Here is a 72,089-nt window from a genome sequence, read left to right as displayed (position 1 = left end):
TTGGGAGGTCGGACCGTACCACTTTTCTTGAGAGGGGTGTTGGACTGTACCACTTTTCTTGAGGGGGGTGTTGGACCATACCACATTTCTTGAGGTGGGGTGTTGGACCGTACCACTTTCTTGAGAGGGGTGTTGGACCGTACCACTTTTCTTGAGGGGGTGTTGGACTGTACCACTTTTCTTGAGAGGGGTGTTGGACCGTACCACTTTTTTGAGAGGGGTGTTGGACCGTACCACTTTTCTTGAGGGGGGGGGGGTTGGACTGTACCACTTTTCTTGAGAGGGGTGTTGGACCGTACCACTTTTCTTGAGGGGGGGGGTGTTGGACCATACCACTTTTCTTGGGGGGTCGGACCGTACCACTTTTCTTGAGATGGGTGTTGGACCGTACCACTTTTCTTGAGATGGGTGTTGGACCGTACCACTTTTCTTGAGGGGGGGGGTGTTGGACTGTACCACTTTTCTTGAGGGGGGGGGTGTTGGACTGTACCACTTTTCTTGAGGGGGGTGTTGGACTGTACCACTTTTCTTGAGAGGGGTGTTGGACCGTACCACTTTTCTTGAGGGGGGGGTGTTGGACTGTACCACTTTTCTTGAGGGGGGTGTTGGACTGTACCACTTTTCTTAAGAGGGGTGTTGGACCGTACCACTTCTCTTGGGGGGGTCGGACCGTACCACTTTTCTTGAGTGGGGGGGTGTTGGACTGTACCACTTTTCTTGAGGGGGGGGGTTGGACTGTACCACTTTTCTTGAGGGGGGTGTTGGAACATACCAATTTTCTTGGGGGGTCGGACCGTACCACTTTTCTTGAGAGGGGTGTTGGACCGTACCACTTTTCTTGAGGGGGGGTGTTGGACTGTACCACTTTTCTTGAGAGGGGTGTTGGACCGTACCACTTTTCTTGAGGGGGGGGGGGTGTTGGACTGCACCACTTTTCTTGAGGGGTGGGGGTGTTGGACCATACCACTTTTCTTGGGGGGTTGGACCGTACCACTTTTCTTGAGAGGGGTGTTGGACTGTACCACTTTTCTTGAGGGGGTGTTGGACCATACCACTTTTCTTGGGGGGTCGGACCGTACCACTTTTCTTGAGGGGGGTGTCTGACTGTACCACTTTTCTTGAGAGGGGTGTTGGACCGTACCACTTCTCTTGGGGGGGTCGGACCGTACCACTTTTCTTGAGTGGGGGGGTGTTGGACTGTACCACTTTTCTTGAGTGGGGGTGTTGGACTGTACCACTTTTCTTGAGAAGGGTGTTGGACCGTACCACTTTTCTTGAGGGGGGTGTTGGACTGTACCACTTTTCTTGAGAGGGGTGTTGGACCGTACCACTTTTCTTGAGGGGGGGGGTGTTGGACTGTACCACTTTTCTTGAGGGGGGGGTGTTGGAACATACCAATTTTCTTGGGAGGTCGGACCGTACCACTTTTCTTGAGAGGGGTGTTGGACCGTACCACTTTTCTTGAGGCGGGGGGGTGTTGGACTGCACCACTTTTCTTGAGGGGTGGGGGTGTTGGACCATACCACTTTTCTTGGGGGGTTGGACCGTACCACTTTTCTTGAGAGGGGTGTTGGACTGTACCACTTTTCTTGAGAGGGGTGTTGGACTGTACCACTTTTCTTGAGGGGGGTGTTGGACTGTACCACTTTTCTTGAGATGGGTGTTGGACCGTACCACTTTTCTTGAGGGGGGTGTTGGACTGTACCACTTTTCTTGAGAGGGGTGTTGGACCGTACCACTTTTCTTGAGGGGGGGGGCTGTTGGACTGTACCACTTTTCTTGAGGGGGGTGTTGGACTGTACCACTTTTCTTGAGAGGGGTGTTGGACTGTGCCACTTTTCTTGAGGGGGGGTGTTGGACTGTACCACTTTTCTTGAGAGGGGGTGTTGGACTGTGCCACTTTTCTTGAGAGGGGTGTTGGACCGTACCACTTTTCTTGAGGGGGGGTGGGTTGGACTGTACCACTTTTCTTGAGAGGGGTGTTAGACTGTACCACTTTTATTGAGTGGGGGGTGTTGGACCGTACCACTTTTCTTGAGAGGGGTGTTGGACCGTACCACTTTTCTTGAGGGGGGGTGTTGGACTGTACCACTGTTCTTGAGGGGGGGTGTTGGACTGTACCACTTTTCTTGAGAGGGGGTGTTGGACTGTGCCACTTTTCTTGAGAGGGGTGTTGGACCGTACCACTTTTCTTGAGGGGGGGTGTTGGACTGTACCACTTTTCTTGAGGGGGGGTGTTGGACAATACCACTTTACTTGGGGGGTCGGACCGTACCACTTTTCTTGAGGGGGGTGTTGGACTGTACCACTTTTCTTGAGGGGGGTGTTGGACTGTACCACTTTTCTTGAGAGGGGTGTTGGGCCGTACCACTTTTCTTGAGGGGGGGGGTTTGGACTGTACCACTTTTCTTGAGAGGGGTGTTGGACCGTACCACTTTTCTTGAGGGGGGTGTTGGTCTGTACCACTTTTCTTGAGAGGGGTGTTGGACCGTACCACTTTTCTTGAGGGGGGGTGTTGGACTGTACCACTTTTCTTGAGGGGGGTGTTGGACTGTACCACCTTTCTTGAGGGGGTGTTGGACCACACCACTTTTCTTGAGGGGGGGGTGTTGGACTGTACCACTTTTCTTGAGGGGGGGTGTTGGACCATACCACTTTTCTTGAGGTGGGGTGTTGGACCGTACCACTTTTCTTGAGAGGGGTGTTGGACCGTACCACTTTTCTTGAGGGGGGTGTTGGACCATACCACTTTTCTTGAGGTGGGGTGTTGGACCGTACCACTTTTCTTGAGAGGGGTGTTGGACCCTACCACTTTTCTTGAGGGGGGGTGTTGGACCGTACCACTTTTCTTGAGGGGGGTTTTGGACTGTACCACTTTTCTTGAAAGGGGTGTTGGACCGTACCACTTCTCTTGGGGGGGTCGGACCGTACCACTTTTCTTGAGGGGGGGTGTTGGACTGTACCACTTCTCTTGGGGGGGTCGGACTGTACCACTTTTCTTGAGGGGGTGTTGGACCGTACCACTTTTCTTGAGAGGGGTGTTGGACCGTACCACTTTTCTTGAGGGGGGGGGGGTGTTGGACTGTACCACTTTTCTTGAGGGGGGTGTTGGACTGTACCACTTTTCTTGAGAGGGGTGTTGGACCGTACTACTTTTCTTGAGGGGGGGGGTGTTGGACTGTACCGCTTTTCTTGAGGGGGGTGTTGGACTGTACCTCTTTTCTTGAGAGGGGTGTTGGACCGTACCACTTCTCTTGGGGGGGTCGGACCGTACCACTTTTCTTGAGTAGGGGGTGTTGGACTGTACCACTTTTCTTGAGGGGGGGTGTTGGACTGTACCACTTTTCTTGAGAAGGGTGTTGGACCGTACCACTTTTCTTGAGGGGGGTGTTGGACTGTACCACTTTTCTTGAGAGGGGTGTTGGACCGTACCACTTTTCTTGAGGGGGGGTGTTGGACTGTACCACTTTTCTTGAGGGGGGGTGTTGGAACATACCAATTTTCTTGGGAGGTCGGACCGTACCACTTTTCTTGAGAGGGGTGTTGGACCGTACCACTTTTCTTGAGGCGGGGGGGGGGTGTTGGACTGCACCACTTTTCTTGAGGGGTGGGGGTGTTGGACCATACCACTTTTCTTGGGGGGTTGGACCGTACCACTTTTCTTGAGAGGGGTGTTGGACTGTACCACTTTTCTTGAGGGGGTGTTGGACCATACCACTTTTCTTGGGGGGCCGGACCGTACCACTTTTCTTGAGGGGGGTGTTGGACTGTACCACTTTTCTTGAGGGGGGTGTTGGACTGTACCAATTTTCTTGAGAGGGGTGTTGGACCGTACCACTTTTCTTGAGGGGGGGGGTGTTGGACTGTACCACTTTTCTTGAGGGGGGTGTTGGACTGTACCACTTTTCTTGAGATGGGTGTTGGACCGTACCACTTTTCTTGAGGGGGGTGTTGGACTGTACCACTTTTCTTGAGAGGGGTGTTGGACCGTACCACTTTTCTTGAGGGGGGGGGGGGTGTTGGACTGTACCACTTTTCTTGAGGGGGGTGTTGGACTGTACCACTTTTCTTGAGAGGGGTGTTGGACCGTACCACTTCTCTTGGGGGGGTCGGACCGTACCACTTTTCTTGAGTGGGGGGGGTGTTGGACTGTACCACTTTTCTTGAGGGGGGGGTGTTGGACTGTACCACTTTTCTTGAGGGGGGTGTTGGACTGTACCACTTTTCTTGAGAGGGGTGTTGGACCGTACCACTTTTCTTGAGAGGGGTGTTGGACCGTACCACTTTTCTTGAGGGGGGGGGGTTGGACTGTACCACTTTTCTTGAGAGGGGTGTTAGACTGTACCACTTTTATTGAGTGGGGGGTGTTGGACCGTACCACTTTTCTTGAGAGGGGTGTTGGACCGTACCACTTTTCTTGAGGGGGGGTGTTGGACTGTACCACTGTTCTTGAGGGGGGGTGTTGGACTGTACCACTTTTCTTGAGAGGGGGTGTTGGACTGTGCCACTTTTCTTGAGAGGGGTGTTGGACCGTACCACTTTTCTTGAGGGGGGGTGTTGGACTGTACCACTTTTCTTGAGGGGGGGTGTTGGACAATACCACTTTTCTTGGGGGGTCGGACCGTACCACTTTTCTTGAGGGGGGTGTTGGACTGTACCACTTTTCTTGAGGGGGGTGTTGGACTGTACCACTTTTCTTGAGGGGGGTGTTGGACTGTACCACTTTTCTTGAGAGGGGTGTTGGGCCGTACCACTTTTCTTGAGGGGGGGGGGTTTGGACTGTACCACTTTTCTTGAGAGGGGTGTTGGACTGTACCACTTTTCTTGAGAGGGGTGTTGGACCGTACCACTTTTCTTGAGAGGGGTGTTGGACCGTACCACTTTTCTTGGACTGTACCACTTTTCTTGAGAGGGGTGTTGGACTGTACCACTTTTCTTGAGTGGGGGGTGTTGGACCGTACCACTTTTCTTGAGAGGGGTGTTGGACCGTACCACTTTTCTTGAGGGGGGGTGTTGGACTGTACCACTGTTCTTGAGAGGGGTGTTGGACTGTACCACTTTTCTTGAGGGGGGGGTGTTGGACTGTACCACTTTTCTTGAGGGGGGGGGTGTTGGACAATACCACTTTTCTTGGGGGGTCGGACCGTACCACTTTTCTTGAGATGGGTGTTGGACCGTACCACTTTTCTTGAGGGGGGGGGTGTTGGACTGTACCACTTTTCTTGAGGGGGGTGTTGGACTGTACCACTTTTCTTGAGGGGGGTGTTGGACTGTACCACTTTTCTTGAGGGGGGTGTTGGACCGTACCACTTTTCTTGAGGGGGGGGTTGGACTGTACCACTTTTCTTGAGAGGGGTGTTGGACCGTACCACTTTTCTTGAGGGGGGTGTTGGTCTGTACCACTTTTCTTGAGAGGGGTGTTGGACCGTACCACTTTTCTTGAGGGGGGGGTGTTGGACTGTACCACTTTTCTTGAGGGGGGTGTTGGACCACACCACTTTTCTTGAGGGGGGGTGTTGGACTGTACCACTTTTCTTGAGGGGGGTGTTGGACCATACCACTTTTCTTGAGGTGGGGTGTTGGACCGTACCACTTTTCTTGAGAGGGGTGTTGGACCGTACCACTTTTCTTGAGGGGGGTGTTGGACCATACCACTTTTCTTGAGGTGGGGTGTTGGACCGTACCACTTTTCTTGAGAGGGGTGTTGGACCCTACCACTTTTCTTGAGGGGGGGTGTTGGACCGTACCACTTTTCTTGAGGGGGGTTTTGGACTGTACCACTTTTCTTGAAAGGGGTGTTGGACCGTACCACTTCTCTTGGGGGGTCGGACCGTACCACTTTTCTTGAGGGGGGGTGTTGGACTGTACCACTTTTCTTGAGAGGGGTGTTGGACCGTACCACTTTTCTTGAGGGGGGGTGTTGGACTGTACCACTTTTCTTGAGTGGGGGGTGTTGGGCCGTACCACTTTTCTTGAGAGGGGTGTTGGACCTTACCACTTTTCTTGGGGGGGGGGGGGGTGTTGGACTGTACCACTTTTCTTGAGAGGGGGTGTTGGACTGTGCCACTTTTCTTGAGAGGGGTGTTGGACCGTACCACTTTTCTTGAGGGGGGGGGTGTTGGACTGTACCACTTTTCTTGAGGGGGGGGGTGTTGGACAATACCACTTTTCTTGGGGGGTCGGACCGTACCACTTTTCTTGAGAGGGGTGTTGGACCGTACCACTTTTCTTGAGAGGGGGGGTGTTGGACCGTACCACTTTTCTTGAGGGGGTGTTGGACTGTACCACTTTTCTTGAGAGGGGTGTTGGACCGTACCACTTTTCTTGAGGGGGTGTTGGACTGTACCACTTTTCTTGAGAGGGGTGTTGGACCGTACCACTTTTCTTGAGGGGGGGGGTTGGACTGTACCACTTTTCTTGAGAGGGGTGTTGGACCGTACCACTTTTCTTGAGGGGGGGTTGGACTGTACCACTTTTCTTGAGAGGGGTGTTGGACCGTACCACTTTTCTTGAGGGGGGGGGGTTGGACTGTACCACTTTTCTTGAGGGGGTGATGGACCATACCACTTTTCTTGGGGGGTCGGACCGTACCACTTTTCTTGAGAGGGGTGTTGGACTGTACCACTTTTCTTGAGGGGGGGGATGTTGGACTGTACCACTTTACTTGAGAGGGATGTTGGACCGTACCACTTTTCTTGAGAGGGGTGTTGGACCGTACCACTTCTCTTGGGGGGGTCGGACCGTACCACTTTTCTTGAGTGGGGGTGTTGGACTGTACCACTTTTATTGAGGGGGTGTTGGACTGTACCACTTTTCTTGAGGGGGGTGTTGGACCATACCACTTTTCTTGAGGGGGGTGTTGGACTGTACCACTTTTCTTGAGGGGGGTGTTGGACCATACCACTTTTCTTGAGGTGGGGTGTTGGACCGTACCACTTTTCTTGAGAGGGGTGTTGGACCGTACCACTTTTCTTGAGGGGGTGTTGGACTGTACCACTTTTCTTGAGAGGGGTGTTGGACCGTACCACTTTTTTGAGAGGGGTGTTGGACCGTACCACTTTTCTTGAGGGGGGGGGTTGGACTGTACCACTTATCTTGAGAGGGGTGTTGGACCGTACCACTTTTCTTGGGGGGGGGGGTGTTGGACTGTACGACTTCTCTTGGGGGGGGTCGGACCGTACCACTTTTCTTGAGTGGGGGGTGTTGGACTGTACCACTTTTCTTGAGAGGGGTGTTGGACCGTACCACTTTTCTTGAGGGGGGGGGTGTTGGACTGTACCACTTTTATTGAGGGGGGGTGTTGGACTGTACCACTTTTCTTGAGGGGGGTGTTGGACCATACCACTTTTCTTGAGGGGGGGGGGTGTTGGACTGTACCACTTTTCTTGAGGGGGGTGTTGGACCATACCACTTTTCTTGAGGTTGGGTGTTGGACCGTACCACTTTTCTTGAGGGGGGGGGGTGGACCGTACCACTTTTCTTGATAGGGGTGTTGGACCGTACCACTTCTCTGGGGGGGGGGGGGGTCGGACCGTACCACTTTTCTTGAGTGGGGGGTGTTGGACGGTACCACTTTTCTTGAGAGGGGTGTTGGACCGTACCACTTTTCTTGAGGGTGGGTGTTGGACTGTACCACTTTTCTTGAGGGGGGGGTGTTGGACCGTACCACTTCTCTTGGGGGGGTCGGACCATACCACTTTTCTTGAGGGGGGGGTGTTGGACTGTACCACTTTTCTTGAGGGGGGTGTTGGACTGTACCACTTTTCTTGAGAGGGGTGTTGGACCGTACCACTTTTCTTGAGGGGGTGGACCGTACCACTTTTCTTGAGAGGGGTGTTGGACCGTACCACTTCTCTGGGGGGGGGGTCGGACCGTACCACTTTTCTTGAGTGGGGGGTGTTGGACGGTACCACTTTTCTTGAGAGGGGTGTTGGACTGTACCACTTTTCTTGAGAGGGGTGTTGGACCGTACCACTTTTCTTGAGGGTGGGTGTTGGACTGTACCACTTTTCTTGAGGGGGGGTTTTGGACCGTACCACTTCTCTTGGGGGGGTCGGACCGTACCACTTTTCTTGAGGGGGGGGTGTTGGACTGTACCAGTTTTCTTGAGGGGGGTGTTGGACTGTACCACTTTTCTTGAGAGGGGTGTTGGACCGTACCACTTTTCTTGAGGGGGTGGACCGTACCACTTTTCTTGAGAGGGGTGTTGGACCGTACCACTTTTCTTGAGGGTGGGTGTTGGACTGTACCACTTTTCTTGAGGGGGGGTTTTGGACCGTACCACTGCTCTTGGGGGGGTCGGACCGTACCACTTTTCTTGAGGGGGGGGTGTTGGACTGTACCAGTTTTCTTGAGGGGGGTGTTGGACTGTACCACTTTTCTTGAGAGGGGTGTTGGACCGTACCACTTTTCTTGAGGGGGTGGACCGTACCACTTTTCTTGAGAGGGGTGTTGGACCGTACCACTTTTCTTGAGGGGGGGGGTGTTGGACTGTACCACTTTTCTTGAGGGGGGGTGTTGGACTGTACCACTTTTCTTGAGAGGGGTGTTGGACCGTACCACTTCTCTTGGGGGGGTCGGACCGTTCCACTTTTCTTGAGGGGGGGTGTTGGACCATACCACTTTTCTTGGCGGGGTCGGACCGTACCACTATTCTTTGAGAGGGGTGTTGGACCGTACCACTTTTCTTGAGGGGGGGGTGTTGGACTGTACCACTTTTCTTGAGAGGGGTGTTGGACTGTACCACTTTTCTTGAGGGGGGTGTTGGACTGTACCACTTTTCTTGAGATAGGTGTTGGACCGTACCACTTTTCTTGAGGGGGTATCAGACCATACTGCTTTTCTTGAAGAGTGTCAGAGCATACCACTTTTCTTTAGCGGGTTCTGGATCTTGGTGGGGTCGGACCGTACCACTATTCTTGAGAGGGGTGTTGGATCATACCACTTTTCTTGAGGGGGGTGTCGGACAATACCCCTTTTCTTGAGGGAGTGTCCGACCACACCATTTTCTTGAGGGGGGTGTTGGAACGTACCACTTGAGGGGGGGTGTTGGACCATACCACTTTTCTTGGGGGGGTCGGACCGTACCACTTTTCTTGAGAGGGGTGTTGGACCGTACCACTTTTCTTGGGGGGGTCAGACCGTACCACTTTTCTTGAGTGGGGGGGGTGTCGGACAATACCCCTTTTCTTGAGGGGGTGTCTGACATACCATTTTCTTGAGGGGGTGTTGGACCATACCACTTTTCTTGGGGGGGGGGTTCAGACTGTACCACTTTTCTTGAGAGGGGTGTTGGACCGTACCACTTTTTTTGAGGGGGGGTGTTGGACTGCACCACTTTTCTTGAGATAGGTGTTGGATCATACCGCTTTTCTTGAGGGGTGTCAGAGCATACCACTTTTCGTTAGGGGGTGCTGGATCATACCACTTTTCTTGATGGGGGGGTCAGGGCATACAATTTTTCTTGAGGGGTGTTAAAACAGCCCCCCGCGTGCTCCCCCTACATATTAATAAAAAACCTTGGTGGCTAAGGTTCCCCCATTCTTTACTTACTTCATTAACAGCCCCCAGTCCTGTCAGGGAAATGCAGACTTCAGAAGGGAGGGCAAGAGCTTAGACTTCAGTGACCAAGAAGGGAGGGCAGGTGCTCACACGCCGGTATAATTTTCAAGCTAGCAACTTTTCTTTACTGCCGATTGGTCACTGAACTGAAGTCCCAGGAAAGCTGCATGGGGATTGGTTAGACTGGAGGGGAAGTTCAAACTTGACCCATGTACCGGGACTTAGACTTCAGTGACCAATCGGCAGTACAGAAAGCGGCACCTAAGTCAGGATACAGGGATTGGATGGGTCAAGTTTGAACTTCCCCTCCAGCCTAATCAATTCCCATGCAGCTTTCCTGGGACTTCAGTTCAGTGACCAATCGGCAGTAAAGAAAATTTGCTAGCTTGAAAATTATGCCAGCGTGTGAGCACCTGCCCTCCCTTCTTCAGTCTGCAGCTCTCTGACAGCAGGGGGCCTGGCTGAACAAGAAGTGCAACATGGCTGGACCCCCTAAGCCTCAAAAACCCACAGGGCCCGGGACAAATGTCCCCCCCTGTAACTCCCTGATGGCAGCCCTGATCACAGCACATATTTTGTACCCCCCAGGAACATTACTTTATGCTTGTGTTGCTCTCCAATTATTTTTACATCTGAATGTGGCTTACAGGTAAAAAAAAAAGGTTGGGGACCTCCAATGTAAAGGGTCAGGTTATACATCTTTCTGTAACAGAAATATTTTGTTTTGCTATGAAGGTGCTACTTTGCCCAATTTTGACTCTTTGACTTTCCATAGCCCAACAGTATTAGGGGACATGGAGTAATGGGCCATTGGGTATGGACTATTGAGATGTGGCCAGCAATAAACAGCCATTTATGGCTTTTACAAAGCTACAGCAGAGACAATGCTTTATGCCTGCATGTAGCCTGTGCAGAGTAATACCATAAAAATGTTGCAGTATTTGTACTTCTCTGTATGAACTACAGAGCAGTTAGGATTGGCCACGTGTCATTGCTTGTCTGGGACAAATTTAAAAAGCATTAAAGGGGATCTAAAAGGTGACTACCAGTATTAATGTAGATATTGCACACACAAGCTAAAATCGTGGTTTCGTATTGTACACCTTGAAGTCAGTGGATTATTAATGACTCCCATTTATGTGTTGACCTGACAGGCTGTACCATAAAGGCGCTGGAACTTATGTGCACTGCTGACAAGAAGCCTCTTGCCTGTAGGAGTGCTTTGCTAAATTGCCAAAAATTAAAAAAACCTGGTGCAAAGCTAAAGCAAAAACGTGTTTATTTTTCCAGAAATTTATAGAAGCAATAAATCCCATTACAGCTCAGGATTTTCCCATTCACTATAGGGAGTGCCATACAGGTGGGCTGTAATGGAAATTTTACAGCTCTACCCCTTACCTCAAGGAAATGATTATGCCTTAGAAAGTATACTGAACATCTACAAAGATTCATGACAAAATAAACCAGTGATAATGAAGGGCAGAAAGCACTGAACTTTATATCTGGTTCAAAATGCACAATGATCTGAGGAAAAAAATAAAAATCACTTCTCAATCTTTCCACAGATTCTTACTACAGTATGAGAGACATATGACTTATGTTGACTTATGTTTTTTCCCACAATGCACCATTAATTCCATCATCATTGTGGATGCAATGCAGGAATTGAATCTGACTCAGGGTTTGCACAGCGCCATGCATCAATGGATACAATAGCTTTCAATTCCGACAGTATAATATAGATAGACCTGTTCTAAGCAAATATTCTGCTGGCGCTATCCTGCTTTTTTCCAGCCTGCAACTGAAGAAACTACAGACATAGAGAAAAAGAAGAGAGATTGATCAATGCACATTCCCTGGTCCCCTGACATATAAGTAATCTATGCAGATGCATGTATTTACAAAGACAGGGGTTTTTAGTTACAAAATTATGATCATAAGATTGATAAGCCCCCATACCACGTCAAGGTAAAACCCATATGGTGGTCCCTAACTATTTAACTCTGGTTATAATATCAAGTGCTAAAGCCTACTGGCATAAGAGCATTACCTGAAATAAAGGTCTCCTTTTTGTAGCTGAAGAAACTATCTGGTTGTTAGGGTCACAAATAAACTATTGACTGTATGGTTTTCATTTTACTGATATATTTCTTTTTTCTTCTTACTCTGTACTTCTTATATTCTGACCTTTCCTCTTCTCCTATTCATCTTAATGTAGACTTTCAAGCAGCAACCACTTGCTTTGATAATTACTTCCTACAGTTCATATGCTAAACCTAAGAGTGTTTGAACTCCCTTTGATTAGTTTGTGTGGTTCACCAAACACACTGAAAACTTTAAAAAAATATAAATGTCCATGAGACCAAAGACACAGGGTAAACTACATGGGACGTGATATTATGGCCTATCAAAGACCCATGATAACCCACTTGTAGTGATGGGCGCATTTGGGGCATTTTGCTTAGACGAAAAGTTCGTGAATTTCCAGCGAAATTTGCGAAACAGCAAAAAATTTGCGAAATGGCGCCGACATCTAGTTTTTGATGCCGCGCCCATTTTTTTGATGCGGGCGAATTTCCACGGCGGTTTCGCTAGTTTACACCAGGGCCGAATCGCGGGAATTTGATGCGAATTCTCGCCTGCCGAATAAATTCGCCCATCACTACCCACTTGCCATCCTTCCCTGCTGAACCACAGCAAGTTGCCTGAATTGATCACTTCTTCCCCTCAAAGGAATACCATTGACTTATTCTGATATACTGTAGATTTGTACAGTAAAGCCAATTTCAAAATAAGCAAAATGACCTTGATCCAGTACTACATTACACACAAACATGTCCACAATCCTCCCAAACTCTACCCATCAACCCTGCTATAATTATGGTTCATGCTTCAAGACATTGCCTCTGTTTGGCCCCCCCAATGTGACAAAGACCTCAGCAGAACTTCCTTCTGACCCCCCAATGGTAGCCTTGCTTGTGGCATCTCTGGGTTAAACATGTGCAGTACAAAGGAGAGACTTTATGCATGACAGATATTTATATATGGAACACTCCCACTATAGAAAAATTTATTTCTGCAACTGCTTCCTTGGTTCACATTATATACATCTAAATCTCTAATCGTGAACTGTACTTACTTTGGCTAGATTAATAGATTCATACCTGTCCACTTGTATGAAGCAAGGCTTCCCAATATCTTTTATACAAATTAGAAAAATACTAAACAAAGCAATGAATAGCCGTGATTTAGTAATTTTTTAGATATTAGTTGCATCCTAAAAGTTGAATAGCCGGATGGCAGTGCATAAAATTAACATTTGAGATAAAAGGAAAATCAGAGGATATTTTATGCATTCCCTTAAAAGGTAAATTGTGCGAAATCTTTCAGAGGATATATCAGAAGCGGAAATGCACCGCACAATGCAAAAACAATGCATAAAATGACTAAGCAGGAAATATTTACACATAACATGTCCTCAAACTATATATATGTCTTAGATCAGACACATCTAACCAAGCATCTATAAATGATTGCTCCATCATAAAAATATCCTAATATCCTATTTGTGGAGGTTAAAGCTGTTGGAAGGAAGTGTGTAATATTCTTTTATTGAACTAACTGTCTGGAATATTAAATTTAGAATTTAGGACACCAGTTTATTTCCTGATTCATGCAAAGTACAATAAATAAATGTTTATTCTGTTAAATCAAAAAAAATCGAATGACTGAAAGACTTGTACATGTGTCTATTCAATGATATTTGTCCATTTACCAAGATGTTTCCTGTTAGAACTAAACCCAACCTGTGATACTTTTTTTTAACCATTAAATATAATGGAATGAACACCCCATGTAGAAATGCACTAAATCTTTCATCACTAGGCATGTCTACCTCTGGGTAGCATGTACAACCTTAGATATCAGTCATAGCACACAGGAACCAAAAAACATTGCTCAACGACAGAGTGCAAGTTCAATATTACAGGTAATATCCTGTGCAACCTAACAGGAAAATTAGGTTATGAGATGAGTAAACCCTAGGGAGGTGGTCCCCAACCAGTAGCTAGTGAGCAACGTGTTGCTCACCACCCTTATGGATGTTGCTCCCAGTGACCTCAAAGCAGGTGCTTATTTTTCAATTCCTGGCTTGGAGGAAAGTTTTCATTGCATAAAAACCAAGTTTATTGCCAAACAGAGCCTCTTGTAGGCTGCCAGTCCACATAGGGGCTAACAAATTGCCAATTATATTCTTTATTTGGCACCCCCCACAGAAACGTTTTTCACGTTTACATTTGAATAAGGCTCATGGGTAAAAAAAGGTTGGGGACCCCTGCCCTAGGGTGTAGTCCATTGATAGGATTGAATGTCCTCCCACTTTGTTTCATTTTATTTATTAAGAATATTCTACGGGTATGACTATGGCCAACCCATATCTTCTGTAGCCACGCTGTCTATTAGCTATGATAAAAATGTATTTGGTATGAGAATTTCAAACTGAAAAGGGTGCATTTAAGCATCTTCAGGTCAAAATCCACTTGGTGTCAAGCAGATATTAATTATAGTCACGGACAACATGGCCAAATTTGACTTTTTTTTGAAGCCCATGGAAGGAAAACACCATGGGGCATATCTATTAACATTAGAGACAAACAACACTGGCGATGTTGCCCATTGCAATCAATCAGCAATTAAATTTGAGTAGTCATCTACACGTCATCTATAAAAAGCACAGATCTGATGTTTGTCTGCATTGATAATAAATATGTGCCATAAGCCTAGTGTCTCCACTTACAGGAGAGACCCACTTGAAAGCATGTACCATGCAAGGCCATAGTCCATGTTCTGTGTTAGCTCATGTTTGGTCCATGCCTTGGGATAAAAGACTTGATGGCACAAATTTCATTTTTTTTGGGCCCTAAGAAATAAGGGGCTTGAAATAAATTTGATATGTCATAGTAAGTTGGAATTTTTTTTTTAATTTTTTTTTTTTTTAATTTAAAATTCAATAGTGATTATCATGTAATGCTTTTACAATAATCATTTTTTTTACATAATAATATTTATATAGCTTTTATAAAAAAATCTTATATAGACTAGTATTTACTTTATAATGTCTATGATGTATATGTTTTTAGAGATTATGATTTTATACACTGTGTTCTATGTTGCTGGTATTTCCTGCCTCGTTAACAAAAACACCCTTGATTACTGGATGCCCCAACTTTATCTCTTCTTTAAACTCCAGTGAGTGATCCAGCAGAAAAACACAGCAATTTCCTGGAAGGTCAAATGGCACAAATGGATTTCTAAAACATAGTAGCAAAAATAAGTTAATAAAAAGGACGAGAATTTCATAACATGCAACCTAATACTGAATTAATCAGGATACTTGATTTTTTAAGCAACGTCCACCACTACTCTAATTAAGGGGCCTGTTAATCATGAAGTATAAAATTATTCATCCCAGGAAAAATTACTTTAAAAGCAGTTTATAATAAAGCTTTGTATTTACTTTTATGGTGACGCTTTATGCTCATGCATAAATACAGTCGTTTGGGTTAAATTAGTTTCCATCAGTCTGGGAATTCATAATTATAGCAAGCAGGCAGGAGCCATTTTGTGGACACTGTTATTAAGACAAGCCTTGTGTCATCTCAGAATCTTGTTTGTGCACCAGAATGGGGGACCTGATGTCCATCCTCATGCACTGGTTACATAATTAAATGGTTAAGAGAACGGGGGAATGTGGGGAAAGCAGTGACATCCAGGAAGTGCTGAATGGAAAGTGAAAGTAATTGTCTGCCCCCGCCTCTATGCCCACGAATGCATAGATCCTTTGCATTCATCATGTACAGGTTTTTTTCAGTGGGTTTCGCTCGAAATTTAAATTAATTCCAACAATTCGATTTTTTTTTATGAAAACTGCATAAATTTGAGTATTCCGGTTTTTCACTGTTTCAGGTTTTTTTACATTCCAGTTTTTTCATAAATTAGGAAACAATCGATTTGTGAGTTTATACGAAGTATAAAAACCTAACAAACTCAACCTTTGTTAAATAACCCCCATAAACTCAAATTTCCATAAATGCTACCTTCCTTGGCTGTTATATTCTGAAAAAAGAAAGGTAATGCTATATGGAGCAAAATGTTTTTCTTGGTGAGCCAAAAAGTATGTGCACTCCATTGCTTCTACTTGTAGGAGATCTCTTACCCCCAGCAGGGTAAGGGTTAGGAAAGTCAAAATTGTGATTGTAGGTTGAGATGAGTTCCTACAGATCCCATTTGCAATGATACTTGTTGCATGGCATGTTCTACATTACTATTTTTAGTAGGATGCAAAAGTAGTTGTCACATGGTAAGCCATTGCTTTACAATTTTGTCCATTTATAAACTGCACCAAACTTGCAACAAAAATGGTGATTTATTAACCTAGTCAATGTTGGCCCCCCATATAATGTACTGTTGCTTCAGGGTACATTCACACACAACCCTAATCACAGACTTGTTCATCAGGGATAGGCACAAACATTGGCAAAAATAGTCTGACCAATCACTGTAAAGCTTGCATAAATCATGGATGAGTGTTTGAAAAGATGAGATCAGTTTAAGTTTTAGTAAAAAAAAGGGCACAGCATTTTAAGCAATAGCACCAGAACATTCAGTGCTAATTTGAGCAGATCATGCTATGATCTTATTAAAGACAAGGTCACATTGAAGAATAATAAAAGTAATACATACCGTATTTTTATATGCCAACAAAATGTGGCAAACATTACATAAAACAACGGAAATACTTTTTTTGTGTGTTTTTGAGGAAAACAAGTAAACTAATCGCTTCAATGTTTACAAATTAAGCACATGTTGTGGTCAAAGTTGTCAGGTGTTAAAAACAGCATTAACAAGTGATTCTTTTGCACAATTTGCACTGAGCTTTAATGTAGGTTTACTATCAATTTAAAATGATGTTTTGTGTGCATGGGGGCGAGAATAAGAAACACAGGGGCCATAAGCATATCTGAGGAAACACTGTCAAGAAGTACAAATGTTTAACTTTTTGCCATAGGGTATGCAGACTGTGTTGACAATGTTTTTATGAGTGCCAGATGATAAATATCAGAGAAATATGCATATGCATTTCCAGTTCATATTTGGAGGGTATGTGGGCTCTTAAGGAATAGCTTTCTGTATTAAGGTTAAATTTTAAACTGGACTATTGAAATAAGTAAATTCCAAGGGGTTGTGGGTTCACTTAAAAAGAAGGCTGAAGCATAACATACTGCTTCTAATGGTTACTAGCAGCTGTTATACATAAATAATTATGGTTTTGTATGAAGTCTGCTCTCCCATAACTGGTCAATAAAGGGGAAATGTGCCTGACAATTAGCTATAGACAATGACAGGCTGAGAGATGGTTTTGAACTAGTCTTATATATATTGCTTTATGATGAATGATCATAAATAATCATTTAGCAAAGTTTTGTATCAAATCAGACGACCTTTAGGCTATAATATTACTCCTAACACATAAACAGTCCCAGATAACTTTCAGTTGTGATTTTTATAGGTATAGTTTCAGCCTTGATAGTTATTTAAGAAGCATAATCTCATGTGATAAATAAATTTAGTATCTTTTCTGGCACCCAGTTGTTAAAAGTGGTTGTAGAAAAGCAAAAGACTCCATAGATCCCCTTGGTTACTGTGCAACCACTCTAAGGGTGGTGGCGCACGGTCCGATTCGTTGCCCAGCGACAAATCTCCTCTTCTTCGGGCAACTAATCTCCCCGAAATGCCTGAAATAGCCGGTGGGATGGCACTCGGAGAAGAGGAAATTTGTCACTGGGCGACTAATCTCCCCGGAATCGCTGAGTCTGCCACCACCTAAGTAAAAATAGATATAACACTTTTGATAATGTTATTTGTAGGTCAGGTTGTGAAAGACGTTTGGAACTTGTCACACAAACTCAGATTTCAAGAAATGCTACTTCCTTTTGCTGTTACATTCTGAGAAATTTTGCAGAAAGTTACTGCTGGATGGAGCAAAATATTTTTCTTGGTTAACCAAAAAAACAAAGTCCATTGCACTGCATTATGTAAAAAACAATGTCTATTACAAAATGTACAATTGGATTAAAACATGGCTTCAACAAAAGCCCAGTCTAATTTCTTTCAGCATAAATTGCCCCAGCAGTCTTGGACTGAGGGAAATAAAAACCAAACACATGACCCTCCTTCATTTAGTAAGAGACCTTTATGGCCTTTTTAGAGTAAGATGAGTTCCCATAAATCCTATTTTAATGGTTGGAATATTATAAAACATTTCATGGTATGCACAGTTTTAAAAGTGCATTTTCTGCCTCAAATTTACAAATCATTTACTGCATTGCTATTTTTAGTAACTTGCAAAATTATTGGGGGTTTTTTGCTCCCCCATAGTAGGTCTTGCATTGCAGTTAATCAAATGCTCATTGTTTTCAATGTCTTACTAAAAACATTAATGTTATAGCTCATAGTTAAGCTACTGCTGATGGATCAAATAAAGTTGTTTTTGTGGGCTGTACAAGCACATAGGATCAGACAGTTCAGTCTAAAAAGCACTTGAACACATTCTTTTAATTCCTTTAGACAGGTAAGAGCTGACAGCTGAGTCGCTGATATGTGTTACATGGCCAGGGAAATCTTTGCTTGTCTTATTGCATAACCTTAACAAGAGGACTAAAAGGCACTGAAAAGATATTTTTGCACATATTTTCATCAGATAAGTCAACATTTGTCAATGTCAGCAGAGTGAAACTGAGAGGGAAAAGTCATTCATCATTTTGAAAAATGGAGGGAACCCCAGTGTACATTGGCACATGGAAGAACAGGTTCCATTATCATAAAGATTTATCAGAAATGCAGAAAGGAAGGAAGCAATTCCGTTGTGCATGGACCCTGAACAAACCCAATCTGTGCAAGATTTAGAAACCTTCTTCACAGTGATTTAGTCACTTGAGGTTCAATAGCAGAATGAAATATTTTGCACGTGAAAAAAAATACATATATAACTATATGCGCACACTAAATAGGACAGCTTGGAGTCTTGATATTGAGATTCTATATAGATTCAGGATATAGATACAAAATTATCAGAATAAGGGCTTTGCATGCCGATGGTTGGGAGGGTCCAAAAAGTGTAATACTGGACTGCCATCAGAAATCCTGGGGCCCCTTACTGCTTAGTTGGCAGGGACCTCTTGGCAGGGTCCCAAGTTATCAGTTTAGTGCCCGTATGGGCCACCTTGGGTCTGTGCTCTGCCAGCTAAGTAAAATAGGACCCCAATTAAAAAAAAGCATTCATAAATACACCTTGCCCAGAGCATTGCAATCATGCCCAATTAACCCAAAAATGCACTAGAGCGTTTGCAGCAATGGCATTTTCTAAGGAATTGTTGATGAAATACCCCCACTGTTTCTTTAACTTTTTCAGGGAGCCCAAATTAAGTCAGAGAATCGTGTGACTCCAGAAATTTGCTTAAAACCAATTTTTTTTGCTATATTCTATTGTATAAATACATTTCCCATAAGTATAGCCAAACATGAAGACCACCCTAAGCAGCAGGGTGGTCAGTTTTAGGCTCCTGACTCAGAGGATGGGAACCCCTCTGCTAAAATGATAATAACACCTTAGCTGTGGCCATAGAAATATGTTTTTAAAGGAGAACTAAAGCTTAACTAAAGACGTAGGCTAGAAATATTGTACATCATTTTTTTGGCACCAGCCCAAGGGAACCACAGCCATTTAGCAGTAAAGATCTGTGTCTGCAAAGTAGCTCCTGGAGTCCTGGTCTTCTTTTCTGCTGATTCACTGTCACCGCTTAGGGACTGACTCAAAATATAAAGTACACATACAATGTAAATGTCAAAGTATAAGGCTGATTAGTAATTAATACAGATAATTACTACATGGCAGCACAGAAACCAGTGCAACTAGCATCAGAATTTAATAAACAGCCCTGTAGCATCAGCTTATATTACAGGCCAACCATTTTCTGCTTGATAATTTCCGATGAACTCTAATCTTAGTTTCAGAGCCCACTGAGCATGATGGTGACCCCCTGTGACAAGTTTGAAGTCCTTGCTGCTATTGAAAATATGAGAGTTTAGGCTGGTGCAATAAGTTCAGTAAATTTTTAGGGTTTAGTTCTCCCTTAACTTCATTCTGGGTTAAATGGTTGCAGTATTTCTCAGAGTGACAGTAAGCACAGTAGGTACATTTGAGCAGTCACTCTGCAATGTTCTTTATCCTAATAAAAATAGAAAGACAAAAAAGAAATTTAACCAGATTCCTTCCCTTCAGATTACAGAACATAAACTGATGTTTTCTATTAGTAAACAGGATTATATATTTTGGCAACAGACACTAACGTACATTCAGCTGAAAGCATTTCCTAGGAGACAGCAAGGAAGTTGCAATTAAGGAGAGACAAATGTCACTTCCTGTTTTGAGTGGTATGGCAGTGGGTAACAAAGGAATTAACAAGAGATGTGATCAGACTTTTCTCAAGGAGAGAACAGGCCAGGAAACAGAGTTTCTGGAATACTTTTTAGCACCTCTTTGCTTCTCTCTTGTATAATAGCCATACGTTTTTCCTTTTGATCTTTGTTCCTTTTGGCTTTCCATTTTAATAGCATGACTATGCTTGTTTTATTGAACCTTATTTTCTTTCAACCTTATTTTGCCCATAACCGTATAATCTCTTGAGACAATGTAAGTTTTAAATTGGAGGGATATCCTGAAATAGCTTTGTTTTTGATTGTATAATGCAAACAATACATATACAATACTTACTGAAAGCATTAGCAAAGTACAAAATCTGGGATTGTGCATGTATAAATATATTTATAATCATTGCATAAGTATTTCTCCCCCTTGGATATTTCCATTGAAACGGTTGATGCAAAAGTCCTGATGAGGAACTTTCTGCAGGTCTTAAGGTTGAGTATTTTCAAGCACAAGTGGAGAACCTTCCTGGAACATTCCCACCTATATCTTCCATCTGGCTTGGTCTTAATTAAGAGCTTATATATGAAAACTCCACTTTGTCCTCTGCTCATTTATCCTTTCACATTTACAGCCCAACCATGGATTTTAGCCATCTTCCATTGATGTGCATATTCTTTAACCTTTATTGTATACCTCAGCATTTATAGATATGCCTTCTCAATTTTATACCCAAGCACCAAAGTTTTCTAAATAGTGGACCGGTTCAGTTTTCAGTAACCAAAAGCCAACTGTCTGGTGACATATTGCACATAGTCACTTGTTCTGCTTTGCTCACAGCTCAGCCCAAATATTGAATACTGCTCCAGTGGAGCATCTTAATCACCCTGCTTTGGGAGTGCCCCCCCTAGAGTCTTTAAGTTTCATTTAGAACAAAAGTCAAAAATATAATGTCATCAGATACCAATAGGCATGGGGGTAAATAATAAGCTACTATGAGGGTCATGTAAAAAGCTGTAACGTTTGCTACAGGTCTGATTACCAACCAATCAGCATGTAATAGCTAACATTTGTTTGCGGTGAGTTACTTGACACCTTTTGTTATATATGGTGAATTATCTCTAATTTTAATTTCCATACAACTAAGCATATTTTGGAAAATTATTTTAAACACATAGGGACAGACAAATGCGGGAGCTCACCACAGAAAAACTCTATTCATTCCTATGAGATTTTTAGTAGTGATGGGTGAATTTATTCGGCAGGCACAAATTTATGGAGGATACCCGCGTTTTGCCGCTGGCGAATAAATTTGCGAAACTGCCGCCGGCATCTGTTTTTTGGACATTGGCGCATTTTTTCCGGTGAATGTGCGGCGGCATCCAGAATGCCGGCGTCTAAAACGAGACGACAGCAGCGTTTTTTGGAAATTTTTCCCGTTTCACGAATTTCACGGGACAAATTCGCCCATCACTTATTTTTAGAAGCAGTGCCTTTCTACTTTCAGCAGGATGTATGTTGCATTGTGTCATGATTCATGCAGCATTGTGCCATGACGCACATGACACTGCATCAATATGCACACAATGCATGTGACATTGCACAGCGATTATCCACTGCTCCATCCTTGGAGCCTGACATGGGAGTAGTGCAAGTTCTTTTGCTCCTTTCTGGAGGCGTGTCAATTGCTTCTGCAGGTGCTGACAATGCTGGAAATGTGCAAATTACTAAAAACATGGTGGCTTTGCACTTTAAACTTCAACCATCTGAGCCATTCAGTATCTGAAATAAGTTGCCAATATCTTTTCTACATTAGCTTTTGATATGTCAACTGAATCCATCCCACTGTAATAAGAAAATTTGCAACAGGTTTAGTCCTTTCTCTCAAACGCAAGTTTTAACAATTATTAGTTAGTCCGTATAAAACCATGTTACTGTGTATCTTATTTGTTGTCCATTACCTGGCTAAATCCGTTCCTTTCAATTACTTACATACAGTATTTGCACTATATGACAATAGATAGATACATTGTTGCCTGTTACCTTTGTTTCATTCAAATGAAGATCAATGAAATCATAAAAAAAAAACCTTAATAGGGAACTGTGGTCCACTGAGCTGGCATCACATCATCATTCTTTGTCATAAAACAGGAATCCAGAATGCTCATTTGCTAATGTGTGGTTTATTTGACAAGAAAGGATGCTGCAATATGAACGTTCTTGTTCCTCTTTCCTTGTGATTCTTTCTGATGAAATTGTATGGCTGTGATAAAAATATTTAAACACTTTGATTCCTATGAAAATTACATATATCACATCATCAAAGTATCAAGCACCATTGGATAGATTAGTTTATTACAGGAGATTTCTTTCCTGCATAATTTTGTGTGCTGCTGTATTTTATAAGTACCAGTGAAAACACTATGCCACATTTTTTTATGACGTAGCTTTTTAAATTTGGTATAGTTATGTAATTACACTAGGCCATGGCATCACCTCTGCATTACTAGTTTCCTTACATTCTACCTTGGTAAAGCAGGCAGTAATAACAGTAGATAATAAAGCAAGATAGGAATACAATATTGATTAAACGATTATAGTTAGTTCTCACCTTGTATAGGTATGGGACCTGTTATCCAGAATGCTCAGGACCTAGGGATCTTTCCATAGTTTGCATCACCATACCTTAAGTATGCTATAAATTATTTGTATTTTACTTAAACCAAATAGGATTGTTTTGCATCCAATAAGGATGAATTATATCTTACTTGGGACCATGTACTGTACAATATACTGTTTTATTATTACAGAGAAAAGTGGAATTATTTTTAAAAATGGATTATTTGCACAAAATGGAGTCTATGGGAGATAACCTTCCCATGAATTCAGAGCTTTCTGGATAACGGATCCTACACCTGTATATGGTATATGCAAAAGAACTTTAATAATTAAAATAATAGAGGGTTGGAAGTTATAAGTTTTAAAGAAAGTTTGGCAAGAATAAAGAGACAATTTTGTTAATGTCTTTAAACACATCCAAGGTCAGTACAGCATTGTGATCTCTAGTTATTTTGTTTTTTTTATTTTGTCAGGATAAATAGCATCCTTTGGTGTAATGTAATAAAAGTAAAAAACTAGGGATGCATCATTTTTGGATTTTGACGAATAATGAATCCTCCACTTTCAGCTGAATACCAAATTCAATCTGAACCCTTATTTGCAATTTGAGATAAATCAAAATGAGATCACCGTGACCTGTATTCTCGAGTGGACTGTAATTACATTGCAAAGTTCAGTAGTAACCACCACATGGAGTATGTCCTCTTTTTATAGGAGTTTCAAAGGGTCTTGGGGCAGCAGCAGGGCCGTATTAAGGCCTTGGTGGGCCCCCCATAACCAAGAACATTTTTGAAGCCGGTCCCGCCTCCCCGTGTTTCCTCCCTCCATCTTCCTCCCTCCCTGTGTCCCCTCCTTCCGTCCTCCTCCCTGTGTGCGTCCTCTCCCTCCATCTTCCTCCCTCCCTGTGTCCCCTCCTTCCGTCTTCCTCCCTGTGTGCGTCCCCTCCCTCCATCTTCCTCCCTCCCTGTGTCCCCTCCTTCCGTCCTCCTCCCTGTGTGCGTCCCCTCCCTCCATCTCCCTCCCTGCATCTCGCCCCACTCTTCTATTTTTCGGCGCAGTGGGCCCCCAAAAGCAGTGGGCCCTGGGCAGACCCACCTTAACTTGCATTATTAAAGCGGCCCTGGGCAGCAGCACCTGAGCCCCCTCAAATGTTTGGAGAGTCATACTGCTATGCATACTGCCCTCATGCTGCTAAACTTTTGGCCTATTTCATGGTCATTCCCTATTTCTATGAGAAAAAGAGGCTAAATAGATGGATTAATGGATTGTTGTATGTATAGAAAAGAGACTAGAAGAATAGAGGTTGTAAAGGAAGAATAATAGTACTGAGAGTGGGCCCCTGGTCTAAGGTTTTTTGGGGGGCCCCTGGTGTCCCAGTCCAACCCTGCATACTGCTTGTATGAATATTATGTAAAATGTGTGAAACCAGGGATCTCCGGAGAGATTAAATCGAGTCATTTGATCCTGCCGTGTTTTAAAGCAATTATAAAAATACAGTCAAATACTTTAGTCACTATCAGTATCTAATAGTTGCTTTCTGGGTAATTGGATCCCAGGCTTACAGTAGATCCTTGCTCTAGATTTCCCCATAACTGCAGCATTGTAGCTTACATGAAAACTAACAAATTTATGAATATATCATCTTAACTGGCTAGACAGGCTTTTTCATTTTCAGGTCATGAAGTTTAGATGCTGCATACCAATAAATGATGCCAAGAATGAAAGAGATTTTCATTTTGGCAAACAGACTGCATTCCCTTCTTTCATGAATTGGCCTTTCCCGAAAAAACATGACACCATCCTCCCTCTCATTAAGTGGACTTCCGAAAAAAAATGACAGGGGAGGATGGCTACTACAAGTGGATATTATTAAAACATCATAAAAAATGGTGTTCTTTTCATTAAGCTCAGTGCCAGAATTATATTCTCAGTGCCAGAATTATACTATCTTCCTACAGCAAAATTTAGGAGCACAGAAAGTTTATGCAAAACTGTCTTGTAACCAAGCAGTGTATTGCAGAAGCTTTAATGGAACATCAGGGACAAATCACAGCAATCTCTAATGATGCCTGTATAAAAAGAACAGAGGCGCCAAAAGAATAAATGGATATAAACGAGTTTAAAAACCAAAACTTGGTAATCAGAGGAGGCAGTAGTGGACTTACCTCCTCCAAGCAGACACAAAACGACTGTAATTAAGCAGTCAAAATTTATTAACGAACTCCAATCAGTGCAACGCGTTTCACGGGCTCAGACCCGCTTCTTCAGGCAATAAACATAGGAGTTACAGCATCTGGCAGTAGTATACACACTTAGCGCCTCTAATGATGCCTAATCATTTCTCTTCATGTCAACATGTACCTCCTTCTAATACAGTTCTAAGTTTAACTGTCTGGACCAAACACTATTGAATTTGGTTAAGTGTAAGTGAAAAGTGCCCGTAACATGTACTATGATGAATAAGCAAATTACTTTACATAACTAATATTTAAGAAACACTAATACAGAGGAAAACATTATTTGCACATATGTGAAAATATGCTCAAACATTCCCATGTATAGATTTATATTTTCTTAATGCCATTGATTACATTGTGCAAATCTTCACAGTATTGAAATAACTTGTCTGATAACTGTTTTTGTGATTGTTGCATTATGTGTATCGTATCTGTAGAAAAAAAACTTACAAACATGCCTGAATTCCACAGAGGACAGATCATTTGTGTGCTAAGTTATGCAACATTCAGAAAGGGCAGGAAGATGGCATCTGCTAAGAAGAAATCTGGTTGAACAGCAAATCCGTCCACCTGACAGAGAAAAGGGCTGTTTAAAAATAGAATCAACAAAATTACTGCTAGTCAAGTAAGCATAGGAATCAGTATTCATCTTAAAGATACTTGCCCTATTTACTTACAGAAGCAAAGTCCAAATAATTGGCACAGTTCACTAGACTTTTTTTCCATCAATTCAGAGTTGTTTTCTAGCATAATTGGAGAAGTGGAGCAAAACTTTGCAGCAGAGAATTTGGGGGCAAAGTTTTGTGCTATTTCGTTTTTAGATGCTCCTGCATCAACATGAATATGAAGTGGGTACCTCTCAAATTGCACAACAGGTTCAAGTAAGTGCAAGGTGTTGTCTAAAGCTGGCCATACATATGGAGATCTGCTTGAGGTTTCCAAACAGCATTAACCAACCGATGCAGTCCTCTATCCGACTGGATATTTAAGACCCGGAAATCAACATCTGGCTGACTTTCGGCCAGATATCGATCGGGGAAGCCCATTGGAGGCAGGCCCAGATTTGTGGCGAGGTCACAAAGGCCCGGGCGTAGGGTGGCAGAATTGCAGGGGTGTGCAGCTCCGCAGTGCTCCACATGTGCGCTTGCTGGGAGAGGTGTGTGGGCGGCAGGCACTAGGACCGCTCAGTCTCGCCACAGTCAGTCGCTAGGGTCGCGCGACTTAGGGGCAATAGTGCTGCAAATCCAGCCCTGATTGGAGGGCCCCATACACTGGGCAATAAGATGCTGACTTAATCTGCCGGCAGTTTATATCTGCTCTTGTATGGGGGCCTTAAATTATTGTTTTAATCTAAAAGGAAGCAGAATATTCTTCATGGGAGTTTAGGATATGTATCTGAAGGCTCCTTGTGTATTTGATAGCTACATACTATGATATGGCAACACATGCTAAATGTAAGCATATTAAAATATACCCATGGGAGCAAAATAGTCATTATGATTAAATATGGCTGTTTAGTTTTTTGGTTCTGGAAGGATGTACTCCTGTTTAAATCCAGGCATTCATTCAATTTAAGGAAACCACAAACAGGCTTCCAGACAATCTGATCAGATGAAACTCAGCTGTACAGTATATTATCTTCTGTCCAATTTCATAGGTGCCTCCTGCAGAGCTAACACAGTGTGATGGAGACTGGAGGCTTCATTAGAATTCCTCCGCTGATAGCTGATTATAGCATTACAATGTATCTAAAAAAAGTCATAAAAAGTGATCTTCACTGTAAAAGGTGTTTTCTTTTTAGTGGCTTATAACTTCAAAATAATGTTATTGTCAGTATCAAATATTTATAAGGCATCCATCTGGCAGAAACATTATCATTTATAAATTGTATTTGTAACTGTTAATACTGTATACAATGTGAATTTTGGGTTACGGTAGGTTTTATTGTAAGCAATGAACTGATATTGATAGCTCATGCAGTGAGCAAATGTGTTAGCTTCTTATTTGTGATGCATTGAAGAACTGGCATATTTTAATGTTTGATACAGAGATATCCATGGACTCTAATATTGTTTGCTACACAAATGACGCACAACAAAAATAAATGTTGCTCAAAATATTTGCAACAAAAACATTTCACAAATTTTTCATAGTTTTTCAGCGTAGGAAATGGGACAAATTCACTCATCACTATACAGAGCTACTAGAAAGATAATTTAACATGTCACATTTGATGTAAGCGACACAAATTGCTCCAGTGGGTCAGAAACAAAGGTGTCAGTTTATTACAGTGTATTAAAATTGTCTGCAAATCATCAGCTATTGAAATTTTTTAGTACCCAAATTATCCCAGTGTCTGAGTTTTCTAAAGAAAAATAGTCTTGCAGTAGCTAATTATGCAATTATGCAAAGGCAGAGGTACTTTGGATGGTGTTACACTACCTGTGGGGCATAAGCACTCATGGGAAGGGGCATTTATGGGAGCAATTCCTTTAACTGGACTTTAACATGTAGCATGGGCAAGTCCCTATGTGCAGATATTGTTATGTTGTATTAGATGCCTGTTGAATAATCCTTTTCTTAATAAAGTGTCTTCTTTAGTTGTGTCCATTGCAATCCATTAGGTGAGCATACAGGACAATTTAGTACCAGGTTTTTTTCTGATGGTCAGCAGGTAGATGCCCTATGCATTCTGTGTAATCCTGACATAGAAGAAGAACAAAAGGTTAGAAATGGTTTGTTATGTAATAGGAACGTTAACACAGTTTGCACCTTTTAAATGAATCTTTTTCATTTTGGTCAGTTTAGCTTACCTGCAGTGTATATGGCTATTTAGTGTGGATACAGGATCCAATATATGCAGGACTGTAGGGCTTAAGCATCTTTTTACTGAGAGGCACACAATAAACAAGAATATTTCTGTTTACTCCATATGTGTGTGTGTGTGATTCAGAATACTGATCACATACACAGTTATATCAGCAAACATATTACCATTAGAAAGCAAGGAGAATAGAATAGGCTTTGATTCTTTGCCAACCACTGCAGGGAGTCATGTAACTCCTGCAGTGCTGAGAGACACACCATAGATAACGGAGCCAGTCAGCCTGTATGGCAGGAGATATCTTATATAATCCTGACTGGAACATCTTGCATGCATATCAAACAGGTAGGAAGGGACCATATGTTTACATTTATAAACATACAACCAAAATGGGATATCAATGATATCGAACATCCTCACATTCAATAGTGGCAGTACATTGTTTCTTACAATAAAATAGTAATATGAAAGAACTGACCTTAATAAGTACTAAGTAGTGATGGGCGAATTTATTCGCCAGGCGCGAATTCGCGGCGAATTTGCGCGTTTCGCCGCCAGCGAATAAATTCGCGAAACGCCCGCGAAAATTCGCGGCAAAAATTCGCCGGCGTCAAAATTTTTTTTTCGAAAAAATGGGCGCCGGCGTCAAAAACGGGCGCTGGCGTCAAAAACGAGACGCCGGCGCCATTTTGCGAATTTTTCGCCGTTTCGGGAATTTCGCGCGAAATTCGCGGATTTTTCGGCGAAGCAAAACGGTGCAAATTCGCCCATCACTAGTACTAAGTATAGCTGACCAAATAATGCTGTTGGGTAGTGGGATATGGGTCATAATGTGTACTGTACTGTGGTGTGATGCACTGAAGGGTGGATATGAATTGTACCATATTGAAAGTTTCAACCAACACTGATAAAATACTTAGAGGCCTATTTATGAAAATTTGTTTTTGTGTAATTCTAGACTTTTTTTCTAGTTCCAATAAACTCACAATAAAAAATATGAATGTTACCTTATTTGTGAAAAAATCCACATGTAAAATTGTGGAAAAAATCTCAAATATCTCAAATTTGTGTTTTACTTCTAACATTAAGTGAGTTTACTAGTTTACTTTGGCTAGGACAACTCCAATTTCAGTTTTTTTTGTGTTTTGTTTTACTTTCAACAGTGCTACGTTTGTAGTATTTATTTAGGGAATACAGTGTATGGCCTTTACCTGTTGATATTAACCTTTGTTTAGCAGCTATCAGCTATAAAACTATATTCATTACCATATATATATATATGTAGCTTTGGGTTTAAGAGTGTATATTGAGGGATAAATAAGAGAAAAGGTAGGTAGCACCTCCCATTGATAGAGATGTGAAACAAAATGGTGGTGTGCAAGGTCGTAAATAATATATAGTGATAAGAAAAAAGAAAAAAGTATGACCCATATAATTGCACCTTCCCACCCTGCTTAGTTGAATTCCCAGAACAAAAAATAATAATAAAACGTAACTTTTATTAATTACATCCTAAAATTAATATGAGACAAATTGAGTATAAAGTGTGTATTAAAACCAAGGTTAGGTGAGGAAGCTGTAATTGACTCAAGGTCGACAGCTACTAGACGGTATTTGGAAGTTGGAATAATGATGTGGGTTTTTCAAACACAGTGGCAGTAATTAGCCCACATCTATCCCAACCGTAATGAAGTGCTGGTGGCCCACTGTGTATATACGTTCGGGTGGGATGTAGGGTACAGTTTGATACAGTATATTGTGGCAAGTGGATCTAAGTCCTGTGCCATAGACCTTATTTAGGCAGTGTGTCCCCGCTTGGATACATTCGTATCCGAGTGTGGTTATGTTGGAGCAGGAAGATTTAACATGCTCCAGCACGCACACCTTCCATAAGAATTGGTGCGTTGCTAAACGGGAGGCAGGAAAATCTGCCACATTAAATCTGCCTATTGCTTCTTAATTAGGAAGGCTGACAGATCGACCAGCATGGGGCTATTGTCTAATTTTGCTCCGATCGGTATAGCAGTGAGCGTCAACGAAGGAGGAGCAGAACCCCGTATTGACTTAGCTGCCGACTTGCTACCGAAGCCCCCTTCCTTCACCAGTACCTTAAGACGTTAGTGTGCCGGTTAGTCCCGCACCGCCTTACAGGTACTCTGAAACGCTGAACAGAGAGGTCCAGCTAACGGAGCGTTGCACTGACGTATCTTAGCAACCCGAACCTCCCTTCCACCCTTCCGTTTAGCACCAGTTTCCTTATTCTCCCGTCCCTACCTAACAGTTAAAAAAGAAGAAATTGCTCAAAGCGCCTGACGCGCGTTTCGCTTGCTCAACTGCAAGCTTTGTCAAAGGCTATTTTTTGGCGCTGATAGGGTGCAGGTTTAAATAGAGAGGCACATGCCCCTCAAAGTTTGAATTGGCCAATCTTGACACAGGGGGTGGGACTGTACATTACACAGTATGTCCACCCCATGCTTCTAAGGAGAACTTGTAATTAGTGTCATTTGGCATCAATAGTTCTAATACAATGTAACCAGACAGTAGCAAACTGGGGAATCTGAATGGTGAATTAGTAACATATATAGAAATGACTAGAAATATGTTACAAAGAGCAATCATCAAATACAATTGTAATCAGGGATTAAGTAATATAGGGATACAGACATAGCGACAGTATAGTGGGAAGTCAAATGAAAATATTCATGGTGATGCTTTCATTGAGACCCTGTGGGCTTAGAGTATTGATTAGGAAAATTAATTCACTTTCCTTGGAGAGAAGAGATGTCTCCAAGTCCCCTCCACGGATCCCAAGATTGATATTAAATAGACCAACCGCATGTAATCCCTTACTCATGCTGTTATGTTTATCCATGAAATGTCTGCTCACTGGTGGAAGTTTCTTATTAGCTTTTACCCAATCTGAGGCATTGTCAATGCTTGACACATGCTCAAGAATTCTTCTCTTAAAAGCTCGATTGGTTTTGCCTATGTACATTTTATTACATGGACAAATTAAAAGATAGATCACATTGGTCGTGTTGCATGAAAAGTAATGTGTCACTTTGTATGGTTTACCGAATCTATCTGTGACCTCTGTTAAATTGTGTATATACTTGCATGCTTTACATTTTCCACATGGAAATGAACCTGTTCTTCCAGGTTTTGTCTTATGTTTGGAAAAATGACTTTTAACCAAACGATCCCGTAAATTTGGAGCTCTACGGCTACATAATTGTGGACAGGAATCTATTGATGTGGCCAGAGTGGGATCAGTAAGTAATATATGCCAGTGTTTCGTCAGAATAGAATTAATCTCAGGCCATTGTCTGCAAAAAGTGCTGATAAATCTGGTGGGTTGCTCCAATGAATTATCAGATTTTTTTGTCTTATTCAGTAAGTCATTTCTTTGTGTGTTAAGTGCCCTAGAATAGGCTTTTTGGATTATGGAGTGAGAGTAACCTCTTGCTTTAAGTCTCTCTGTAAATTCTCTCGCTCTCAGTTTAAAAGGTAGCCAGATCTGAACAGTTCCGCCGTAATCTCAAAAATTCGCCAATTGGGATTCCCCTTTTGGTCGAGATTGGGTGATGGCTCTGAAAATGTAGTATGGAATTGGTAGCGGTAGATTTGCGAAATAAGTCTGTGGATATTGTACCATCTTGATTCAAAATCAATGTAATATCTAGGAAGTCCAGCTTCTGGTTACTGATCGTGTGTGTCAGCCTAATGTTTAGATCATTGTTATTCAGTACCAGCAAGAATTTCTCCAGACATTCCCGGCTACCGGTCCATAGGAAAACTAAGTCATCAATATAGCGAAACCAAGTGGCTATATATTGGGTAAATTGGGACATCTGATCTCCAAATACCCAGGAAGCTTCCCACCAGCCCATAAATAGGTTGGCATATGTAGGTGCGAATGCAGCTCCCATGGCAACCCCTCTTACTTGCAGATAAAACTTATCATTAAATACAAAGAAGTTGTGATTTAAGCAGAATTGGGTTAGTTCAGTCATGAAATCTATATACTGGCCATCCCAGTTGCTTTCAGTCTCCATGAAGAATCTAACCGCCTGTAGGCCATGTCTGTGGGCAATCGATGAATATAAAGATTCCACATCACAGCCCACCAAAAATGTTCCAGATTCAGTCTTGATGTCTTGCAATTTAGATAGCAAGTCCCCTGTATCACGAATGTATGAGGGAAGATTAATAACGAAATTCCTTAGTTTGGTATCAATATATTGACTGGCTTTCTCACATAGATTCCCATTCCCTGATACAATCGGACGACCAGGTGGTTTCATTAAATTTTTATGCACTTTAGGCAACATGTAAAAAGTCGGGGTGGTGGAGGAGGTGTTAATCAGGGCTTTATATTCACTTCTAGTCATCAGTCCTGTGTGGTAGCCATCCTCAATCAGACTGTTGTACTTTGTCCTAAATTTCTCAGTAGGGTCACAGTGTAATCTGTGGTAACAAGAGTTGTCATTCAATTGCTTAAGTGCTTCTGTCATATACAGTATGCGTGGCCAAATTACCACGTTGCCGCCCTTATCTGAGGGTTTGATAACAACATCGTCCCATTCGGAAATTTGTTGAATAGCCACCCGTTCCTCCCTAGTGAGGTTATCTTGGCCTTGCCTAGGCAAATTCAGAAAATCGTTCATGACCAACTCACAGAACACATTGACAGCGGAACTGGTGTGTCTAGGTGGCATAAAACGACTCTTTGGTTTCATAATGCCTATTGGTGTCATCTGTTCTGTCATTAGGTCATTGAGATCTGAAACTGCCTGATCAAATGTGCTTTGCTCATGGGAGGATGATTCTCCTAAATCATGTGGATTGAGAGGGCTAGGTATGCGTAGAAGGGGATTAATCGTGGATTGCATCTCAGCAGGTGTATCCTTATTGAAATATTTTTTGAGCAAAAGCTTCCTACAGAAAAGGAAGAGATCTTTATAGAGACAGAATGGGTTGATATCAAAGCTGGGTGAGAAGGACAGGCCCTTAGTTAATATCTGATTTTGAATATCAGTAAGGGCATGTTCACTCAAATTAATCACAGTTAATTTCTCTGTGTCCTTTTCCTTCTGTATTGTCCCCTCTCCCAATGGTTTTGACGCGGATATGCCCATCTCTCCCGATTTCTTAATTCCCTTCCCCCCTCTCCTAACCCTCTTCTTTCTTCTTTCTGGTATTACCAGACTGCTGTGAGGTTTCATCCTCTGATTTATCAGATAAGGAAAGATCGCTCTGCGAAGTCTGCCTTCTACTTGTAGCTTTACGTCCCCACTGAAAAATGGTACCAACTGAATAATCGTGCATGTCCCGAACAAATTTCTGTCTTTTCTTATCTATTGTATCCTGCACCATTCTATCAATCTCAATATTAACTCTGGACATACGTAAGACAAATTGTTCATTCTGGGAAAATTCAGACATTTGTTTTTCAATCTCGTTGATTTTACTTGTTAGGTTCTTGACTGTTTGGTTCTCATGTTCGCATGCTAGAGTTAAAAGTTGCATGGAGCATTTATGTAACGTATCCTCCCACCTTTTTCTGAAGCTATCATCGTGAACCTCAAAGGTAGGTAGAATTTTAATACGGAGGCCACGTGGTATGATATTATTCTCCATATATTTATTATATGTGGATACAGTCCACCATGATTTAGAGAGTTTGATTTGTTGTTGCTGATAGCTTCTAAGTGTAGCCCTCCAATTACAATCCTCTGCTGGAACAGCCCTGTCCATATTAGTGGTAACTGAAAACACATCTGACAGCTGAGTAGACCATTTATCAAAACGAGATTGTAAACTCGGTATTGGAGCGGCCATAATTACACAGCTAAATGTTAAGAGCCTAAATTAGTAAACCAATGTGTGCTAAACCCAGAAGCCCCAAATTTTGGGGAAAAGATTTAAGATAAATAAGAGAAAAGGTAGGTAGCACCTCCCATTGATAGAGATGTGAAACAAAATGGTGGTGTGCAAGGTCGTAAATAATATATAGTGATAAGAAAAAAGAAAAAAGTATGACCCATATAATTGCACCTTCCCACCCTGCTTAGTTGAATTCCCAGAACAAAAAATAATAATAAAACGTAACTTTTATTAATTACATCCTAAAATTAATATGAGACAAATTGAGTATAAAGTGTGTATTAAAACCAAGGTTAGGTGAGGAAGCTGTAATTGACTCAAGGTCGACAGCTACTAGACGGTATTTGGAAGTTGGAATAATGATGTGGGTTTTTCAAACACAGTGGCAGTAATTAGCCCACATCTATCCCAACCGTAATGAAGTGCTGGTGGCCCACTGTGTATATACGTTCGGGTGGGATGTAGGGTACAGTTTGATACAGTATATTGTGGCAAGTGGATCTAAGTCCTGTGCCATAGACCTTATTTAGGCAGTGTGTCCCCGCTTGGATACATTCGTATCCGAGTGTGGTTATGTTGGAGCAGGAAGATTTAACATGCTCCAGCACGCACACCTTCCATAAGAATTGGTGCGTTGCTAAACGGGAGGCAGGAAAATCTGCCACATTAAATCTGCCTATTGCTTCTTAATTAGGAAGGCTGACAGATCGACCAGCATGGGGCTATTGTCTAATTTTGCTCCGATCGGTATAGCAGTGAGCGTCAACGAAGGAGGAGCAGAACCCCGTATTGACTTAGCTGCCGACTTGCTACCGAAGCCCCCTTCCTCCACCAGTACCTTAAGACGTTAGTGTGCCGGTTAGTCCCGCACCGCCTTACAGGTACTCTGAAACGCTGAACAGAGAGGTCCAGCTAACGGAGCGTTGCGCTGACGTATCTTAGCAACCCGAACCTCCCTTCCACCCTTCCGTTTAGCACCAGTTTCCTTATTCTCCCGTCCCTACCTAACAGTTAAAAAAGAAGAAATTGCTCAAAGCGCCTGACGCGCGTTTCGCTTGCTCAACTGCAAGCTTTGTCAAAGGCTATTTTTTGGCGCTGATAGGGTGCAGGTTTAAATAGAGAGGCACATGCCCCTCAAAGTTTGAATTGGCCAATCTTGACACAGGGGGTGGGACTGTACATTACACAGTATGTCCACCCCATGCTTCTAAGGAGAACTTGTAATTAGTGTCATTTGGCATCAATAGTTCTAATACAATGTAACCAGACAGTAACAAACTGGGGAATCTGAATGGTGAATTAGTAACATATATAGAAATGACTAGAAATATGTTACAAAAAGCAATCATCAAATACAATTGTAATCAGGGATTAAGTAATATAGGGATACAGACATAGCGACAGTATAGTGGGAAGTCAAATGAAAATATTCATGGTGATGCTTTCATTGAGACCCTGTGGGCTTAGAGTATTGATTAGGAAAATTAATTCACTTTCCTTGGAGAGAAGAGATGTCTCCAAGTCCCCTCCACGGATCCCAAGATTGATATTAAATAGGGACCCTATGTAAATAGACAACAATAAAGTAAACTTGTGTGAGCCTTTTGTTCCCATTTTTATTTTGTTGTTTTTATTCTGACCATTGTTTACTAAATTACCAAGGGACAGATTTATCATAATGTGTTATTAGAACTCACTACAGAAAAATTCTCCCACTTTCCATTCAATCCTATGGGATTTTCCTAGTGGGAGAATTTTTCTGTGGTGAGCTGTAATCTCACATTTTGATAAATCTTCCCCTAAAACTGTATACTAAAAATTAATGCTCTGCATAACTTGCTGACACAATGCGGCCAATTTCTGAATGCTGAAACTTTTTGGCTCGAGCAATCAAGGAAATCCACCATGAGTTTCCATACTCATGCTAGGTTTCAGGCCAAAAAAGCTTGGCAGCTTTTAGGTGAAACTCATAGTGGTTTTCTTGATGATTGAACCAAAAAACTCATGCAATCATAAACAGATTACTATAATGATAAAATGTTTGTGTTTGAAATTTGGCAATATTGGAGATTTAATAGGATTGAGTGCCAAAGAATCCTGATGAATTAAATCTGAAACCCAAAAAATCCAGAAATGTCAAACATGATGCTCACAATTGACTTAAAATAATGTAATATTTGTGTCAATTCTGTGTATAACAGATTTTCACAGTTTTATGAATTATTTTCCTTTTCCATGAGCGATGGGGTGTATTGTACCTGTTTCCTGCTGTGCCATCTTTTGTTTACATATCTTTTTTAGTCGTATCTCAGAATCAGGAAATCTTATACCTAGAAAAGGGGGAAATAGTAAAATAAATAAAGATTAATAAAAAATGATAGGGGACTAAAGAATGCATGTCTAAACAAAAGGGCTATAAGCAATATCTTGAAATCATTCGATTCGCTCACCGCATAATTGTTATATGCAGTGAGCCAAGTTATTGCCAGGTTGTATTACCGGCTGGATCATATTTTTCTGAGTTCAAAGTTACTGTCAGTGTCGAACTTGGCTATCTAGGGAGCTCAACGGGCTATGACCTCAAGGACCTCCCTCCCTGTGCCACCTCTGAGAGTGGACCTGGGTCAGTGAGGCCTATTGAGTTTTCTCAGTATCCTGATGGCCCAGTCCAACTCTAATTACTGTATGTAGTTGCATTAGATAAATATATATACATACTCACAGAGTCATGTTAATATAAACACACACACACACACACACACACACACACACACACACACACACACACACACACACACACACACACACATATATATATTGTGACAGAGTGTTTGGAAAATACCACTGTCTTGCAGGAAAGTACATGGAAAAGAGTACATTTAGACTGCAAGATAGGTGTTGCAAAGGAATACTTGGCTCAGGTAGGGTTAATATTCCCTCTCAGCCAGGTAATTAAGTGGCAGCTGAGAGAGGATCTACCTGACCATGTAAAAGGGCTGTGTGAGCATAGCTCAAGGCTCTCCAGGGAAGTGAGGTGCTGTGAGAGACAGAGCTGGGCAGAAGGGTCTTTTCTGCCAGCAAGAGAGTTCCAGAGCTTGGAGCCTAAATCCCTTGTGGGGAAAGAAAGAGGAAAGGACTGGCAGAGGCTAGTGAGTCTGAATCCCAGGAGGGTAAGCCAGCAGGGCTGAGTGTGAAGCCCAAATACTTCAAGGTACAAGAGGGTGAGAGTTTCCCTTGATGGTGAGCGACCAGAGGGGGGAAAACCCTGAATGTTTTGCAGTGTATTTACTGAACTGTACCCTGCATGTTCTACAGTGAAGTTGAACTGTAACCTGAACATTTTTCTGTTGCCTTTTTGTTGGGAATGTCCAGTGCTTAATAAACCTGTGTTTTTGTCCTAAACCTTGGTGTCCCTGTCTCTAAGCTCCAAAATCCTACGCTACCTGCCTTCCAAACGCTAATTCCCCCATAAAAGCTGTCACAATATATATATAGGCCCAGATTTGTGGCGAGGCCACAAAGGCCCGGGCCTAGGGTGGCAAATTCCTAGGAGCCTCTCAGCCACTCTATAGGGAGCAGCAGGGACATGCAGCTCCTCAGTGCTCCGTTGTGCCTGTGCCCACCAGAGCACTGGGGGGGGCGGGTGCTAGGACCCCTAGGTCCGCCAATAGGACCACTCGGTAAAAATGATGGTTGATCCCAATGTTATTAATAGGGAAAAAAGATAAATATATAGGAAGACGGGTATTTTTTTCTGGAAAAGGTGGCAACCCTTCAGCCTAGGGGCGCCCGCCACTGAAATCCGCCCTGTAAATATATATATATATACCTTATAGACCTTAAAGTCACTACAACCTTGCATTTTGTACTTGTCCAATAAGTCATCTATGCCATAACCTTGCTGTGCACACGTAGAACCATTTGTGTTAAATCAAGTGAATATTCTATTCCTTAGTCTAGTGGCCACTTTCTTGTTCTTTTGTATGTGACAATATATCTCCTGCTATCTGTCTATAATGTCCTCTTTCCTTCCAGAAACATCTCTATATGTACCTTAAAAAGTATATTGATGTCAGAATAAAAATGTTTACACTGTGTAATATTGCATAATGTACAGTAGCTTTTGAAAGACACATTGCCACTTTTTTCTGTTTCCTTTCAGGCACATAACAGAGGCTCTCTCTTGCTTTATGGCCTGGATTCTACTTACACACTCCAGATAACAACCATTGTCCCATAAGACAAAGCAGGGTGGATTTCCCTTTATCTGAAAGGTTCGCTTAACATATTGTCTACACTGCTGCTTGAAAAATACTTTAATATAATAATATGAATGAAACAAATGAGAAATTCTAAATACAGTATGTGAAATACGAGGCACTAGTGTAAAACAAAATTATGGGTCTTTTATAATAAATATGATAACATATTATTATAATAATAATAATTATTTTAGGATACAACTACAGTATGTGCCGACAGTATCTCTTTTATTATTTCCATATAATACCAATAAGGAACAGTTTCTAATATCTTGTGTTTAGCTTTGTCTGTATATTGGACCTCAGTCCTTTTCAGGACCTTGCAGTGCTAAAGAGGATGTAAAAGCCTCACTTTGCGAGTATGTCAGGAAAGACAAACTGCTCAGCACTTTCAAAATACCTTTGTCATTAAAATGAGATGGTTTAAATTAGAAGAGAGGACATTGCATGTCACATCAGTTAATAGCAAATGCATATTGAGTTATTAACAAAGGAAATACAATATCTCTAATATGCTCTGGACACTCTTTTCATCTAAATGCTTAACTGATTCACACATTTGGTGCACAGATAAACTACATACACATTAACCAGATTCATTTTACAGTTCAAAGACTTACCTAATGCTGTAAAAATATGTTGGTTTCTCTTTAAACTTCCTGATGCTCCTCATCTACTTTGCGAGTAAGGTTCATGATCTCTTAGCAAAACAAACAGAAAACAATTAAACTGCCATTTTATCTGCTTGCTTGTCCTACTTTTTTCCCACAGCTTTATGAAAGTACAGGAACATAAAGGTTTACAAAGCTGAGCATCATCTTACAGCTTACGCTAAGAATAAATAATTATATATATATATATATAAATCTATTAAACAGAATGCCCCGTATAAAGGGGTTTCCCCATAATCTGGATCTCCATAACGTAAGTCTATTAAAAATCATTTAAATATTAATTGAACCCAATAGGATTGTTTTGCCCCAATATGGATTTATGCATCTAAATAACCATGAAGTACAAGGTAACGTTTTAATAGTACAGAGAAAAGGGAATTAAAAAAAATATTATTATTAAATTATTTGCTCAAAACTAAGTCTATGGAAGATGGTCTTTCCATAAATCAGAGCTTTCTGGACAATGGATCCCCTAGCTGTTTTACAGTATAAAGGAAATCATTGAACAGAAACTAGAATTATTTGCTTAATATGGACTCTATGAAGGAGATGGCCTTCCCATTATTCCGAGGTTTCTGGATAATGGGTTTCCATATAAGGGATCGCATACCTGTATACTGTATATTAGCATCAACAAGCACATTTATCTATTGGGTTTATTCTATTACTACAAATAGTTATCAGAAAGTTTCTGGTGAAGGAAAGGAAAGACAATTTAAAAAAGAAAAATCAAATGTGGCAACTCATAAGGGGTCATTTACTTACATATGTGCAGTGTTCAATTTCAAGTACAATTTCAGAACCTCCATGTTTTTTTACCAACAATGAAACATTTTTCCCATAATTCCAATGTCTTTGTGGCCAAGGGCTATGTGCCTGATGCAATTGGATCTGATGCATGAAAACAAATGCGTTGACATCAATTCATACATTCATCTTAAATCTAATTCTTTAGCAAAAGAGTGCCAGCATTTTATATTTGCACAACTCTTTTCTAAAAAGTTAGGCAATAAGTCTAACTTTAGAGGAGCCAGGGCCTTCACCAGGGGAAGCAGAAATCCCACATTGGTACCTTTACTAGTGATCCCATCCATCTTCAGCCAAAGGGGCAAATTTAGTAAAGGGCACTTTAGTGACTAACGTTGGTGAAAATTCTGCAGATTTATTAACGGTCACTGGCATAACTTTGCTAGCGAAGTAGACTCTAGCACTACTTAGCATTCCTACGCCAGATGAAGTTTCGCTCTGGCGAAAGAGCGTTACTTCACAAATTCACGAAGATGCAGATTATACTGAACGTGTTACCTCTTGCGCCAGACTTACCTTCACCACCTCAGACCAGACGAAGTGCAATAGAGTAGATAGGACTTCCTCAAAAAATAGTTCCAAAGTCCCAAAAAATGCTGGCGACTTTTTAATTTCTCAGGGTGATAGGCTGCAAAAGATCGTAATTTATTTTAGGGTACCCGGTTTCCCCCCTACATTTCCTTGTGTAGTGTAATGTATTTGCTGCAACATATACATTCATTGAAATTTAACTTACCGCCATATGCAAATTACCCAACGCTAGTGCAACTTCACTTTGCTTGCCGAATTAACTCAAGCGAAACTTTGCCATCCTTCGGCGCCCTGGACGCAACTTTGCATTTTAGTGAATTTTCACCTGGCGATGTGAGCAAAGCTGTCGCTGGCAAATTTCCGGAGGTTAGTGAATTTACCCCCAAGTGGAGAAGAGGCATGTGCAGGGGGTTAAAAAGGTGTGTTGTGTCTGCCACCTCAGACATGAGTAGTAGATGCACCCACTTAGAGCAGCATGGTGTATCTGTTTTTTTATTTCTTTTTACAAATGCAATATTCTGCCTGTTTTTGTGTTTCGTACTACAGGGCAATTTCTAAAGGAAGCTTTATGTCTCTAAGGGCAATGGCTTCAGGGAATTTTAACTCAGAGATGTCAAGCAGCCCCATGTCATTAGGATAAAATGGATTTACACTGGGTACTTTGAGACTTTATTTCATGTTACCATTTAAAATGAATTCAGTTTTGAAAAATCCAAGGCTGGTTCATAATCACCCTAATGAAACGAGGTTACTTGATATCACTGTAGTACAGTCGTTGACATCAAGTTTAATGTAGATTGCATTTTTCTTTCTATAGTGACCCCTCTGTGCTCCGTTTCTATTCGTTGTAGTTGAGATCCCATGAAAACAATGAAACCTGCTACAGGTGATTATCTATAAGTTGTTTGTGCAGCATTTGCTAAAGGTCAGAGAACAGTGTACACTTCTCATAGTTACATTTAAGTGAGCATAAAGAAGAAGAAAAGTTCAACTGTTGCAAAACCCTCTACTTGTTGATTTAGAGGAAGGCAAACAAAAGGAACGATAGGTATCACTCCTGACACTAAAATAGCAATTAAACACCCTGGATTACGAACTACTGATTTTGATTTATTTGTCCTAACTACGTAAGTCCTTACAAAAATAATTTATTTCTCATTTACTAATAGAGGTAACAGGCCATGTTTGTTCCCCAACAATGAAGCATTTTCAATTCCAAACAATCACAACCTTTGAGGCAGACATCTAGGGGCCTATTTAAGATTGCTCATGCTTTTTGGCACACACAATCTTTAAGTAAACTCCAGGTGAGTTTTTCGGGCTGAAAAAGCTCTGCAATTTCCATAATTATACCCAAACTGCCTTTTGGAATGAAGCAGCTTTTAGGTTTCTTCAAAGCAATCTTAAATAGCCCCCCTTAGTGTAATGTACACGGCTTCCTGCGCATTATATACTGTATTATTCTTTTACAAGCTGGGCAATGAATAAAAGGCCTGCTTGGTTGCTGTTGACAACTGCACTGCAGCTTAGCACCTATGTTCGCTTTGCTATTGGTTTTGGCTCATAAACCTGACCCTGTGCTGCAACCTTGGGTGTTTTGTTTGTATTAATAAGCAAAAACAAATGCAATAAATGTTCTATGGAGAGTAAAGAATGACCCAAAGATTGCACCACCCCATTTGTTATTCCATGAATCCCATGAACAGAAACGTAAAACTTAACCTTTATTGGTATGTATTAAAATGACCCAAGGGTGAAAACCAAAAATTAGGAGGAGCACATTATTTGCTGGATTATGTAGTATATCCCAGATGCTTAAAGATTGATCGTGTTCAAAACTGATGAGATCATATAAGAAGCATCATAGTGGGGATTAGCTACATTAAGTCATGTGAGTTAGATCAAAAGGCCCATAGTAGTCGCCCTCAGTTACCCAAAGGGTTAATTCACTGATGAGTGCGAAATTGTACAGGTTACAACTACTTGTCAGATAGAATTGAAGCGTGGACATCACTTGTATAAGCTCTTATCCACCAGCAATATATAATGAGGTAATCTATGTTAATTAGTTGTACTCTGCATATAAGATATGATAATATTGTCATATTTGTACTGTATAATTATGCAAATAAATACAAACCTTTATTTGTAGGTTACATCATCTCTTAACTGAATGAATATATATTCATTACAAATGTTATTTTAAGTTTTTAGGTTATTTATATATGTATTGCCATTGAAAGCAGTGTTTGTCTGTGCCTTTCTATCCTCTGCCCTAGTGGCTCTGGCTTTTGAAACAATGTAAGACAAGCCAACAACTGACAGACCTGTCTTGATGGAGGAGACTGGCTTTTGCAGCATTGTTTAAAAAGTAACAACCAGCTAAGTTGCTAAGTTAAGTAAATGCTGCTTTTAATATCAATTGATTTACAAGTAACTCACTTAAATGTTTTAATACATTTATAATGGAAAGTTGCTTAGAATTATATTTTCTTTTATTAGGCACATTTTAAATTTGGGGTTGATTTGCTCTTTAGGGTCTGGCCACACAAGCAGATTCGGGAGATTAGTCGCCCCAGCAACAAATCTCCTCTTCTTCGGAGGGGCGTCAACACGCACACGCGGAGCTTCGTTTTTCATAGTCGCCCAAAGGCAGTTCGGGGAGATTGTCGCCACGAAGAAGAGAAGATTTGTCGCTGGGACAACCAATCTCCCTGAATCTGCTCGTGTGGCCAGAACCTTAATGTTTACTATGCCACAAGCTATTACCCTATTAAACCATATTGTCTGTACTATACTAAAACAATCTGCAACCTTGCTAAGTTACTGTAATCATTACTTACAGTACATATATCACAATTATTACATTTAAGCAAATAATGGGCTTGATCCATTTTAAATAATGCAAATGTTAAAAAAGCATACTGACAGACAAAGACTGAACACATAATAGGTTTAGATTCTTGTAACAAGGTTTAACTTTTAGTATGATGATGTGAATGGTGGAATTCCTTCATAATCTGGAATTGGAGAGGGAGCGGGGGTCATTTATAAACAGTGGGCACATTTTCACCTGGGCTTCCAGTGCTTAACCTGAAGCTGGCTGTAAAAAGTAATCACTGATAGGTTGCAATGGGTTACTGCCCAGGTGCAAATTTTCCCACTGTTTACAAATGAGCCCCAGAGAGAGCAGTTTCTATGTATTTTTAGCACCCTTAGTAAAAAAAAAAAAGTACTGGTGTAGCCCTATTAGGTGATGTCATACCATATATCTTGGTTACAGTCAAATTGGCACTGTTATGTCCTAAAAAGGGTCTGGGTTGAAATAAGTCTGGGTTGAAATAAAGGAAGGAGAATCTACAGAAGGAGTGACACAATGAGTATTAGCCAAATAAAAGCTATATTCTTATATAGCTGCTCTAGAAGCACAAGCTATTTAATGCTTTGTCCTCACCAAGAAGTGTGAGTAGGTGGGAAGACCCCCTAGAAGTATTAAAGATGGTGTCCTGTGCTGGGCTTGGACACATGGGCAATATTGCTCCCCATATAACTAATATTAAAGATATATAATTACAACATGAATACTATTTTTCCGATCACAAAATTGTATAAAACACATTACAACAACCACCAGTATTGATCAAGCCATAAATAAAGTCATAGTCCTTATTTAATCCACTGGATTGTAAATCAATCACAACCCCTTTTGGGGGGTAAAACTTGTTCAATAACTAAATATTTAAAATCCCTTGGGTATTAAAGGTACATTTCTATGATGTGATATTTGATCACAAATTATTTGTGTGGTTTACTCTATAAAGAGGAGACCACATGAACATCTGAGGGCATATACAAAGATATCAGTAGGATTTATAGGATTCTATGAAATCTGATCCCCCTATAGCGAGAATAGCTCGGATCAGATAAAGTCTGATGGTGTAGTTTGTTCAGGCATCTACATCCGACAGTCAATGTATTTCAATTGAAAAAAAAAGTTGGTCAGACACATTTTAAGTCATCAGATAAAGAGGCAGCATGCAGCGTTTGCATCCAACAGTCGTGTTGTGTCAGATGGCATGTAGTTTAGACATTAGATTTTTGTATCAGTCCATTATAGTTGACCCGTGCGACTACATCTGACTAGTAGGATGTGTTTTTTCGATCCAACACCATCCTTCAAAATCTCCTATGGAGTTTAGCCTTTAGATAACCCCTCTCATTCAATCTCACCTGTAAAATATTGAATGAGTCAACACAGTAATCACCCAGACAGAAAAACCAGACGAGTCCAAATAATTTCAGGTTAGATACAGGTAGGGCATACATGGGTTGATATGCTGCCAACTCCGAAATAAAGAAAACTATAGATACAGCGCTACCTGCATCATTCAGACATGCATGTTAGAGAGCACCAAGAGCACGGGCTGCAACAGGTCCCTGTACTTATCACCCTGCATCAGGAGATAAGGACTTGTACTCTGCAACTTGTACTAGATTTTGTTTTTATTTTACATCAGGGGCAAAGTAACACACACTTTGAATGGGTTTTAAGGGGTGTGCTTTTGGGCCCCTTGCACATTGCAGTTGCTCTTGCAATTATTTCCACATTATTACCCCTCCTATGTATTTCTCAGGATACAGTTGATTCAGTAATTTTGGGGTCCGACAGGCCTTTGCATCAAAAGCCACAAAGGACGAATCACACTCATGTCAATATTAACACCAGGTTCGGACTGGACTGCGGGGTGCTGGGAAAGTGCCTGAGATTTTGCGGCAGGGTCGGGGCTTGTGGGGACCCTGAGACAGCATCCACCCCGATGGGCCCTGGGCCCTCCAGTTTGACCCTGATTAACACTGTGCATGTTGATTCACTAGAAGTGACCACTCTGATAATGCTAGTTGCAACTTGTGCTCGATTCACAAATACATGAACATGCATTGCATGCAAATGCAATAGGAACTATATTGTGCGCAACTACAATAATGCTGCAATTCTCAGAAAAAAATCTGTATTGTGAGGGGAAAAAAATGGGTATTTATTGTCAACATGCTGCACTTTTGTAAAGAAGATTTACCCCCATATGTAATAAAAGGCACTAAGTTTGCCCAGTAGCAGTAACCTATAGAAACCAATAAGATGTTTGCTTTTAAACAGGGGACCAGCAAATCCTACCTGTTAATTTTTAGCTATGGGTTCATCACCTGGGCAAATTCAGTGCATTTTATTAGATAACAGCCCTTAAGTTCTTTTTCCACTTTTTAGTGGTAGTTTAAAATTATGTTTAAAAATTATTGTTACATTTTTGTTTAGGTTTTTTAGCCTGATAAAGATTTTGCAAGTGGCTAAACTTTTTTTTTAGGAATCTATGATATAGAATATGCTGGATTTTTAATGTTTTTTAAAAAAATGTGAGAAAACCCACCTTTTTGATAAATCAAATTAACTATGAGTACCCTCATAGTTTAAATCTTCCATCCCCTTAACCAGTTTAGTTGCACGTCTCTGCATTCTCTCCAGCTCATATATATCCCTCTTAAGGACCGGAGCATAAAACTGTACCTATAGGGACCTATAAAGTAAAATTATGTTTTCATCCCTTGAGCTTTTTTTATGCAAGACAGTAATTTATTTGCTTTACTGGCCACAGAATGACACTGACTGGAATTAGACAACTTGTTTTTTACAAAAAAAACCTAGATACTTCTCAATTAAGGAAACTCCCAAAACAATGACATTAAGGGGCAGATTTATCAAGGGTCGAAGTGAAAATTAAAAGTAAAAAAATTAGGATTTCAAGCTATTTTTGTGTTCTTCGAAAAAAATTTGACTATCGAAATTTATCTTTAAGACTTTGACTTCGACCATTCACCATCTAAAGCCTGCCAAATTGCTTTTTTTAGCCTTTGGGGGACCTCCTAGAACCAATTTGGAGTCATTTGGTGGACTTTGAGAAACCAAAATTTTTTGGGACAAATACTCGAATATTCAAATTCGATCGAATGAGCTAAAACTTCAATTCGAACGAGCCTATTCACCCAAAGTTAAAATCTTCGATTTTTTTCATACATTTCAATTGGTCTTTTACTATTCAAATTTCAAAGTTATGGGAGTTCAAAAAAAACTCCCATTACTTCAAAATTCGACCCTTGATAAATCTGTCCCTTAGTGTATATCTTGCATTTATATTATTTCTACCAAAGTCCATAACCTTGCATTTATCAACACTGAACCTCATTTTACAGTTTGCAGCCCAGTTTTCCAATTAAGACAAATCACTCTGCAAAGTGGCAGCATCCAGCATGGATCTGCACAATTAGTAGTTCTGCACAATTTAGTATCATCAGCAAAAATAGAATTGGTACTTTCAATGCCCATCTCCTTTGGCAGCACCTGTACTGGAATGAAATCAAATCACAGATTAAAACCACTCCAAAACAGACTGGGTTTGAATTTACTTACATAACTATGAATAAAACAGAATTCACATGCACCCAATATCCAGAGCTTCTTTTATAGTGCAATTTGCAATTATTTTATTTCATTACAAATAAACCTAAGGCAGGCCATATGAAGCTGTCACAAAACTATCAAACACAAGACATCCTCTGCACTCGACCCATTATCAATATATTAAGGACACTGGAACATTTTGTGCCTTAAGCTACTAAAAAATGCCTTACCCTTCAAGCAAAATGGGGATTGTTTGTCCATGTATTGCAATATATTTAAGATGGGCAATTATGTCTGGCCAGTCCTATCCTCACTTTCGTCTGTTGCTTCATTATACATTGTACACTTTATCTGCAACTTGCTTGCTTTCAAGGTTAAAAAACTCTCAAATGGCTGCCCTTTTATTGGCCACCACTGGGATCACCTGACCATAACTGGGAAGGGTGGAAGCTACAAAATGGAGCTGGTCACTGCCATAAACCATAGCAAAAAAGGGAAAGTTGTGCTCACCACTAATTTTTAAACTATTAAGCAGAGGTGCAATGAGGCTGTAACCACAAAATTCATACAAACAAACACAAGAGGACCTCTGCATTCAACCCATTATCAATATCAATATATTATCAATCTGTTACGAAACAACACATTGCTAGCATGTAATCCACAGCTCCAGATTATTACAAAAAAACACATCTTTATACACACACACAATGATCCATTCCACATGCACAATAATACCTATAACACCACACAAAACAACATAGTTATTACACAGAAATCATACTCACACTGGATAAACATATAAAATTTGAACACACGCACACACACAAACACTCACAAATACACATGTAAATATGTACTACGCACACAACATATATAGACCTTATCATATCCCACTTATGATGAGAATAAAGAGGTGTCTAAGGATGAGCATCAAGAGGTGTCTAAGGGACCCAGAAAGAATAATATTTCTATTTTATTTTCAAAGACATATATGTTATATATTTGCCCTTCTGGCTGTACTATTAAAGGACGAGGAAAGTCTAAAATAGAATAAGGCTAGAAATGCTGTATTTTGTATACTAAACATAAACATGAACTTACTGCAGCAAAAAAACTTATTAAAACAAATGATTTATGCTTTCAAAGTTGGTCACAGGGAGCTGTCATCTTGTAATTTTGTTAAACATCTTTACAAGACCAAGTCCATGCACATGCTCAGTGTGGTCTGGGCTGCTTAGGGGCCATCATAAATTATCAAAACAGCACAAATCAAATAATATCTGCCAGAAGCCGATACAGCAAGACTGATTCAGAATATGCAGACTGCACTGGGTCCTGTGTTGTCATGTAATCTAATGTGGATTTTATAGTTTTTGTATTGTTTTATACAAACTGTCTCCAACTCAGTGGCTGCAGCAAAATAATCCTCCCAGTTTATCTGTTTAAATCTGGATCCATGATCTTTGTCCCTGCTGCTGGCGTTAGAAACATTAAAGGAGATGTAAAGGCAAAAATAAAATCCAACACAAATCTTTTCACAGTCGCCGACTGCTCTACAGGGAAACAAAGCTGTTGGAGTTCTGACAGGCTGGGAAGTAAGGCGGGGGCTCCCTCTGCTGTTCATAAGTCTGATTGTTTCACTGCACAGCAGTTAGGGACTGTCTGACAATTCCTATCCACAGCAGTAAATGAAGGGAGAATTTCACTGCATACAGTCAGGTTTCTTATAAAAGAATATGTATATTGGAGATAGATTTATTTTTCATTAAAGAAAGTAAAAATGGGATTTTATTTTTTTGCCTTTACATGCCCTTTAAGAGAGTCTGCCTGTGACAAAATGTCCTTTCTTTTACTCTTACGTGCCGTTAGCTGGCTTTACACAATTGCGTCTAATCAAGCAAGTATTATCTAACTGTTACACCATTTATAGCCAAATTCGATGGTAAAGAAGTAGTTAACACAACCGCTGTTTCCCAGGACTCTTTATTTTTACACTTATTACTACAATAGCCCTTGAACGGTCTGTGTGTCAATGGTGGGCTGCTGCACGCTTGCCATTGTCTGTTTTTTTTCTGCTTTCTCACCATGGGTGTTCAAGGAGAAGATTTTCCTGCCCTCGTCAGTATGATAACCCAAGCACAGAACCCTGGAGTGAGAGGAGCCACGGGCCAGCCTCAGCTGCTACTTCTGTGAACTTCTTTGGCTGGGAAGGGACTGTAAATATAGGGAAGGAAGGACCCACTGAGCTGAAAGAACAAACTCTCTGGACCTGTCTGACATGAGGTCAGGAGGTCAGTGGAAGCTGGCGGAGGCAGTTTAGCAGATTGGAAGCTCGAGATCCCCCCTCCAACATCATTTACACAAACAAGCAGATGGCAGGTGTCAGTGGTGACAAAGAGCCATCTGTGCAGCGAGGACCATCCCTTCCATTCTCTCAGAGGCTACTTCATTAAATCTCCAACATCAGAGGCAGTGCTCTGCAGACTGCAGCCAGTGTGGGGGTCCTATTAACATCATTATTTTGCACCCTCTCTATAAGTCCTTTTTTTAGGCTGTTTTTAATTTTATGTCCTATCAGCATTCCTCGTCTGTGATTTTGCTTTTGCCAAACCAAAACTTTTTTTTACTCACTCCTATTGACTTTGTCATAATTATTTTCTTTCTTGTTTATGCTTCCCCCTCCCCATTCTTTATTGCTCTTATTCTTTGTTCTAATTGGTCTTTATTATTCACTCAACCCCTGCTATTATGTAACTATACCGTGTAAAGAACTTTCACCTGCCCAACATACAAATCTATAAGCAGAATAAAGCACTACTGTTCTCTCTGGGATTTTTTTTTGTTTGTTTTTAACCAAATTGTACCTTTGTTTTCCTTTGCTTTATTCAAAAGCAATGTAAAGCACTGGTCTGAATGCAGAATTTTGGAGGCAAATTGTTTAATTGAATTGGAAATAAAGCTTGGCAGCCATCCCACACAGCAGATGCCAATGATAACAATGGAATTTGCTGTTCTGTGTTCATTCATGTGGAACTTAAACTATTTGTAGGTGCCATATTGTCCCACAAGGTTCTAGGAGATTTTTATATTACAGCATGAATTTGCTTTTGCACAGTTAGATGAATATATTCAGCACATGTTTAAAAGAGCTAAACCAGAAAAATAAATATGGCTAAAAATGCCATATTTTATAAAATGAACTTACTGTACCAGCCTAAAGTTAAAGCTTCTCAATAGCAGAAATAATCCAGGACTTCAAATTTGTCACAGGGGGTCATTATCTTGAAAAGTGTCTGTGGGCTCAGTGGGCTCTGAGCAGTTGTTGAGAAGCTAAATTAAAGCTGGCCATAAACGTGCAGATTATTAGGCTATACCGGACGAACAAACTTCCATTCCAGCCTTCCAACCTGCAACTAATCATTCAGATTTAATATAATAGTTAAAGAACAAATCAGATGATATTCTGGCCATGACAGCAATCGTAGAAAGTTATGTCCGATAAAATTTAATTACAAGCTCCCATTGATATTTTGGCAATACATGCAGAGAAATTATGATTAGCCGACTGAAATCTTTTAACCTGTCTGATTGATTAAACGACAGATCGACGTGGTACGAAAAATGTCGGAAAGATCCACACACAGTCCAAAAATTGTACTAAACTTCAATTCGTATGACTATATATTTGTATCTATGGCTGTCAGGCTCTTTTGGAGACTTAAGTAGGAAGAGCAGTTAAAACTGCTGTTAGTGTACAGCTCGCAGGGTTAGACACGATGAGACAAAAGCGTGGTCGAATATCAGGCAAAGGGCCAATAGGCAGGCAGCAAGTAGTACGTAGTCAGGGACAGGCCGAGGTCAGAGGCAGGCAGAAGATAGTCGTATCGATAATCAGGCGGAAGGTCGGTAGGCAGGCAGAAGAGAATCGAAGTCCAAAGTCAGGCCGAGGTCGGTAACAAGAAAGCAAATCCAAGGGTAATCAGGAGACACCAAAAACGAGTACAAGCAAGGGAAATCACCAAGCACTGTTTGCTCTTGCTGACATCTATTTACAGGGACAAGTTTGGCGCCAAAACGTAATGACGCAGCGTTAACGCGCCCGCGTCCATCGCGACGCGCGCGCGCGCCTCCGAATGAACGGACACGCGCCCGCGCAAAGACGCACGCGCGGACGGCAAACACGCTGGACACGCTGCAGTTACAGGTAACTTACAATGGCCAGCTTTCAGGGTCATTGCAAATTATCAAGTAGAAAATGAGATTGGTCATAAATATGTAATAAAGTATATATATGCTGCAAGGCTGCTTATTAAATTATTATGCAAGTTGCAAATGTTTCTATCCTTGTATGTAGTAATTATTTGTATTAATTACTGATCAGTCTTATACAGTGACATTTATATTCTGTAGGGGGAATGTAATACAATTTACAAAGAGCAAAACTTTACAAATAAAAATTCGCTTGTCAGAATGTATTCTGCGTTAGGCCTGCTCTGGAGTTTTATTAAATATTTTGCCACAAAAAACGGTTTGTGATTGCAAAATTTTATTACAGACACTGTGAACATTTGCAGAAGTAGTTTGGTAGAAAACTTTGAGAGGAAGTTCTTGAGGTCTTAATCAGTCAAAAATGGCACAAACATGGTCGCTAACTGGCGCAAACGTCTTTGCAAACGTCTTTGCAAATGTTTTTTGCAATATCGAAGCGTATTACATTCCCCCTTATGTGTTCTATATTTTGAGTGGGTCCATAAGCTCAGTAAGTGACAGCAGCACAGAGTATGTGCAGTGAATCAGCAGAAAAGCAGATGGGGAGAAACTGGGGAATATTTGGAGGCACAGATCTTCGTTGCTGAAGGGCTGTGGTTGCCTTGGGTTGGTACAGAAGCCCAAAACATAATGTACAACATTCTAGCTACTTCTTTAGTCATCAGTTCTTCTTTGAATACACACAGTAACACACCTGTGGAAATACATGCTTTTGTCCAATAATATTTTATAATTGATACAAAATAGAGTTTTCATCTACCTAAAAGTTTAGCGATAATTCAGAGCTGCCATTTGTTTTGTATAACCATATAACAGTGTCAATTTATGTTTTGTACTAGTATTCTTGTCAAATCGGCAAATTTATTTTTGATCCAGGAGGTTAAGACATATATATGGAATAAAATAAATGCCCATGAACTTGTCAAATACATTGAGATGCACAGAATAGCCCCAGTGTGGGTGATTATGACTGACAAGTTCATGGATGAACACATTAACCAAGGGTGCATTATTTTTTTTAAATCCTAACCTCCAGTCTGGTGTGAAATTCAAGCTGGGAGCCTGACTAGAATACTAAAATGACACCATATTAGATTAGGTTCATAGTTTTGCACTTCAATAGACAGAGATTGGGGTGGGTTATGTGAACAAAAGTGACAATTGTATAATGTAGATCACTTTTTATTTAATTTAACTTGATGCAAAGTGGGAAAATTGAATTTCAGCATTTTGAATCCAAGGCATGTTCATACATACCAAGGGAAACACTCATTGTGTTTTGTTGGTTTGCTAGTTCTTATATATATTATAGCTAAAATCAGCAAAATAGTTATGAAGTTGCATCAGTTACGTGGGAAACTGCTAGTTACTAAATAAAGTATAATTGCGTCAAAGGCTGCTTAGGTAAAGGCTGTTCTAGATAATCTGCCTTATAGATGGTGCCTTTGTGGTTGCAAGTCTGTAGGCGTTAATGTATTAATTTTAAAGATTAAATATGCTCAGGAGCACAGAAAATCCTGGCTGCAGTAAAGAGAAACAGAAAAAATATTACAGCTTATGAGCACACATAAGTCATTACAAATGCTCCTAATTTTATTGAGGTGCATGTGTCCAAACACACTCCTGCATTTTCTCTTGGCTGCTAGAGCATCCATGAATGGTGCACAACTGCACCTACCGATGCTGGGGAATCCTGGAGTAACACTAACCAGAACCTGGCAGTAGTTCCAGGGTTCCCACAGCAGGTTGCGTCAAGAAGCATGCTAATAAATTAGATGAAAACACAATTTTAAACATGTGCTCCAGAAGTGACTTATCCTCCAATGCTAGATGTAACTTGCACCCTAATAACATCAGAATGCAAGTGCAATTGAATCCATTTTGATGCAGTTTGAAATATAATACAATTACTCTAGAGTTATGAGAAAAAAATGGCATTATTAGTCAAAGTTTTTAGTGGGAAAACTCGAAATCTTTGGTGGTTAAAATTTTTTATCCCAAAGCTGCTAGAAATCGAAAATTCGAAAATACGTCATCTCAAACCTGCCGAGGTTATGTAGAAGTCAAAGGCAGATGTCCCTGAAGTTGTTTCTTGACATTCGAAGAATTAAAGGTTTTCGTCCGATATTTGACGCTCGATTTTGTTCATGGATGAACGCATTTACCAAGGGTACATTATTTTGGTTGAACCCTAACCCCCAGTCTGGTCTTAAATTCAAGCTGGGAGCCTGACTAGAATACTAAAATGACACCATATTAGATTAGGTTCATAGCTTTGCACTTCAATAGACAGAGATTCACGTCGGTTTTGTGAACAAAAGTGACAATTGTATAATATAGATCACTTTTTATTTAATTTAACTTGATTCAAAGTGGGAAAATTGAATTAACAACTAGAATAACCTTTACTTGATAATTTAAAAAATTCAGGGTTTTCGCACGATAATCCGAAAAAGACAGATTTTCGCTGAGAAATTGACGCTCAACTTTGTTGTGACATTTTGTTGCTCCGAAAAAAGTATTGATGAGTTAAAATAGTGGAAGGCAATTTGGTCAGATTTGTTTTCATAAAAAAATAAATTCAAGTTTTAGTAAATGTGCCCCTGAAAGTAGCTAGAACATATACTAGTTGGAAAGTCTACTATACTATATGCATGATATAGAACTTGAACAGCAATTTTTAACATTTATACAGGAATTGGAATTACATCTATCTCCCATGAACTGAAAACAGAACAATCCTATTGGGTTTAATTATTCACCCTTGTTTTTCCTCATCATATTTACCAATTACTTTTTTTCCTGGATATTTAAACCATTCACATTTAAGGAAATTATTTTCAAGTTACTCTCCATCACTTTTATTGTAAAAAAACAATTAGAACAGATATTATAAGCATCTTATTACCTTCATTGCCTCCAAGCTCAGATTTGGATGGGGCGACAGATGAAATCTAGAGAAAAAGGTAACAGATAAATTGCTGAAACATATTTTGCATTCAAACTTATCACAATAACTGGAACTATAATAACACTCTGCGTGTGGATGGCTTTATTTTGTATTTGGGAAACATGGAGGAGAGATTCAACAGTTTGCTCTACTACTTCTGCCCAATTTTCAATGTCCGTAGTTCTGGCATGTAATGAAGCATCATGTTACCTTCTGAGGTTGAGCACCAGCAGAGGCTCGGAGTTAAGCGTCCATCTTGGTGTGCGTTCAGCCACGCCCCCCTATTGGGTTTATTTAATGGTCAAATTATTTTTTAGTAGACTAAAGGTATGGAGACCCACATTACAGAAATAGAAGTCCTTATCTCGAAAACCTCAGGTCCCGCGCATTCTGCATAATAGGTCTCATACATAATTAATTAAATGTTTAAAAGTTGTCTATATTTATACATGAATCAAAAGTTACAGAAACTTTGAAAAACTCACAAAGCAGTCCCATGGCAATCACAGCAGTATGGTAAAAAAGAAAAAAAACCTTGACCCTCTAATATCTGCTCTTAAATATAACATATTTACAGGATAAAATAAATAAAGGTATAAACTTATAAAAAGTTAAATGACCAAAGTCTCTGAGTCTTCCCCTTGGTTGTCAGACCCAATGATCCTCGTTTCTCCTCGAGTACAAAACAACAGTCCAAAATTTTCTTAAAAGGTCAGCGCTAATTCAAAGCTCAAGGGGAAAAAAATATGATGAAAAAAAGGGAAAAAAGATTTTTTATAGTGTAGTATTTACTGAGAGTTGTAGTTCCATTTACCTGTTATTTGTTTGTCAGAACTTTAAAATGTTTCGCGCCTTCCTACCCACTACCCCGCCTTTGCCACTGTATCTTCTCATTTGTTCTGGTCAGTGAAAAGTTTACACACCAATATACACAGAAAATATTTGCTTTATTGGGTCTCTGAAAAGCTCAAGGGCTGTAAGCACAGCCTCTCCCTTGTTTGTAAAGTTTTTTTCATGATAGGCACCTAAGACATCCTCAAACATTATTGAAAGACATTCCCTTTCTCTGTCGCAGTGTGACAAAGTGTAGCAAGCAGTAGGCGTTGCAGTCACTAGGAACACTCTGGTGGCTATTAATTGTTCAATAAGCAGACATTTACACATTTACAGACATGTTCCCGCTTTCTGTTGACCCACATCTTTGTTCAGGGTAAGAAGTTACTTACCCTGGGATTTACTTTTGCACCTGAATACACTACTATTTCTACGCAAAAAAAAGTCTTTTTCTTTAAATAAAATAATAGTAAAGTACTAAAATACATGTAGTGAAATTCCAAGATATCGTTCATTTGCAGTAGATTTAGAGCAAGCCCTGACTCTTTTCGAGAAACATATTCCACACAAAATTGGAGTGCTCTCTCAGACAATTTTCCTTTCGGATCAGGTGCTTCTAGCAGTATTCGATCACGCCTGCCACGGATCCAAACTTCAATTGTAGAAATCCAATATACTGCAGCACACTATAACTTGTGTAAATATAAAGGTGTACTTTATTTGGCTCAAATATGAGCAGACATGTGGCAACGTTTCGGGCCTCGCAGGACCCTTTCTCTTTTCGAGAAACATATTGGCCTAATATACAGATAACATACATCTTTTCTCTAAAAAAAAAAAAAGTTGGTTATGTGGAATTTAGACATTAAATTTTGTTTACGTATGGTTCAGTTTATTGTTTGTGGTGTTTTAAAAAGGCATGTGCATTTGATTACAAGACCAAGTAGCAATATCATAGCTTGTCCCAGTGCTTATTCATATAAGAATAGGAAACTGGTTTCTTTTCCTATGTGAATTTTATACAATCTTTGAAATGCTACTGCCCTAGTTAAATGGGTGGTTCACTGTTAAGTTAACTTTTAGCATGTTATAGAATGGTCATTTCTAAGAAACTTTTCAATTAGCCTTCATTGTTTATTTTTTTAATTTATTTTTACTATTTGCCTTTTTCTTCTGACTCTTTCCAGCTTTCAATTGGGGGTCACTGACCCCATCTAATACAAATGCTCTGTAAGAATACACATTTATTGTTATTGCAAATTTTTAATAACTCATCTTTCTATACAGGCCCTCTCCTATTCATATTCCTGTCTCTTATTCAAACTAGTGCATGGCTGTTAGGGTAATTTGGTTTCTGGCAACCAGATTGCTGAAAATTGCAAACTGGAGAGCTGCTGAATAAAGAGCTACAGTAAATAACTAAAAAAACACAAATAATAAAAACTGAAATTCATTTGCAAATCGTATCAGAATAGCAATCGCTACATCATACTAAAAGTTTACTGAAAGGTGAACAACCCCTTTAATGTTTTCCTAATTTTGGCAAAATAATATTTATGTATATGTGACCGGTTGGCCTTGACTGAAGTAAATCATTTCTTTATTGGGAGACACAGCTACTAGCAACCTTTTAATTTCTGTTATGGCCCTATCCTCCCCTTGTTGCTTTCTTTCTGCCTTGTACACACTGTTGGGTGGTATGTATATCACTGCTATATATGCTGGACTGTTTTGTAAAAATTGCCAAATTGATTTTTTTAAACAGTAAAAAGATTTTTTGTGATTCCACCTGTGTCTAAGACAAAAGATTTTTTCTGAGTGTGCAAACCTGATATATGATATAGTGAGCGTTTGGTTACTTAGGGTAACTGTAGGGGTAACTTTGGTTTTTTTTTGCACCTCTAATATATATATATATATATATTGTCAAATATTTTTATTGATTATAGTGCCTTCAATTTATCTATATTTTTGTATGGCCCTAAAATAGTACTGAATTTAGGGACCAACTCACAATATCCAGTACACAGAATAAAAATGTCACAATATAAGAATGAGTGATCAGTAATTAATACAGATAATTACTACATGGCAGCACAGAAACCGGTGCAAATAGCATCAGAATGTAATCATCAGCCATGTAGCATCGACTTATATTACAGGACAAGCTCACTTTCTGCTTGATATTTTGCAGCAATGTCCAGGTGTAGCTTCTCAACAGCTGCTCAGAGCTCACTGAGCATGTGAGTGTCACAGACACTTTCCAAGATGGTGACCACCTGTGACAAGTCCTGGATCATTGCTGCTATTGAGAAGCTGAGAAAACTTTAGGCTGGTGCAATAAGTTTAGTATATATAGAATATGCCATTTTTAGCCATATTCATTTTTAGGGTTTAGTTCTCATTTAAGCCAGTGCCTCCAGTTGTAGTGTCAAACTCATGCAAAGACCATGTCGATATCTAATATTGATAGAATGTTTGCTGTAACTGCTCTAACTAGGTAAATCACTGGTAGATGCTATTTTCTTGAAGTCTGTTGTGTAGTAGCTGTTATATTGGAGTTAAACCACTGTACCATATATCTGGGGTCTGGAAGAAATGTCTGAAATGCCAAAAAGGATTAAATCTGCAAGGTTTCAGAAACTAAAAACGTCTTTATAAAACAATGTAACCATAGGGTGGAATGTGCATATTTGAAAAAATATGCAGGATTCTCACTTATAGGGGCTTATTTATTAACATTGGAGACAAACATCACAGGTGATATTGCCCATAGCAACCAATCAGATCTTTGCTTTTGTTTTCTAACTTGTAGGTGACTGTTCAAATCTAATTGCTGATGTTGCTACTGTATGTGCAACATTACCAGTGATGACCAAATGTCTCAAATGTTAATAAATAAGGCCCTAAGGGGGTTATTTACTAAGCTCCAAATACCTGAAATTCCCCGAAATCCGAAAAATTCGTGATTTTTTTTATAAAATCGGACTTTTAAAAAAAATCAAGAATTTTTCGGAATTTATTAAACCCCGAGGGCTAAAAAGCCCGAATATAAAAACACGGCATCTTAAACCTGTCGAGGTTGCATAAAAGTCAATGGGAACAGTCCAATGATTTTTGATTGTGTCGGGGGTTTCGGGCAATTTTTACGATGTCTTCAGAGCTTTTGGGTGAAAACTCCGAAAAATCCTGAGATTTCGGGGAAAATTCACGAAAAAATCGTGAAAATCTGAGCTTTTCCCACAAAGCAAATTTTCAGGAAAATGTAATAAAAAATATGCGTTAAAAATCCAAGCGGGTCCATGATAAATAACCCCCTAAGTGTACATACTTAATGTATAGATTTGGCTTTCCTCCTTGGAGAGCATAAATAAAAATCTTTCAGTTAAACCAGTAACCTCAGTCTCTGCTCTGGAACCTCCTTTCTGGTGAAATTACAGGGTCCCACCCACTTCACAAAAGTTGTAGTTCTGCATATCATGCAACACCCAGTGGCAGAACTACCGGGGGAGCAGGGGGTGCGAGCGGGCCAGGAACCGCACCCCCTCAGGGCCCCCCGGCAGTTCGTTCGCCGCTGAAAATGTGGCCAAATGCGGCTGTACGGAGGGGGCGGGGCCCGGCTGCGCGTCACGCACCAGGGCCCGTCCCTCTCTAGGATCGCTACTGGCAACACCAAAAACCTGCCATAGGGCAGGCAATAAATGCAGTACTCCTCTGCAACCTGCATCCACTGGCGCTCCATAACTTGAACATCTGAATGACATGCAAGTAAGGGGAGGGGTATACTGTAGGTTGGGGTGGGAGTCGGCCTGCCCCTCATGAATACAGAGCTGCTTAATGCAGGCAGTGCTACTGTATATTAATGCAGAAAGCTCCATTCTGAGATCAAGGACTTGCACCTCTGGAGACTCACTCATGGGTCAAGGTGCAAAGTGCTTCAATAGCCTCTAATTGTGGAAAGTGGCTAGAAATCTGTTCAGAAAAACATCTAAGGATATAATATCTAAGCTGTCAGGGGGCTGAGTACCTTAATACATAAAGTTCCTTGCAGATCTATCAAGGAAGAAATACAGAGGAATCATGTGATCAATGACTTATGATCTTATCAAGTTAGAGGGCATGCAATATAATTGGACTGGAAAGTAAATCAATTCATATCATCTTTTAGGTATCTTAGATCTCTTGAAAATAGCAAAAATGAGATTCAGTCAGGTCACTGTATAAAAATATTAGGTAAACATATGTTTTCAGTCCCAAATGTACTACATGTATGGAGTAGGCCAAAAGAAAATTAAGGTCCTTAAACAGAGTGAGTGAATGAATGTGAGGTGTATTGTGCAATTTGAGCTACTGCAAATCTGAAAATGAAGGGATTTTTAAATTCAATAATCTTATCTTATCACATCTACATCCAAGTACATACCATAATGTAAATAAAGTGATGAATAGGAAGCCTGATAGCATTAGATCCTGATTTCCTGCAAAATGTATGACCCTCTCACGCACACTAACAATCACACAGGGAACTAGAAAAGGACAAAATCACACAGCCATTGTACCAGGGACATTTATAAGGTCTGTACATGAGTCAATTTCAGTGTCTATAAGGTGCTTTTCCGTATTTTCATGTGCACACAAAGTGAATTATTTAAAGGGTTTGAATAATCAAAAAAAAAACAACAGTGCTACTAATGTCATCCTAGAATTGGGGGGCTCTTGTATGGGATTCTTGAGTGTTTTGTAAAGAATATAGTAGGCAAACATTAGCACTAGGAGAGCTGTTTTTCCTGAGATGGTAAAAATAGGCTAGACGTAATCATTTCATTTTTATTTTAGTTCCGGCTTACTTTGGCATATGGAAACTTAATGTATTGTTTGGGTGCACTGTCACATTACTAAGCATTATTGTAACTTTTAACAGAAATATAACGCTTGCATTGGAAATACATATTTTTTTTTATCAATTTGTCATTATGACATACTTATAAGCATGTTACAGGAAAATACTGGAAATGGAGAATAAGTTATAATAGACCTCTCAAGTCAGATGGAGATTTCAATCAATTTTTAATTTTTCCATGGTTTAAAAGAAAATACTATTTTGCAACAGTCAATATGAAAATATTTAGCATGGCTGACTCTAAATGTCATCTAATGCATAATAAAAGATCTAATGCATAATAAAATATAAACAATACCACTTTTCTAGTCACACAATCCTAACATGCTGCTTACTGATCAATATATCTTATAGAATGCAGAAAGGTTGGCACCTAGATACCCAAACTTCTAGCAATGGTCTAACCATGCTCATAACTCCTTTTACTTTCAGAGAAGAGCTCTCAACTACCGCACAATTTCAATAGATGATATTCTTATATCTTTACCCTGGCAAGCAAAGGTCCTCTTAAAGATCAAAATCAGAAATTACTTTTGGCTAGTAGATAAGATATGAGCTTTCAGGGATACCTAGGTCCCTGCTTCTGGCACGGTATGATCCATCCACCAGGGCACCCTATCATGCAAATATGAATGGTGCAAAAGTTAGGGGGCTATAGGGGGTGTGAAAGGAAATACCTTCTTGCTTCCTGCCTGTCCTCTCATAAATACATGCTAATAATGACCTAACCTGGCACACTTTGCTCTACAGCACTACAAAAACTTCATACATCAAACACATTATCAACTGTGATCAATGTGTCATGAGACTTTCCTGACTATCAGGAAAATATTTTGGACCGTCAAGAAAGTTTTGATAAATAGGGAAAATATCAGATTGTTAAGAATCCTTCTGGATTCTCCAGTTAGATATTTGATTAATCAGTCCCCAAGTGTCCCATATAATGGAAACAGAAACATATCTGAATGGGGTCCTCAAACCCAAAAACGTGTTTTGCATAAAACAATTATTAACAACTTTTCACTTTACAGCTAGGGAGTCATAGTTAATGGGAAATTAAGAGGTAGTACCATCTGTATTACAGTTTAAATAATCCATCTGGATAATATGCTGGCTGCCATTGGTTGTCTTTTGGTACAACACAGTGTATTATATTAATGTCTAGTCTTAGCTATATTAGTGCATTTATTTTACTACTGCAGCTACATTGTGTATGCTATGCAGAAAACAGCTGGCTCCTAATACAAAATTTGCTGCACTGCTAATGGAAACATATGAGCCCCATTGGGAGTACAAAGGCCATAAATGTTTTGCAAGATGTTACAAGATCCATCGGAAATAGCGTAAATGTTCTGTTGGTGGAGGTTCAGCTGAAGTCCCTAAATCTAATGCTAATCTCATAAATCATGGATTGTAAAGGTTTTATACATTAGCTGTGGTATCTACATGAACAATATCCTGCTGGGTTCTACAAATCATTTAGCCTTTTGAAATTTTGCATTTGCTTTACAGCAATAAAAAGGCTGTAGTTCCCTGTGTAATTTGCATTAACATACCAAGCTCATTGCAAACTGATTTTGTTAGCAAAAGGGCAAATATATATATAGGGCAGTAGACAGTAGAATGCATGTCATTATGGGCAATGTGTTAGTCTATATGTATCTAGGAGATCTGTCAATAACTGCAGTGATATAATAGCTTTAACATAGCCTACAGAAATGAGGTTAATTGATCACAAGAGGATTACCAGTATGTTTATTAGAATTATCATTATGAGCAATACTCCAGCCCTGTGGGATAAAGGGAATATTCTACAGGGAAAAGAGTTTCCTTTCATCAATGTTAAAAATACAGACACAGAGGGAGAATATCAATTACAGTGAGTTTATTGCAAAAATGCTTCACCTGTTTTTGTTTCAGCATTTCCCGTAAGCTTTTATATGACTTTTAAGATAGTGATTGGGATGACAATGGTGGCTGGTTACTAATTTATGCATGGCAAACCTCTCATAATCCACTTTATTTATAACGAAATGACAGGGCCCTTATTAACTTGTAATATTCTATTCCAACTGGCTTATACAAATAGGTATGGGACCTGTCATCCAGAATGCTCGGAATGCCTATTTCTGAATTTCTGAAAGAAACAGGTTCTATACTTAATGAGGAAAGTCTAATTATTTTGGCCTATGTGGCTCTAATGGTCTGTTATTGGTTATAACCTTCACTGCACTCTGCCACTGTAGTTTCATCATATATCTTCTATGCTTGCATTAACCTGTGATTTAATAACAACTAGGTCCTAAGAGCACAGTAAAAAATATTGAGGTTAGTTGAGTGGCCAAAAGAGCGATGCAACAACTGAGCCCATGCCATGAGTTCAAACCAAGAACTAATGTAGTATTTATCTGCCAAAAGTTAATGGGGATAACATAAAATAGGTTGACAGACCTACCTATGCAAAAATAGGTAGGTACTGTAAATAGAGGATGAAGACACAGGAAAACCTGAAGAAAATAGAGCTTGTATACAAGAGATAAAAGGGAGGATAAGATAAACTGCAATAACAGGCAGTTGTAAAACACGTAGGGAAGAGAAGAGATTATTATTACTATTACTATTAATAATAATAATATATAAAGCAAAAAACAAAGGTATTTTTTTTTTACATTTTCTCTGTTCAACAAAGAGTTAGATTTGTTTGTTTTGTTAAATAGAATATCGTATGTCCCAACGTATTCCATGCATCGGTACATAAACAGATCACGTTCTCTACTGAGTTCACAAGCTCATCAGATTCATGTAACTACTTTGCCTTGTTTATTCAGTTGTCCCAATAAAACAGCATTATCATTACTACATTTTCATGGTGGCAATACAACTCTCTCTCCAGCTACCTTTGCAGTCATCTGTTATAGTAATTAAGTGACATATAAAATTACACTCTGTATTGTACAATTGCTGTTGAATATCAGAAGCAATTGAAGTTTGTTTTATATGTGTACACATATATTGCACCATTATACATTTTTTAGATTTTAGCTGACTAAAGTTTGTATAAGTGAAGTCTTAAGACCCAACACTTCAAGCAAGTTTTTTTTTCTTAAATTACATACTAGCTTGTAGCACTTGCAAATAGGGTTTTGTTGTATTAAGGATACAATAAGCGATGAGAATGTCCTAATGCTACCTTCTAAAGCTGGATGACATTCGACTGTACTCCAGACACTTACCCCCTAATGGTCAGACAAACATGAGCTCTCCTGACCACGGTAGAGGAAAATTTACTACCCAACAAGTTGCACTAGGAATAAATCAGCTATTACAAATGGTTTCTTTATTTTACCACCAGAAGATGGAGGGGTAACTATCCACTGTCCAATGCAATATTAAAGGTTATCTATATCAGATAGCTGCATAAATTAGAGAATTGGGTTATAAATGGCAGATAAAATTTGAAACAGTCAGTATATGCCTTTTTCAAACATTAGCAAACTTAATGCATCTAAAAGATGCAGGTTGCAGGTACATGCATTAATATTGCACTTCAAATGTTTTATCAATTATAAAATTTGAAATTCAGCAGTCACTCAACAGAACCTAAGATAATGAATCCCATACCTGTATATGTGTAAAGCTGTATGCTGAGTATTTTTATACAGGTCATAAAACTTGAAGGGCACTACTGTTATCCTTATATTATAATTATATATAATTATCCTTAATTTTAATGAAGGTACAATATCCCTTGAAATACACAAGTGACAAATGACATTTCTAAGCACATTTTGTAACTGATGATGTTTCTGACAACATGTAAACTTTCACGCATGGGGTAAATATTCCCCTTTTCAGTATTTAATAAACCAGCCTCCATGCCTGTGGTGTTTATACAAATGGCCTGTAGATGTTAGCAAGTAAATAAACTACACTCATGCAAGTCATTATGGAAGCCATTACTTCCTAAACATCATGTGTAATCAGTTAAACTATGGAGTTTTAATTACAGTGTATTAGATTAGGATTCAATACACTCATGGGTTGTTGGAATATTTTCTGAAATTCCTTGTCGGTGCTGTCTTCCTATAGTCACTTGAGTCAGCATGAACATTAACCAGAATTGGAGAAAAGAAGGAGATGCACTCAAACTACTCGATGAGGTGTACCCAAAGTACCTCCATATAAGATAAATGTTATAGGAAACTTTCTATGTCTACAGTGTAATTAAAATTGGAGAAAACAAGGAGATGCACTCAAACAACTCGATGCAGTGTACCCAAAGTACCTCCAAATATTTATTTGTGCGGAGTACAAAACAAATTTTCAGGGGCTTCATGCCCCCTTCGTCAGTTATATAGTAGATGTTCGTACATTATAAATGCAAGCAGTTGATTGCATTAGAATTCATGAGACTATACACCCTTACTTACATATTTACTTTTCTACATTTGTTTTCTTGCACCATAAGTGCACTTTGGTACAATCTTCCTGCTAGTTGCTTTTTATGGTAGTGCAGCTTCTTGTCATGTGACCAAAACTCACAACAATAACCAAATACAGATTTGAGAAAAAAACACTAACAATGTTGCAATAGAGTCTTTAATTAGCCACTTATTGCCTCAGTGTAGAACAGTGTTTTGGGGAGGGGGTGCTGTACCTCACTTAATCTAGGTCCAATCCTTGGAAAAGTAAGAATTACTATTCCCTTCCCTATGAATGTCCACTCTATAGGGCCAGTTTATTAATTTTTTTTTTCACCATTAAAACTTTTAAGAGCTGAAAAATTCGAGGTTTATATATTCTTATTCGGATTTGTTCCATGTTTTTATTAGTTTGTGATTTTTATTTTTAAGGATCTTTTAATAAATAAGTAGACAGTTGTGGGTTTTTTTTAAAATGTGACTTTAGTCAAGGTTGAAAACACCTCTAAAATTACACAAATTTTGATCATCAGGCCATGGGAATTTTTTGGGTTTTAAATGTTTATTTTTTGTGGTATTAAATGTTACACATGTGCAGTTATAAGTATGTTATCAGCATTTGCACAATATGTGCAATAATGGATGCACTGCACTGATTGGCAGATTGGGGTACAAAAGATGTGTCTCACTTTCTGTTCACTATCCTGATGACAGTCCCGTGTGGATCTAAACGCTTAGGTATGAAAATAGAATAAACTTTGTTCACATTATTTTATAAAAACCTTGTGCCGTGAGTGCTTTCTACAATTGGACTATATGATTCTTTGGTGAGCACCTGGCCTTTACTGTTGAGTGCCGATATGCGGTGAATATATATATATTTATATACTTTTCTCTCTCTTCAGCCTTCTGAAAACAAATAGCATAATATCAAATAAACTTTATCTTAAGGATTTCTAAAAGATTAGCTTGTGACAGGTTTGAAAACCTATAACAACATGTATATATATTTACATTTCATGGTAGAAAAGTTTATAGAGCATCTGATTGTACTTTCCAGTTTACATTGCTTGTTTTTAAAATAGCAAATATTTTAATGTTCGTTCTAAAATGTGGGCTTGAGTGCACAAACAAAAGGTAGGGCACCAGCGCAAATGATGGATATACATTTTTTAATTTGGTACTTGTGTATTCCGATGGGCTTGGGGCTGTTTTGCCAATTAACTAATTTGCGTGATGGAAAATATGAGATGAATGTAACTGAATCTGGCTGATACATTTGTACTAAATTTGTACAAAACTGTATGCTTTCTAAATGGAATTCAATATTAAAGTTAGCTACTAAAGAGAATTCAATTAGGTAGGAACTGATATTGCTACCTATTGTCTTCAATTTATAGTATATGTGAGCTGCATGCATCTGTTGAAGCTAATATAATCATTCTTTAAATAACATCTGAACTATGATGAATGGCCGGTATCTTTCATTCGCGTCTTTTACACACTTTCAACTTAATAGCCTGACAGCTGGGCAAGACCTAGGTGGTACAAGCAATAGTATACCATGTGTATACCACTTCAATTACTGTCTAGCATAAAGAACAAAGATCACTTACAGTGTTCAGTTTGAAAACAATATGTCCTAAGGGACTATTACCAAGTATCACAGAGTACCCTAATCGAATCTAAAAATCAAAAGGTATGAGAATAAGAGACATTGTATTGTAATTATCAAAAGACTATCAAACTGCTTGTGTGGCATAACAGATGACTATGTTAATGTATATAACAAGAGTAAAAGGAATTTTTGAAATATAGCTTTTAGCTCTTGTTTCTATGAATAGTTGCATTGTGCTCAATGTACTCAATGCACCTTTTAGTGAAATTAGCTTTAGAAGTGTTGGGGTCATGATCTGTATAGGCTATATTGTGAATGCAGGGATAGCAAAAACATGACAGTCTAAGCTTTTCTCTGGTGTCAATTATTTTATTATAAATAGATGTATTCAGTGCCAATTCAAACCAAATCAATACAGCACCTGCCCCTCATATCTACTAGAAATATGTGAGGGGTTTTATGTACAAAGGCATTATGAAAGCATACTGCAGTGTATGCAGCATGGGCATAATGTTTTTATACATGCTATAGACTTTTTAGGTTTTCTGTTACTGTGGGACAATGAACCACATTTATGTTTTGTAAAACAAAACAGCTACTAAGGGTGTAATTTATCTAAAATTGTATTTGCTGGCAGTGTCGGACTGGCCAGAACCGTTCTCCCGATATTTCCAATCATAAAATATTTTCTTATTTCCGGCGATGCGCAGCGCCGCCTGCGCATGCGCGCCGAACGGCGTTATTGCTGGGCTGACAGGTTTTAGTAGGGGGGCGGGGGGGCGGCGGGAGGCCCCTGGACAGCAGTCCCGGTGGGCCCTGGGCCCCCCAGTCCGACCCTGTTTGCTGGGGGTTTTCAATTCAGAATAAATGCAGCGAAAATGCAATTGTGAATACTCCTGCAAGTATTTTATGAAAACCTCAACCTCAGTTTTTTTCCTTAATAAGCTAGTTACTCACTTTGTTTAATTCAGTTTCTCAAACTGGTATACTGATACATTGGCTATCAATGTACACAATATGGCTTTTTTTTGTTTCATATCTAAAAAGCACAATATTTTGGTGGTGCTTTCAAAGACGAGAGTTTCCTCCAGTTTCCCCCCTATAGTATAAAATATTTATATACCATGGATATCAGTCATTTTGTAAAAAAAAGTAGGATGGACATTTTCATTTGCAATTGCACCATATTGGCCAGGGTGTGGTGGATCAGCAGATAAGGAAGCACCCATCTACTCTGCTGTTCTAACCATTTGGTGTGTCTACCGAAACAAATAATAGAAACAATAGAAAGATAACCATGCCGTGTATTGGCTCTCGTATGGTATATGTCAGTTTAGCCTGAGGGCCAGACAGTCAGATGATGTGCAGGTTTGACAAATGTATGGCTGCCTCTAAAATACAAATTCTTGCAAAGCCAAGACATCCACAAATACTGTAGGCATCAAGTGTAAAAAGAATTGCATCCACTGTATATTTTGTATGGCAACCAAATAATCAGCTTGATTTCACGCAAATTGGATTGTAAAACTAAGAAAGATGTTCATGTAACCATTTGTATGGCAATAGTTTTTATGCAGACATTTTAGTAAACAGTTATGTTTAGGAGATTTTTGGTAAAGGGGATCAGGTATTCCACAAGTGTGGTGGAATTCTGGCCATTGGAGGGCATTGCTCATCAATGATTTGCTTATGCATTTACCTAGTGAGATCAATCACTACTGTGCCCACCAAATAACACAAAGTCAAATTTAGGGCTTACTAGCTCTTGGCTCAACCAAGGAGTGTTAGAAGGGGTTAGATCCCCATTCGCTTTGTTGCCTAGAAAGGGAACCAGCATATATGTCGTTGGGACTAGATAGATTCCCACCTAGGTTCAACTTAAAGAGGAAGAAGAGAAACTCTGCGTGGACTGGATGATTTCAATCTTGCGAGTTCTATTATAGGGTATGCTTTGCTCCTATTCTGGCTTGTGAGTATGTACTGGCTATGCAATGACTACTAACTGAGATCGAACTGCCCCTAGCTATATCCCAGATGGTTCATAAAAAGCTTGTGTGTGTGTAAGAATAAATTCATTGTATGTTTTATCCCCCTGGGCCACATGAAAAACTATTTCATTCTTACGATACAATGGAGGCCTGATTTACCTTTTTATGCTGCATAAGTCAGGTTTATGGATGTAGCTACCCATATATCTTAGCCTTGCCTCAGCAAAGTTTAATCCAATAATACCCTCCACCAACACAAAAATTTGCCACCCATATGAACATATAGATGCAGAGTGATCAGAAAGCCAAATTGTTGATGTCTATTTATAGTGTTCACTGAGTGGCTGTTGCATTTCTCTAAAAATACAGAAGCACAAGGATGAGAAGAAAGGAAAAAAGGTTTATAACAAAGTCCCTAGAAATAATTCAGCTAATAGGCAGTCTCACATTCAGCTTCCCCGTCAGGGGGAACGCAGGAGGAGCAGTATTATTACAGCTACAAAAAGTGCAAGCAATGCCACAACATAAGCCTAATAATCTATTTTATACAGTATATACAAACTCCAACGTGAGAACAAAATAAACTTTAAAAACTAACCTGTAACCAAAGTTATGCTTTAATTACTAAGGAATATATTGATGTTATCATTGCATTATGTCTGTTTATCATGTTCTTTGTCTGTTAAAATAAAACTTTTAACTTAAAAAAATTCTTGCTAGTGGTGCATATTATATCTAAATACCACGAAAGCCAGATACAATCATTTTTCTTTTTCAGTTTTCATGACGCACACAGCTTATGTAATGAGGTGAGTGTACACAGACTTAAAGTCACGAGATCCTGTGAAGAATTTTAAAAACTTCTAGAAATTCAGCCTAGAAAGGCTGATCTGATTGGGTTCCATTTCCTTCTTATTGGTTTGCAATTTGTATTTATTAGAACTGACCCTGGTTTTCCAAAACCACTCATTAACTTGTTTGTAGTGTTCAACTATTCAGAAATATTTGATCATTCTGTCTCTGCTAAAGGTACTTCATCTCATTTCCATCAGGATAAGGTACATAGAGCATTCTGGCACCACTGAGGCCAATTTTTGCTCTGCCAAAAATTTCTTGCCAACATTTTCAAAGCTATATTTTTTTCTGCCACTGCCTGTGACTGGATTATTTCCTTTGTTTCTACATAAATGTACAAGTTTTTTTTTCTCCTTCAAGGTCTATATCCAACCATGTTTTTTTAATTAGATTTCCTCACTAAACAAGGGAAATGTATGACCTTGTGAAGCAATTAAATTGTTCACAGCATATAGCAGCTCCAGGCTAAAGCCTGTAGGGACAACCGAGATGCCAACACACGCAGACAAGGCTCTGAAAAAAAAACTTCTTGACATCCTTGGTTTATTCTTTCAGCTGCAGTGCACTTTTGGCCAGTAATGGGCTCACAGAAATGGAAAGTCTGTGTGTAAAAGAGCAAATGAAATGCAAAGGAAAAGCTCTAAATAGGGTTGTTTTAATACTCTGTGTTGTGTTTAGTGGTGGGTTTATTAATGGATGCCAATTAGATGATAACATGTCTAGTTTGGTTCTTTTGAAGTTGTCCGTTGCATAACTTAAAATTCCAGACTTGACATGATGGCACAGGGTGTAAGAATGCACATGTACAAAAGGGACATATTAACATAAAAATGCAATGTGCCCCTGTATGGGAGACCCTTCTTTTCTCATTTTTATATCTAAATATAAAGGGGTTTATAGCTGAAGCTGACCTGGCCTTCTTGATGTGCTTATGTTGCCTGTTGCCTTATGATGTCTTTCTTACTTGTGTTAGCAAGAGATAGAAGGGAAAGGTAAAGCTTGATGTTGAGTCTAAACCATCAGCTGTAAAGGCGAATGCAAATAAATTCAAATAAATACTATAGCAAATACTTTTTACATAGATATCATGTCTATAAGTGCATAGTACAAACATATGAAACATAATAAGATATGTGCTCAATTACAATCATTTCTCCTTATACGGCTTTGTAGAAATAAGAGTGTATTTGATATGGAACAGGAAAATAAACTGGTGAAAATTGCAATGCTTATTACCCATACTACACTAGTATTTCCTGGTGTTTCAGTGCCTGTCATGATTCCACACAGGCCCGGACTGGCAATCTGTGGGTTCTGGCAAATGCCAGAGGGGCTGCTATAAGGTGCCATAGAAAGTCAGTATTTAGTGGGCTGGTGGGGGCTGTTTGGGCCTCTGTGTGGGCCTCTGTGTGGGCTGATTAGGCCTCTGTGTACCTGAAAAGCAAAGGCCTATTTTAATTTCTCAGTCCGGAGATGGTCCCACATCAAGTAAGAAGTGGGAGATTTAGGTATATCTATTTTCTATCTACTTTGAATTTCATCTTCTCACCATTATGTATAATGTACACCTACAATCTGATGCGCCACACCTGTCAAACCCTTTGATTAACCAACTACTTTGGAGGTTGTATGCGATTAAGTTAGGTGAGATTACCTGCTCACCAACTAAAAGATCATGAGTGCCGATACAAATCTACAGTCCTTCTAGTACAATCCAGATCAGTACTGCAAATTCCAAAAATAACTCTCTCTCAAAAACCATAAATGCCGATGCAATAGCAAGGAAAAAGGAGGCAGGAGTATGTAGATCACACAGATATTCAGTGGAAGATTTTAGATAATGTCAAAACGTTTTAATAATTAAAAATACAACTTTGACTACAAGGACTATTTACAAACTCCTCAGCAATTCACAGGAGTTGTACAAAACAGAGATACACACAGGATGGCAAGCTTTTGTGATTTTAAAGCTCATTTACTAAAACAACTTTTTGTTAAAGGCTGATGCTAATTTTTAAATTCTGAAATTTAAATATACAAACATATTAAGCTGTGTAAGAAAAGTGTCCACTGATCTTGTTTTTCCAAATTTTTCTCTTGTATATTTATTGGCACCCCCCGATCCATGACAATGAGATATTGAAAATGAACATGTCAGCTCATTCTGCTATGTTGCCCTGTTTGCTCACACTCCCCTAATTAAAACAGCTAAATCATTTCAATAGCGAGGGATTACATTTGTAGGAACTTCAGCCAGGTTACAACTTACTCAATGGGAATAAAGATTTCTTTTATCCCAAAACTCAAAACTATTAAAATACCAGGTAGGAAAACCAATAAGATATTTTGTAACTATATACACAGTATATGCGCATAATTTGGATGTTCCCAAACAATATACAGGGCAACTGTCACAAGTGCTGTGGAAGAGGAACCAGTTATTCATGGAATGAAAACCACTTGTTCCAAAGCGACCAGTTCATATGAGAAAAAGGCCATCTGTGAAATCTGGCACATATCAAACCCTCCCATTATCTTACCAATAAATAACTGTCAGATTAAGTACAGCCATGCAAATGTTACTGTACTGGAAGTGAAAGGCTCCCTTTTATGTGGGCGTCTTCTGAGCTAAGGCTTCCATTCCTTGGCCCTCAGTTACGCCAAACCTGCTTCTAATCTCCCTGCTTTGGATGTGAAAAGACAAATGATGGCAGCTATTAAAAACATTCCTATCGTGAGAGTGCTTTAGGGGTACTGACAATGCAATTGTAAAAGACTGTTACATTTTAAACCCCAGCACTTTGCAATAGACACCAGCATTTGCAAAAAGGCTGCCAAACTTTCTTTTTATGGAGCTGGGTGTGTTTTACTGGACTGTAAATAGCTTAGAACCATCTATTGAAGTAACGCATTTTTTTATATTGTATGCCATTAAAGTTATTTTTGTTAGACGGGGGGATTTAATGCCTCCCTTTTTGAGAGCTTGCCCAAACAGGAGTAAGGGTATATTGTGGCCAGCAAAGGCAAGATACTTTTTTTTCTTCTGGATGCATAAATTATCCACCTCGGACTGATTATTTGATGCTTAAGTCCTTCATTTGATCTTATATTTAATAAAATGAACAATTTTTCCAAGTTGTGCTATTATTATGTTTTCCGTATTCTTAAAAAATCCTTTGTTAAATGCCTTTATTCCTTTTTTTGGAAAGGTTCAGTTTTTGTAGGAAGCTAAAATGTTTATTATGACTTTATGTTCTTGGGAAATTCTCTTAAATGCTTATCTATTTTTCTGAAATTGTTTACTCATAAAAATAATTCACTACCTTAGTTATATGTCTAGTAATGCTGCTAAGTGCCATGCCACCATGGTTTTTACAGTCTCTCAGATATCCCCAGGCCAGCCTTAGCAAGCACTTGTTCAATACAGAACAGTTTGTCAGATTTTAATACTTTGTATGTGCCAATGTAGAAAAAGCACAGAGGATGCCCCGCGGATAAAAAAAATTATACTGGTATGGTAATTAGCAGAAAGCACCCAAGGCCATTGTGTTTTCTGAAGAAGAGGTGCACTACACTGGGTAGGAAGTAACAGACTAGAAACCCTGGAGGTGCCTAAAAACTCGGGCACCTACCAGAGATTTTAGACCCAGTTATAAAAAGTTGTATTATAAAAGCCTTTTTACTTTTAAAAATTCACCTGATATGCACTTCCCATACTTCACTTCACCACACTCTTCCCATTCCCCTCCTTGCTGGGTGACTAGTAGGGATGAGTGATCTTTTTCACCTGTTACAGTTTTGTGTAGTAAATAGGAGCTTTTCTAACAAGGTAGGATATTATATATGCTATTGCAGAGTCAAAAACACCTTAACCACAATAACATTTCACCTTCACCTTGACTCCTAGTTCAGTGAA

General features: G+C 39.8%; 1 long non-coding RNA gene across 1 annotated transcript; it reads right to left on the bottom strand.

The window, feature by feature from the left end:
• Positions 1 to 27,162: 27,162 nt before the first annotated feature.
• LOC108716321 lies at positions 27,163 to 53,561 on the bottom strand. Its single transcript, XR_001935652.2, has 4 exons — positions 53,516 to 53,561; positions 38,493 to 38,572; positions 35,869 to 35,940; positions 27,163 to 27,602 (listed from the first exon to the last, which is right to left on the bottom strand). It is a non-coding gene; the product is annotated as an uncharacterized LOC108716321 (long non-coding RNA).
• Between the last annotated feature and the right edge of the window lie 18,528 nt (positions 53,562 to 72,089).

Source organism: Xenopus laevis, chromosome 5L (genome assembly GCF_017654675.1).
Source record: "Xenopus laevis strain J_2021 chromosome 5L, Xenopus_laevis_v10.1, whole genome shotgun sequence".
Classification (NCBI taxonomy): Eukaryota; Metazoa; Chordata; class Amphibia; order Anura; family Pipidae; genus Xenopus; species Xenopus laevis.
Note: the sequence above shows the minus strand (reverse complement) of the source record. Positions and strands in the feature narration are given on the sequence as shown.